Raw genomic sequence first — 72,089 nt, 5'->3', positions numbered from 1 at the left:
TGCGCCAGCGCTGCACGCGGAGCCAGACAGCTGTCAGCAAACACACACAGTGTCAGGCAGGAACTGACGGCTTCCTAGGTGAGCTCCCTCCACCGGCAAACTGCAAGCAAACTGCAGCAGGTTGCACGGGGCCTCCCTAGATGGAAGGCTCACAATGTCCCACATGTAGCTTAGAGCCTCCATTTATGCCCAACTCCACCAGCCTGCCCTAGTTCAAAAACACACATCAGACACCCACATCAAAAACACACATCAGACAGATGGATAACTTTCACTTCACTTATTCCCTGATGGTGAAAATTCACCTCCACTTGGGAGGCAGGGAAAGCCTGACTACTGCCCTCCATGGCCTTAGCAGAAGACAGACTATGCCCAGTGCACAACCAGGTATCTGCACAGTGTGTGTTTTTGCGTTTTGACCACAAGATGTCTCCTGTAAACCACGGAAATAGCAGACGACTGTGCAAAAAATGCAATATTTTGGGACACAGACACATGTGCTCAAGGGCAGAGCTGATTTGTCTTATACCTACCTAATAGAAAACTCATTCATATTTATGCTTCCTGTTCCAACAACAAACAATTTGTAGCTTAGAAAGGATTTTTTTTTCCAGTTTATTTTAACTCTCTATTAATTTCCTACAAAAGTTTACAAAGGTTACAAAGATTTCAGTTGTGATGTGGTAGTGAGTAAGCCACAGTAAAAAGAAAGCTTCTCACATCAAGCAGCTTCCAAAGAACTGTATGAGAGGAGTTTCCCAAAGAGTGTCCCAGTAAGCTTACCCAGCAAGCAATGCCCAACTTTGAAAAATAAGGAATGTCCACTTACACTAATCTTTGGAAGGAGAGACTAATTATAAAAAGCATAAGCATTCACAGAAATACTTTATAAACACACAGTATAGCAATAAAAGACCAAAAGGCTGACTGACACAAGGTACTGAAAAACCACCAGGAAAAAAAAAACAGCAACTTGCACAAAAGCAGGAACTTCCTTGAACCATAAGATTGTTGGAAAATAAGAAGCTTCAGTAAGTGGCATAAATTATCTGGAAGAACATAGGGAACATTTAGCTTTGCTTTCAGCAGAGTATTTTTAAGCTTGGCCAATACCTTTTAGTTCTTTAATTAACAAATAAATAAAATATTGGCCAGATGCTAAAGGCCTCATTGTATATAATAGGAAACAATGAATACGGACATTCCAGTATGGATTGGTATTTCTCTCAAGACTGTTCTGTTTCTAGTCCTCCTTTGGGAAATGTGATTTACTGTAGCTTGTAGTGTAACTGAATTGTCCACTTCAGAGTTGGACCTAGTCTGCATGTTCAAGAAAACATGTTTCTGCAACCTTTCATTAAGACTAATGAAAAAAAAAAAACTCATATTTGAAAACTTAGCAAATTTTAGTTTAAAAAAGTGCATTTACTTTCTGATTTTTTTTTAATGGAAACTGGGCAAATCAGAGGCACATATTCCTGAAACAGGTTTTCCACCTGAAATCAGTATCGGGGGGTTGTCATGGCAATTCCTCAAACAGCAAGTGCTGAGGGGAAGGAGTCTTAACGAATATGGAGCTTTCTGGAAACATGACCTGGAACGTAGCTCTCAAAGGCTGTACTGGAAATCAGAGCCACAAAGAGCAGTATAGATTGTTCCCCTCCCTTCACAAACCCTGTCCTTTTAATTTGGTAAAGCACTTATCAGAGCAATGTCTCTACTTAACCAATTAAACATGCCTAAGGTTCACCTCCTCCTGTTTATGCCTTTGTTATGCTGTCTGGTTGGTCTCAGGCTAACATGTGATAAACATGTGAAGGCAAAACAAGAGTATGAAGGCTGAGAAGAAAGGGTCTGTAATTTGTGTGTGAAGAATGGGGTGTAACTTACTTCGTCTATTAAAGAGTACTGTTCTCGTTCAACAGCATTTACTCTCATGAGCAGCTCTACTGAGGTTAGTGAGATTCCTTAATAAACTGTAAGATTTGTTTTTTATTGAGCATAAGAAGTTACCCAAAGAAGGCAAGCGAACAGGCTTACTGGTTTTGAAAAAGCAGCTTATATAAAAACTAAAGATACCAGGGCTGTTTTGATATAACACATGAATTGATTTGTGGGCTTCAAGTGAAATTGAATATCTATCTTTAAAGCATACTATTAAATATTATAATATGAAAGAATTGCTCTAAACATTTTTATAGATTTCTATTCTTGAAATACTGATTCAGCCATTTTGAAGGGCTGCTAGGATTTTCTGTAAATACCAAACCAAATATACTCTATGATAAGGGCATAATTATTGCATTTCTCTATGTATTGTACATTATGCAATTTATTATTTATGTATGATACTTCTTGTTGATCATGAGTCATTGTTAAAAGAAAAGATAGCTCAGAATGCTTAGAAAAAATGGTGAATGTGTGTTAATTTCCAATTAACTGCGGGAAAACAGTTACAAAAATTGGTAATTACTACTATGTGAGTTCTACGATGGTAACTACAGAACTTCATTAGAATTTAATTGACTGGTTATGACTGTTTTTGCTAAAATTAACCTGCTAAATTCTTTAGAAATCAAATGCGTTATCACCATTTTTTATTTGCTAGAACTCGTAGATAGGCTTTGAGCTGAAGCATTTTGATTTTCTGAAGCTTTCTGGCAATGATGGCTCAATCCTTTGATTTTCTTAGAACTCATACCATTAAAAATGCATGTGTATATGTGTGTGTTTTATGTTGCATTTTATATACATACACATATACACATATACATTTTATAGACATATACACACACGTCCTATATGGGATGCTAACAATGCTGGTTAATGTTTGCTCTGCACACTTTTATATGGCCATAAGTGTGTTTGGTTTTATTGGTGCTCTTAGTCAGTTTTTTTTCCTTCATTATTATTTGCTTCACATTATTATTTGTTCACATGTCAGAACTTACCCTTCTCAGAGCGGCTGCCACAAACCCTTCACCAGCCACCATCCCCAGCCACCATCCCATTTCTGTGAAAGCAGGGCATGATTACATCAGGATCCCATAACGTCCACCACAAGAAGGGCTGGGTTCACTGTGGGAAAGAAGGAAGAAGATGGGATTACTGGCCTATGATTCAGACAGGATTATGATTAAAGCTAACATTTACCAGCAGTGCAGAGACCAGTGAGTAACTAACCATGTACCTGGAAGGTACCTGGTGCTAGGGTAAGAGCTTCTGCCAGGAGGGCTGAATGACTCATGCAAGGTTTGGAAGGCTGAACCTAGCAGAGAACAGTTAATGGTCAAGTTGGGTTTCAGAAGAATCATGCTCAAAAAGAGTTTTGCTGATTCATGAGTTTTGCAAAGCCCCAGGTCTTGCGCTAGGAACACCCAGTGGCTTCTACTAAACCGGAGTGCAAGCAGGGAACCATGGTTAATGATTTAGCTGAAGGGAGGGATGGGATTGATGGCAAGAGTCATACTGCCAATAAGCAAAGATCCTGGTTTATTTGGGGGTTTTCCAAGGCCATAAGTCTTGGAAGAGAGAATTGCATAGGCATATGGGGATTGCTTATAACAAGCTAGGAGGCCGCCGGTCTGTAGTTATTCCAGGTTTGCTATTATGATTTCTAGATAGAAAGAACTGATTTTTTGTGTGTGTGTTTGTTTCTTGCAACATCCTGAACCCAAGTTCTGATTAAAGCAAGAGTTTAAAATGACATTAGGTTTGGAGTACTGGTTAAAAAGCTGGGGCAAGGTGTGAGCATCTGTAGCCAATGGAGTTACCCAGGATTATAAAGGGGAATTAATGATAGAAGTTGAAAATGGCTTTTCATTATTTATTGGCCATACAGGGCCCATTTTAGGCACCTGAATTCACTTATGGATCTTTGAATTTCAGCTTTTTTTTTTTAATGGGACTGGACGTTCTCCGTTCCCCAGGGTAGAGTGGAACCATCTGAAATCATGCAGAGGCATGAGATACGGCTGCAGTGGCAAATGCTGGCTACGTGAGCTTGAGAGAACCTCAGATTACAGAGGAGCGGGTAACACGCCAGGATTTCAGCAGGGAGGGAACCTCTGTGGCAGGCACCCAGGGATACAGGCAAGCTGGTTCAAGTGGGAAGCGGTGCAGTGTGGGATCGCCGCTGAAGCGCTCAGGGTGATATAATTAACTTGAAAGAGGGATGCAGCTGCATAAACTTCACAGTCAAGTTCACAATAGAGAAGGAGCTCACTCACGTGATCCAGGGATGACAGAGAAGCCCCTTCTGTGTTTGGAGGCTCAAAGCAATTCACGCTGAGATCCAAGAGGCAGCTTTCCCATATTATGTGGGTGCTCGTTCCCATTTTTGCCCATCTGCCTGTGCATACTTGCATGCCCTATAGAAAGATGTAATGAAATTACAGTGTCAACACTCAGGAGAGCACTTGACCTGCTTTTCTTTCTCCCTTTTTGATAGCCCACCAAGTGCTAAGCCAGCTGGGCCATGTGAGCCTCAAGATACCTGCAGCAATAGATATTCCTCTTAGGTTGGCCAGCCCAGGGCCAGCCTTGCTGCTGCTCCGTGTTAAGCACAGAGAGTAGCTCTATACAGCACAAGTATAAATATCCTACAGAGATATTAAAATTAGTAAAGTACTATATCACTGGATATAGAAATTTATACTTTCTAAGGATACCTAAGTGTCAGTTAAAGCACAGAATAAAAGAACAGAAAGTAGAAATACCAACCTTCAGAATGGTGACTGGTGTGGAAATATAAAAAGGGCAGAAGCCCTGCCACAAGTAAGACAACAGCAATATTCGACCACAACTCCTTCAAGGCAACTTTTGAAACAGCATTTGGAACCACCCCACCCAGCCATGTCAATGGCTTGTCCTCCACGGCTCTGCGAAACACGCTGCCCTGCAAGAACATGTCCGGGCAGAAAAATGCAGATCACTCTGTCTAATTAAATTCTACATACAGCACTGGATCAAATTGCTTTATAACTGTTACTTTTTTTTTTTTTTTCCTTCTTAATTAACCATTTGCAGAGAGTAACACCAATTCTTCCAGATTTGTTTGGGATTACTCCTGGTCTCTTAACTCTTTGCTCTGAGAAAAAAACACCAGCACTGTGCCCCATCATAAGCAGCTGGTCCTTAAATGGGAGCTTGTTTCATCAGATCGCTTTGGCTATTAGGCTTATATAAAATGTTTCAATATTATTTCTTTAAAAATTATCTGTGAAAACTGGTATTTTCACAAATACTCTGCTTTTTGTATTATTACCCCTTTTATCAGTGAACATATCTGTACAGATGACATGATGAATTATTACTTCAACAAAATTCTGAATTTACTTGGTTTTATCTCTGTTAGAAACTCATTGTTTTCACAGTCATAGAGAATAAAAAGAGATTCTGAGGGTTCTTTATGGGAAAAAAATGATTTTCCTGTCTTTTTTTTATTTTTTATTTTTAGGAAAGGAAATAGTATATGAATCTCTGTGAGGCCCTTGTGAGGCATGGTGGGATTTGGACTTGCCTGTGTGCATCTCCCAAGCTGAAGAAACTCTTGAGTTTCTTCCCCTACCACCAATGCTCACAGCCCACTTTAAATGGATTCACAAACTTAAATCCATTCATTTTAAATGCAGCCTTTGCAGGAATGTCTGAAAAAAACGGCATAGTGAGAGTCACAAGTTTTCAAAGTTAAGCCTTTAATGCGCTGCCTAACCTACTGCCTTCACAAGCATATCTGCACTCATGAACAAGCCGTGTTTCCATTCACGGGCAGGGAGACAGGTACCCGTGGCCACGGGATTTGCCCGTATAGACAAGGAATGTAAACTACTTTGCAAGTCTGTGCTGGATCCCAGCGTGGCCTCATCGCCTCAGTTAGCTCTAAACGTATAGCTTTGATGCATGCAGCCAAACCAAGCCTGTTGTACTTGAAAATACATTGTGATAGGAACTCCCACAAAAGTCAAGGGCAGCGAAGTTCCCCCAGGCCCCTTTGGCTTCCCCCCAGCCGCTTGTCTTCAGCCGGAATTCAGACATTCCCCGGCTGCAGCCCCTTTTTTGAAGCTCTGCAGGAAGCCTCGTTGCAGAGCAGCCTCGGGGCACTTCTGCTATTTGCTTGTGTTTTGCTCGACCAAGAAAGCAAACCGGGAGGGACACCGTGAAACCAAAACAATCTACTTTTTAGCTACCGCAAGAGGGTGCAGTTGCATCTAGTTAAATCCGGAGCCAGCTGCAAACAAGGATTGATTGCAGCAATAGTTGCCTGCAGAAATGTCTAACAAAACAACTACAGGAAAAATTTCATCAAGAGCAGTAAAAAATGGGAGAAAATTATACTGAAACACTCTAAATGCTTTAATAAACAGCACTGTTTCTCAGTTGATGTTGGCCCAAAAAACTAATGCACTTAAAATTCTTTTCAAACCATACCAGGATCCATTTGTAATTTGTTTTCTCTGCGCGAGTGAAGTGCTCCAAAGGGAAGCACTCGGCTATGAAATTCAGTCTGCTGTTTTGCTTTGGCTTCTCAGGCAATCTCAGCAACAGTATGTAGCAAGCCCAGCATTTTCTGCTGCCCAAGCATACATCTGCAATGACTTTCTGGGCTTAAGTAGTTTGCTGAATTTACATGGCTGTGATGAAGCTCAGAATTGTTAGCCAATATTTCAGTGTCTGACTAACAAGAATCATTTACATGGCTATATCTTTTATTATAAAAGTACCTAGTAGACCCACTTTGGGGCTAGCATCCTACTTTGAAAATTATATACCACAAAAAAAAAAAAAAAAAAAAAAGTGACTGCAAGGACAGCCGACCAAATGATCCATGTCCCAACAGGCAGTCACATTGAGATACCAGGCACATTCTCAGAGAATCGCAGAGTGGCTGAGGTTGGATGGGACCTCCAGAGATAGAATCATAGAATCATAGAATCATAGAATGCTTAGGGTTGGAAGGGACCTCTAGAGATCATCTAGTCCAACCCCCCTGCACACGCAGGGTCACCTAGAGCACGTGGCACAGGACTGCATCCAAGCGGGTTTTGAAGATCTCCAGAGAAGGAGACTCCACAACCTCTCTGGGCAGCCTGTTCCAGTGCTCTGTCACCCTCACTGTTAAGAAATTTTTCCTTAAGTTCCTATGGAATTTTTGGTGTTTCAGTTTCCGGCCATTACCTCTAGTTCTGTCAGTGGCCACCACTGAAAAGAGGCCAGCACCATCCTCCTCACTGCCTCCCTTGAGGTACTTATATACACTGATCAGGTCCCCTCTCAGCCTTCTCTTCTCCAGGCTGAACAGGCCCAGCTCCCTCAGCCTCTCCTCATAGGGCAGATGTTCCAGGCCCCTGATCATCCTTGTGGCCCTGCGCTGGACTCTCTCCAGAAGCTCCACATCCCTCTTGTACTGTGGAGCCCAGAACTGGACACAGATCACTTAGTCCAACCCCCCTGCTCCATCAGGGACACCTAGAGCATGTGGCACAGGGTGGCATCCAGGCGGGTTTTGAAGACCTCCAGAGGAGGAGACTCCACCACCCCTCTGGGCAGCCTGTTCTAAATGTTCCGCAGTTTCCCAGCTCTGATGGGGTGCGTTTCTGTGCTCTCCATGGCCCAGTGTCACTGGCCATGCTTGTTGTTCCCTGAAACCCACATCACCCAAAGCAGTGGCTCTTCCTCTCTCAAATCACTTAATATGGACACTCTAATACAGGTTCTTGTGCTCAATCGTGCTGTAGCTGGGTTAGCTCTGAAAGGTGGTGATATTTGGAGTGCTTCACTAGCTGATTTATTGGCCACATCTTCTCTTAAATGCAAAAAAAAACAAACCAAAACAAACAAACAAACAAAAAAAACCCCATACTTCTTATTGTCAGCAAAGCACTTGATTAATGTGTGGAATGGGAAACACAGTGTCAGTTCAAGAAGCTCTGAAGCCTTCTCTGCCACCTTATAGCCTCCGTGTGTGGCAGTGGCCTCTTTTACAAAGCTGGGGGTACTAAATGGCCTGCTAGGGTATCCTAAACTACTCATATCCTAAAAGTCTGACCCAAGTAGTTACATCACCCCACATCTCTCCCAAGAGCACCTACCATCGCTTTTAAACTGATTTTGTGTCTTTTTTAGACCTGAATGTAGCCGTATGTTTCTGAATAACAAATAAAAAATTATTTTGTTGTATGTTTCTAAAGCCAAAAGTAAATGAAGCTTTTGCTTTGTAGACAGGATTTTTTATTTATTTATGTATTTACTCTTTTTGCAAAAGCAATATTCAGAGTTTATAAAAATGCACAGCCCTGGCAAAACAGTTGTGAGATCTCAAATGTGATTTTTCATCTCAAAGGCCTAAGGCTTCCACATTAGCTCTTTTGACATTTTTTAGACAAACATAGCTTTTGAGTGCCTCTGTGCAACATCGTATTTTAGATGTGTTGAAACATACTAAGTCGTACCACATGAATTTCATCATGCTACATTCAATACATATGAAATATATTTGCCTTTATACGCCGTGTAAAATACAGAGGCGATATAAAATCCTTACTGCTAGGTTGGAGCAATCATAACCATCTCTAGGGAAAACATTTGAAAATGTGCTCAGTTTTGGCTTGACTCCTCATTTTCTTTATTGCTGCTCCAGAAGTTTCTGTCCGTGTTTTTTAACAGAAAAGTGGTTTCTGTAATATTGACTTTTTCCAGAGGAAAAAAGTTGGTTATGCCAAAACAATGCAATGTCCCTCTGGGAAAATAAAAGAGAATTCAAAATGTTTTGAACTGTCCAAAAGAATCTAAATATTTTGCTTCAGGTTGGTTTGTCATTAGTCACCATGAGTTTGTCATGCTTTGGGTCCCTCAATTTCCCTGTCATCTGGGGTGCCTGCATGGATTACATTTTCCATGGGGAACAATAGAGTCCCTTCTAGTGTGTTATAACGATGCATTAAAGATGTCCCACGCCCACATTTCAAAACCAAAGTATTTTGGAACTTTCATGTTTTATTTTTCCTCTCAATTGGAAAACAAAAATAGGGGAAATTATAGGAGAGACAATCTGATCTTCAACAGGCTCTGTTTTGAAAGAACTAGGAGTAGAAAATTCCTTTGGAAAATCCCACTTTAACCAAAAGTGAAAGAAAAAATAAGCAGAAGGAAGCAGCATGTGAGCCACACTAATGTAATCTTCAATGCCATAGATATACATACATATATTTTCTTTTGTTAATTCTTTCATTAATAGTTCTCTCCTTTACCTACATTTGTTCCTGAATTATTAACTCAGATTGTCCCATTATTATGAGAAGATTGATAACTGTATGTATTTATATGTATTTATCCCAACATTTACCATATCACCTATGTGATGTTGTCTGGCTCCCACAAACCATGAAATGTAGGAAACAAAGGTGAATAATTAAGTATGATGTTACTTCAAAAAATATATGAAACACTTAAATATTCCCTCCAAAGTTTTACAGTTCTCTGAAACAAAATCAATTACTTACAAACACTAATAAATAAATAATCAGACAGGAATAGCTTTTACCTCCATTTTGTACAGTAACCCCAAATTGGGATAAATATGTGTTGGTAAAAGCCTTTCTTTCTAAAATAAAAGGTTTTTTTCTGGCTTTCAGTTCTGAATTTATGGCATGTTCTTAGCTTGCTCCTGGACCTTAAGAGCAGCATTCTCCCCCCTTCCCCCACTTTGGAACACTATAAATAAAAATGTTCTGGAAAGCTGTGACAGATATCCCCCGTTTAATCATTTGTGCAAAGGGATTTGGGATTGGGCTCTGTTCTTGTTTCCCTACTTGAGCATCACATCCAAAAGAAGCCTGGTGACGAAACAGTAGGATAAATCAGAACCTAAAAAATGAAAATAACTTGGAAGTAGTATTTTCCTTATTTATACATCCCTATGTTTTTTTAATGGTTTGGAGGAAGGCATGGCAGTTTCTGCTTTCCCACAATAATTGCTGCATGGTGGGAGGTCCATTCCAGCCATACGTTCCTATCTAATTGCAAAGAAATTCTGACTTAGTCTTTGAAAACATGTAATGAAGCATTTCCAGTTTACTAGGCAAGTCAGACTTGTGGGAAGCTATGAAGAGAGAGCTTCTGGAGGTCTCAGATAAGTCCTACTAAATCCCTATATGTGACGTTACGCAGTGCAGAGTCTTACTTACCACTAGGTCAAATTTAGATGTATTATTAATAGACACCACAAAAGGCACATTCCTGCCATCAGCGTGGCAGCCTTGCTAAATTTCAAAAGACTGCTCCTGGTTTGGAAGAAGCAATGCTTCTCTACCAAACAGCTGGAGGAGTTACTATTCTCTAACAGAGGCTCCAATAGTAGTGCTAAAGAACAGATTTTCACATTACAAGTGTCCAAACAGTGTGGCAGGCTACTGCCAAGGGAAAAAAAAAAAGAAAAAAAAAAAAAGAAAGAAAGAAAAAGAAAATCTAGAAAATAGAAGAATAGAAGTTGGGTGAAGTTGTAGGCAATGGAAAATTATTACAAGCAGAAGAAGTAGGTATCATCAGCTAGTGGAAATGGTACCTGCTCTGCTCTTAATAAATCCAGGTTTCTTCCATCTCTTAATGTCTTTCACATTTAAAAAAACATGTTTTCCACAGGTGCATCTTCTATAACATATGTCACCTCAACTATCCTATCCATGATTATCATATTTGTCCCAGTGCATGTTCTTTGGGGAAGAATGAAAGAGACTGGGACTGCTTCAGCAGTGCAAAGCAGGTAACAAGGAGGGATCTGGAGTCTTATTCTGGAGCCAGGTGGGGACTGGAAAAGCTGCACGTAGGGCCAAGTAAAAGTTACCGGTGCAACCACGTTTGGGCTTCTGAATTTGGGCTTCTGAAATTGTGAGGCCTTATTCAGAGCACTCTAGCTGCAGCTGAAGTGGGGTAAGAAGTCACAGACTTTCTCCATTTGCTGTTGCTTCTTTCCTCATATCAGTAGGCACTGCTATAAATACGTCACCCCCAGAAAAGTTCCATCAACATAATCTAGCTTTTTAGAAACCTACTATTAGGAGACTTGAACCGACCTGGATTGTGCTGACAGAACTACGAAACTACAGGAAAATATATGCTTAGCATCATGCTGGCAGATCTGACGTGACCGCAACTCCAGTTAAAGGAACAGTGGTGAGAAAATGCAAGATGGGGGAGAGACCACAGGGCAACGGGCTACCCCAAGAAACAGGCATGACTGACTGCTGACCAACTGCTCCGAAGAGTGAACAACATTTGTGTTTACCTGTAACAGTGAATGCAGTGACAGTGAACAGCTCTACCCAAATCTGAAACTCCAGTCCAAGGATTTGCCTGGCATCTCGGACTGAGAGGATGATATTTTTTCCTGGAACTAGTCTGAGAGTAACAAACTTCATCCCATTCATCTTTAAGTTGAAAAGGGTCTTTCCGGAGCCCAAGATTGCCACAGACAATTATCCTCAAAACACTACAGCAACATCAGCAACCTGGCACAAAAAAAAAGAGAAGATATCTTAAGGATTAATGTATAATAAAAGGTGCACAAGCTTGTGGATTCTGTCTGTCCTCGATCGGAACTGGGGCTTAGCAGAAAGGACCACATACATCTTGGAGCAAGGCTGCGTTTTCAGCTGCAGAGCACTAATGATGTACAAGACATGGAAGAAGGTGAAACAGAAGAAACGGGGAATACAGCAGGGATGAGAACGATGGTGTGGATGGAGGAAAGGGTGCATCAGGAAAGGCTGGTCCCACGGGACTATGTATGTACTTAATAGAGCTTTGTAAAAAGACAGCAGTTGAATTCTGTTCCACTTTGCTCACTCGATGAAGTCACATGTCAAAGCTTGTAAGAGCATATGCATTTAAGAGGTAAAATTCAGGATCCCCTGGAAAAGAACTGAAATTGATGCAGACTGATAGAACAGCTCATGCTAAATGCTGTATTAACTTGGATTTTGCAGCTAATAACATTACTAAGCATGCTTCCTCCACAGTACTTTCGTAGGCAGTCAGCACAATGTACAGGAATAGCATAATTACCATCACCTATATATATATATATATATATGTACACACATATATATTTGCAAGTCTCCCAAAGTCAAAAGAAATTTCTCCTTTGTACTTGCTGCCAAATGAGGTCAGAAGTCTTTTAAAGGGTACATTTGTGTTTCTTTTTCCCTTTTCGTTTGTTCTTTTCTTTTCTGAACAAGAATCTATGACCTGCTTTGTGAGGAAGGGAGCATAGGTTCCCATCTCTTGGAAGAACACAGTGGCCCGATTAAAAGCATTAAGATTCTCTGGACATGTATGATTTCACAGGCTTCAGATCTTTCATGTGTTAAATTTAAATGAAAGACCTCTATCTGATTCAGAAAATAATCAGAGATATAGGATATGTAGCTGCTGGCAAAGCAGGGTTAAGTGTTAAGTGTTTATCGTATATAACATTGCCCTTGAAACAAAAGCAGTAGCTATTTTAAGTAACCATAAGCAATACTCATGTGCAATTCAAAGGAGATCGGATATAAAGAGATAAAGATTAGAGTACAGCAATAGGGCTTTCATTATACAGTGTAATCCAGCGTGTCTGATATAACTGGATGTGACACAAATGTAAATAGCAACAGGTTTAGAAGTGTGGGTTTTTCCTAGACAAAGTATAACAAGCTCGCAAACATAAGTTTAGATAATCTCCAAAATATTACGTTTGAATCACTGTGTTTTAAAAAAAACCCTCACCACACTTTCTAAAAGCATAATATGTGCAAGTAATTAGTCATGTTTTGCAAGATCAGATGGAAATGTTCCTCAAGTAAGAATAGGGTATTTGATCTTGTAAAGAGATGTGAGTAGCACACAGAAAGATCCCAGGCATTTGGAGATGCTGGATCATTCAAAGTTGAAACTGGACATTTGTGACAAAAATGTTTTGAAGTTTAACATAAAGGTTAAATAAAAAGCTTGTCTCAAGACAGGAAACAATGACAAGTTCACCCCTCAGTGACTTCACCCTTTTCTTTCTTACTGAATTACTATACTCATATGTCATTTGTGTTACATCCAAGGAAGATGTGTGACTTTTAAAATTCAACTAATTTATTTACAGATTTGCTTCTAGAAATTAACAGGACAAAACAAAAACTACCCACTTATTTAACTAACTCTTAGAATAACGAGATTCAAAAAAACTACCTTTGCTTTAGTGAGAAGCCTTGCTAAACTGCCAATTCTTAGACATGTTTATTTAAATGCTTAAAAGTAAACATGTGAGTAATACTAATTTAGGGCATGAAGAACTGCTTTTTTTTAGTATGATCACAGAGTACAATAAGCAGGGGGAACTTGGCCTATGAGTATTAGGAGATGCTGCTATAAAATGCAGCAAAATTTTATTCCATCAGTAAATGTTTCGAAACATTTTGTTGCTGCCTTGCAAATAAGGAACAAGTTATGTCTCCATTACATAGAACACCTTTCTACACTGAGTGGAGCATGAAACACAGCCAATAATTTGTCTTTACAACACCAAATTTATGACTGTTTTGAAGTAATATGGAAGTTAGAACTTTTAGATAAACAAATGTTATGAGGTCTTCAAGCTTCTTCCACAATTAGTAACAATATATTTAAAAATAAACATAAGGCACACACAGCCACAAAATTATTTATAATTATTTTCTTTAAAAGAAAAAAAAACTTTAAAGTCCTTTAAAAGAACCATCTACCATTAAAATATTATTCTGTTTACAGTCTATGCGAAAACAAGTCCACCAATTGTCTTCAAGAATTTCTCAATGTCTCCAGGTTACTCTATGCCTATAATATGCATTAACCTTTGGCATGCACTGTTAAAGCTCTGCAGAAGTTCAATCTGCCCATCGCCTTCAAAGGCTCGGGATAAAGACCCCTATTCCTCAATTACAAATCACTGAACCCACATCAGTTCCTGAAATATCCATCTTTATTCCTCTGCTACTTCTTCTTTCTGCTCTTATGCCTGCATTCTCTCTCATAATCCTAAAAAATTCGTTTTTCATTTTTCAACTTCATTTGACGTAATTATGTACCTGCTTCTACCATTAATTCAAGTAATGAATTATTTTGGATGAGCCTTCCGAAAGGTGTTTAGAACCGTCCAAGCCTTCTCCAGAAATTCATTTCAAAATAGCACATTTTCAGATAGCCTACATTTAGGCTGTTTTGCTTGTATTACTTGCACGTATGGTTTTGCTAATGCCAACCTCAAAAGCCGGATGTCTTTTCAGGTATTGAAAAGGGAATAGTGGACAAGTTAGTGAACACTAAGCCTCTCTAAACTAAACCGCTAGTCAGGCAATTGTATCCACAAATGGTAGCACTAACCACCAAATCATTAACATCTCAAACCATATTCCAGCCATTTTAAAGAGTAAAGTGCAACTCCTTCGTTTCCTTCTTATGCAAAGTCAAAAATAATAATTTAAAGCAATAGAAAAAAAAAAAACACAGGAGGAATCCCTAAAAGCCAACAGTGGTCTTAGCTGACTCTCACCTACTAATGGTACCTGCTAAAGCTCATCTCTCCCAAGCAAATGACAAGTGTCATCATTACAGCTTAGCTCTGCAACAGATTTTAGAGCCCACTCAGTAATATCATAGCAATACTGCAAGAGCTGCCATCAGCTAGGTAAAATGTGGTGACAGGTTGCAGGCTGACTCACTAGCAGAAGGTGGCAATGACATGCCAGTCCCCTCCAGTGCGGAATTAAGCAGACTGAAGCACCAGCAGTTTGATGGTTTAAAGTCATGTGTTCAATATTTCCTCACAAAGATTAGGAAGACCCAGACTGTCGCTAACAACTATAGACAATTTAAGAAGCAGGCAGCTTTTCTGCTGAAATGAAAGCCTCCAAAACTCCACATCAGAACCCTAAGCTTTTCTTCCACATCTACATGACATGGGTCTGAGTTTGCATTCAGTTAGGAGATTCATCATCTGGTCTTCTCCCACACTACTGTGCTACTTCAAACACACTGTGCCTGAAATTTAGCCTGAGAGTCTCTTCACTATGGGGAAAAGTTGATCACTGGTGCAGCCCCAGTGCTGTTTGTAGGAATATGTAGCCAGTTGCATACATACATGCCAGACAGCAAGCTGAGGCTATGGTTCAGTCTTTGAGGATCCCACTAACTCATTCCTTATACTGGAACATATCTTTTGAGGAGAAAACAACATGAGAGGCACAGATGGAGGGAGAATCAGGGTTTTGTTCAAGCTTCCTCAGATAACCCTCCAGCGCCTCGTGGGCACAGCCAGGTGGTGAGAGACAGGTCTGCTATTTAACCCCAGGCCTGCCACCCAGGAGCAAATTACAGTGGCAGCAAGACCCAATGTCTTTAACTATGAAGCCTTCACCTCTGTTTCATACATTCTCTAAAAAAAAAAAAAAAAAAAAAAAAAAAAGCTTTGAAACATATCTTTGAAACATATTGAGGATGTTTACATAGTCCGAGGCTCAATCTGTTTTTCAGATGCACAAGTTTTATCACTGTGCTGAAAGAGTAACTACGCAGCAACGCCTGCCTGTGCTCAGAAAAACACGACTGATAGCAGAGGTCTAACTTTGTTCACATTTAGACTACCGTAACTCCAGCTGATCCTGTGAAGCAGTGACAGGCCCAGAATCTCAACCAGTCCTACTTAAGTCATTCATTGCTCAAGTCAATTTGTAAAACTCACTGTTGATTTTCAAATTAAAAATCAATTCTAGATAATGTGATTTAGGCTCCTGACAGGGCAGGAACATGATAAACTCTAACCACTCTAACAGGATTACATGAATGGGATTTATGGTAAGGAGTCCCAAAACCTAAAGCACTTTTGCTTTTTTAAATTTTGCTAAGTGCTTAATGTGTTAATGGCCCAGTAAGAGCAAACAGACGTGCGTTTTTTTCTATCTTTAATTAGAAATGGCTTTATTCTGCAGTCACTGTCTCCTTGTTGCAAATTTGTTTTGAAGATTAAACTGCATTATTAGATTATCATTACTGATTAATACAATTACTGACATTTTATAGTCAACCTTTCACCCAAATGCAGACGCAATGGATATAAATGTTACTCAAGGGCCCAATTTGACTACTGGAAGCATGAAACCAATAAATGACCATTCTGAATGGCAGTTGCCGCTTGGCAGGTGTAAACTTCAACAACTTTGGTGGTTTGGGCTCTTCTATTTTGGTGTGTGTGCATCACAAGGTAATTTTGAAGAAAACCCTTCTTTTTGAAGCCCATGTTGACACAAATCCAATCTATCTTTCCTTTTCTATTATTTCCTTAAACACGAAACGATGACCTCTGGAGCAACAATTAACAGACAAGCCACTTTTGGTTTTTTTTTATGACTTTTTGTTTTCATTATTATTTTTTTCCTCCCACATGACGCCACTGCTGAAACCCTCCAAGTTGGGCTCGTTCTTTCACAGGCACTCACTGCAGCCGCAGACCCCACACGGGGTGACGGACCTCAGGCAACAGCTCAGCTCCGATGGCACCTGAACTCCCCGCACCCCTCCCAGCGCTCTCCCCAGACCAGGAATTTCCCAAAAGGGGGAAGTTACCCCCAGAAGGGGCCTCGTCTCGGTTTCCCGCCCCTCAGCAACGGCGGCGGGCGCAGCCGCAGGGGAGATGGCGGCCGCTAACCGCCCCCAACGGCTCGCCCCGCGCGCGCCTCCTCCATATTGGCTCCGCGCGCGGCGAAGGGGGCCCCGCCGCCCGCCCCGGCGGCGCCGGCTCCTCCCCGCCGCTGCCACCGCCGCTCACTGGGCCGGCCGCCGCCGCCCGCCCCCGGCGCGGCGAGGCGAGGCCGGGGCGGCGTGAGCGCGGCGGGGCGGGCGGCCCGGCCGCGGGGCGGGCAGTCTCCTCCTCCTCGCAGCGAGACTCCGGCTCCCCGCACGCACCGGAGCGCCCGGCTCCCTCCTCCTGCTCCTCTCCCCTCCTCCCTCTCCCTCCTCCTCCTCCTCCCCCCCTTCCCTCCCTCCCCGGGTCGCCGCGGCTCCGGGAGGAGCGGGGGGGGCCCCGCTTCCTTCCCTCCCCCCCTCCTTCTCCCACCCGGAGCGCCCGCGCGGAGGCAGGTGAGGACCCGGCCCCGGCCGCGCTCCCTCCCTCCCTCCTCCCGCCCCGCGGCAGAGGCGGCCGCGATGGCGGCGGCGCCCGCCGAGGCGCTAGGCCCCGGCCGCCCGCCCGCCGCCGGCCGCTCCCCGCGGGGCGGCCCCGCGCCCCCGGGGCGGCCGAGGCAGCGGGAGCCGCCCCGCTTCCCTTCCTTCGTCCTCCTCCTCCGGTTTGCGGAAAGTTTGTCGGCAACTTTCTGCCCTCGGGCCGTGGGGCGGGGGTCGAGCCGCCCCCGCGGCGAGGCTGGCGGCGGGGCGGGACGGGACGGGGCGGACGGAGCCCGCGGGGCCGCTGCGGGCTCGGCCCGGGGCAGGCGGCGAGTCCGTGCGAGGCTGCGGCGTGTGGCCGGCCCCGGGCTGCGGCCGCCTGGCCGGGCCGCGCTCGCCCGGCCGCCCGTGTGGCTGCCTCACCTGTGCGCGCCGCGCTGTGCCGCGGACGGCGTCTTTGTGCCCTCTCGGTGGTTTTTCTTATTTATTGCTTGTTTTACTAACCCGTCTCCTAACGACCCGGTAGCCGGGGCCCCGATTCGGTTACTCGATGCCGAGTGCCTGTATGCTATTCAGCCTGGGGCCAAAGAACAAGAAAGGGCCAAATTCAGGAAATCCATCTCCAAATGGGCTCCCATGGCCCAGCCGCGTGTGTGTAATTTATTTTCTATTTTTTGCTCGGTGTTCTGAGTTGTATCTCTCCATCTAGCAGGAACATGACTACTTTAAATTTCTGAGTCATTAATTTAAATATTCAATCATCACACTTCATCAAACCTCCTCATGTTCCTTACAGTTAAAAAAAAAATGTATGGAAACCCCATAGGCCCCCCTTGCTGCAGAAACCGACTGTAACTCTGAGCTGTGTGGACCTGTAGACTTGCCGTGTGTGAAGTTATGCACCAGTCCCTTCAGGCCAAGGGCTGTTTTATTCTTTTCGATATTATACGATATTACAAATGCATGGTTTTACTTTATTAATTTAAAAATGGACCTTTCCAAATGTTTGGAGTGAATATGGGCCACTTTGTACGGCAAACTGGGATATAAATACCTCTGAATTTCATAATTGTTAAGGAGGTTTATTCAAGCTTACCTAGCAAATTTAAACCTCGGCAGAGGTTGGTTGTTAATTAAAAAATAGCTGTTTGAGTTTAGTTAATCTGGCAGAATGATCCCAATATTGTTTAAAGCTTAGAGAGTGTTGCTAAGCAAAGTTCATTGTTTTTATTTTAATTCATGGAATGAAGTTTCACGTAAATCTTGTAAGTAAAATTCACCTTTAGTCAAAGAAGCAAGACAAAAACTTTACTTAAAAATTGTGTTTTTTTATTTTGTTTTGAAGCCGTGACCCTAAAAGAGGAACTTGTAATAAAATTGTTTTGTCAGATACATTTGTAGCATCTCTGTGCTTATGGATTTACCATTAGTAGCTGCGCTTGCAGACTTCGTGAATTTAAGAGCAGATCCGCATCAGATAACAAAGCCTTGCACTTTCAGTTATTTCCTGTGTGTGTTTGTAAATTTATCGACAGGAGGTTCCAACCAAATTCACGCTCGGTCTGTGGGTATGTGAAGACTAATGGGTGTGTTTTGCACAGCTAGGGCGTAAGGGTTAATTTCAGGATGAGCTAGTGTTTGGGATGTGAACAGAAAGAGCAGTGCTGGCACTCACAGAAACCGTGTTGAATTTCAAAGAAAAATAAACAATACCAGGAGTGTAAATCTGTGACAGTGGTTGGTGAGGGTGATTGCTAACGATTCTGGGAGGCTTGTTAGCTTTAAATCCTCAAGAAGTACAGCACAAGGACAACTGTACTGTTTGGGTGTCTGTCACTCCCCCTTCCAGCTGCTGGCCATTATCAAGTAAATTTGGCAGCAGAGGAATCAGAGATGGACAAATTCCACAGAATTTGTAAAAGTGGAGGCATTGCTTGGAAGAGAGCTGTTATTTGCACACCAGGGAGTTCACGTGAACACTCATCTCCAGTCTGAAATTGTCACAGGAAATCGGGCTTCGTTGTTTTTCGCTTTTTGCGGAGCTCCTTCTCTAGTACTTTTCAGTAACTTTTTAATATTTAAACCCCAGTTTTACTCCTCGTGTGATCCGAAGAACTCTAGAATGCGAGTGAAACCAAAGTGGCTTTAATTTGTATTTCATGTTATAAAGCGGGATGTCATTTGGAATATCTGCCAGCTAACCATTCTTTGTCTATGAAACAAATGAACTAAACTAAAAGTATACATAATCAGCTAAGCTACTTGAAATAGCTTAAAAAACACACAGTGCTTAGTAAATCTGTGATTACTTTGGTGTGCTGCCTACTCTGTAACAATTATTTCTTGTAAAACTTCAATTTATAACTTACTATTTAAAATCAATATTCTTGTAACAGAGCAAATAAATACACCCTGAAGAATATCCTTTATTTTGAATTTTTCCTACTTCCTGCAACCCAGAAGAGCAAATCCGAACTGCGTCTCCTCTGGTAGAGGATTGTTGTCACGTGGCAGTGACAGGAAGGTCTGCGTTGTGACAAATGTCAATTTATATGGGCAAAGTTTACTTTACGGACAAAGTACTTACAGGATTTTACTCTTCTTTTATGCCTTCTGAACAAAAGCAGTATATTCAGCAGATAATTCCTTGTGTTCAAACTGTTGCCAGTTTGAGTGAGCTACCCTAGTATTTTAAAAAAATCTGTATCAGTTAAGAATAATTGAAGAATACTTCAAGCATGCCTAATTATTCTGCCCTGTCATATTATGCATCCCCTTCCAGATAGGTTTTTTTTCTGTGCATATATGGTCTGTGTGGGGTTTGAGAAGTTTTATGAAGGGTTGGGCTCCTACCACTGGAAACCCTGTGTTGCTTGACAAAACAGATTCGTTATTGAGGGAGAAATGTAATTTTTCAAACTACTGTGGCTATGTAGTTTAGTTTTTATCCTGGAGGAACCTCTTGTGAAGTGAACCACCCGCCACAAGAAGATGGACTGTTCTTGTGTCATTTTCTTATGGGGGACAAAAATGAATTAAATGCAGAATGCCAGTGGGATTCTGCTTTGTGGTGATGTATCTTTATCATGTAGCCACCATTTTTTTTTCTTTAATACAAACTGCCTTACAGTTGCCATATGGTAACTTCTTTCAATCACTACAGTCCTTGGCTGCATTCAAAACAATGACTTAGAGCTGCAGAGCTCCAGATTGCATTGCTAATTGCCAGTTTCTGAATGCGAACCTGGACAAATTCCCATGTGTATGCTGAATTAGTAGGAAAAAAGGTAATGTTTAAAAGGCACTGTCAACTAACTGCAGGACAAGTTTGATTATAGTTTTTAAGGGGTCATTCTTACTGCCATTTCCATCTGTGGAAATATGATTTATTCTTAATGGTGCCAATGCAGCAGAACAGAAGCTGGTGCCTAAGCAATTCATAATGAGTGGCATTGCTCTCGTGGGTAAAGTTAGCATGCAAGATTAGGAATCAAGATCATAGTAGCATTTATGATAGAAGCAAAATAAAACTAATTATTTACGTGTAAGTTTTGTTCTCTCTACATTTAAAAACTTACTAAAAGTATGAGAGTAGCTCAAAATAGCAGAATCTGAATAATACAAAGCTGGAAAATACCAAACTTCCCTCTCCATCACTTACAAGGAGCACCTACAAGGAGCCCCATGTATTGCACTGTGTCCCAAAAGTCAGTAAATCAAAGCTTGTCATCTGAAATGAGCCCTTCAGTTAAGGGTCTCCCCTGAGGACTGCTAACCTTGGCTTTTATCTTAGCCCTCCAGCCGCCTGATACGTGCTTGGTACTCGGTAGGGGCCATCAGTAAGAAAATGCTTAGTTGTATTGACTGTTATGAGTGAGATGCAGGTTTTGTTTTGATTTCTTCTTGTCTGCAGTGATCCTAATGTTACAGGATATGGTTGGGGAGTGCAGGGGAAGTAATGACCACTAAAGCCTCAGACTGGTATTATCTGTTTTTCAGTTCCTTGAATAATGCAAGATGTCATTTAGGGAATTAGATAACTTTGCTTTAATGGCTGATCTCACTCTCTTTTGTTTAGTTTTTGGAAGGAGAATGTTATATACGGTATAGATGTTATATACGGTATAGATGTTATATATATTTACTAGATTCTCATAGGTGTTTATTTGAATCTGTGAATTCTGATGAACATGCTGCACTTTTAAATATTTTGTCTTTTAAATTAGTACTTTGTGGGGGAGAAGCACTGTTGTGGTGCAAGTTACACCTTTCTGTGGTTTTCAGACACCAAGAGTCTAGAGAAGCCTATGAAAAATAATGACTTCTCAGAAGCTTTGACCTACCCTTTTTGCTCAGATTTTAGGATCTGCCGGGCCAGGCTTACACCCATGAATAACTTCATTTATTTCCAGACAGTGGAGTTGTTGAGTAAACATACTCATCTAAGTATATTGTTTGTAAGCAAGGGCCTTAAACTCATTTCTGAGGAAACTTTCAGATGCATTTTGTGATGGTCTGATATTTAAAGTTAGTCTTCATTATTAGAAGACCTTGACTCAGTGGGGTTAACTTCCTCTGTCCATCAAAGCACTTTCTAGTCTTATACAAATGATCCCTAATGGTGTTTTAATCACGGTGTGAATGGCAGAGCATGAATGCAGTCTGGTTTCAGGTATGCTCCCAAAGACTGATGGCCTTACGGCCAAAGAAGGATAGGAAGAGGACAGTAATATTTATGTTTCTCCTATTCTTAATGGTTGTCTTTCATTGCTCAGGCCAAGTTTACAACCTTTTCACTATGTGCCTGCAATGTTCTGCTTCTGGAAGCAAAATATGATATCTAGGTTAAAGGTTTGAAAAGTTTCAACCATGCTTAGTATGCTTACAATTGCAAGAAAAGGCAGTGCTTGTTGTGAGGTATTTAAAGATTAATTGGAGGGTACCGTTAATCTCTTGTCTGTTGGCATTGTATAGCGGTGTAACTGTTTTGGCAGTCAGCTACGAAGAGAAGACAAAAAACAAATTAATACTGAACAGTCCTATTTTAAATAAGTTGCTTTAAGTATGGTTAGATAACAAATTTAATATTTATGCTTAGATTTTTGGCAAAGGAAACCTGGGTCTGAATTATTATGTATAGTATTTTCCTTCTCTTCATTTTATTGGAAACCAAAATCGTGACCTGTACTTGTTACCACAAGAAACTCCAAAGTGCTTAAGTATACCTTACTCTTCTGTTCTGTACTATTCCTGTTTGTGCTTGTTTATTTCCCACCTGACTTGCTCAGTGCTAATGTTACTTTCCTCTAACAACAGTACCCCAAGATCCAGGAGCTAAAAGGACTTGCCCAGGGTAGCATGGCCACAAGCTTCCTTGGTTCTTCAACTCCCGTTCTCAACATCCACCGCTGCCCCCTTCTCAGACGCTGGAAACCAGTGGTAACCAGTTGACTCACAGAGATGCTTGGCCTTAAATGGACTTCTGGTGTGATTCATGGCAGCTGCTCTTTCAGTGGGCTTTGCTTAATGAACACGTGCCTCAGAGATGAGAAACGTTGAGGTCGTGGTTTTGGTCTAAGCATGTTCCATTCAAAAAACTAACCTACGAATCATGTACAGAAAACTTTCTAGTTGGAAAGTGTCCGTACCTTGAAAATACACCTGCCTGTGAGTGTTTTCTTCCCCACAGGCGAAGTCAGGCGAAAGAATGCTAGAGTCAAAGAAAATTATTCTGTGGTTGAGGAATTAAATGGAAACTGAAAGGCAAAAGTTTTGTATTTTACTGTGAACTGTTCAAAATGAAGACAGTAAGTTTAACAGTACATCTTCGGGATGGTTTTACATTTCTCTTGTCTCTTTGTGCTTTAATTTTGGTGTTGGTTTTCTAAATGTCTTCAGTTTGAGATTAAAGCCTTATTTTAGCAATTTCCAAATTGAGGTCTTCAGAAGGTGGTTAACAGGCAAAAATTGTAACATTTTAGTAAAAAGTTTAACAAGGTTAATCTGGAGAAACTGAATATTATGTGACATGTAAATCTGAAATATGTTTGGAGTTAATAATTTTGTAGAATTTAAAAGAAAAAAAAGTCAAAAATCTGCCCTAAACCTAATAACCATCTTCAAGTTCTTTAGAGATGTGACCTTTAAATTCTGGTTAGGAGTAAGCAAGATTGAGATAAGGAAAGCATATGGCCATAGTAGTTAGTATATAGTGTCCCTTTGCCATAGCTCCTTGAACTAAGAAGAGAAGATACCAGCAGAATGTTTTAACTTTTCAGTGTTTTCACTAGAATATAGCCTTAGTATTTGTGGTTGGTTTAGTCCAAGTAGTTCAGTTGAAATAATCTGTGTTCCTTTAGAGCTGCAGATTTATTTTTGGAGTGTTATGAGGCCCCAAACACATGTGAGACTGCATCTTAACACACTTTTAGAGAAAGTGTTCGGGTTTCCTCCCAGCAGTAGTATCATAGAATGTAAATGTGCATTTTGGTTTCTGAGGCAGGTAATATTTAGAGGCTTTGCTAAAGTGTCATTTCACCTCAGTAAGCTTGGAGAGGTTGGATTAGTAGAGTGGTTAGGTCCTGAAAACAGAAAGAGGGAGAGATTTGAGTTAATTCTGATGTTGTGAAATATTTATTGAAAGGGTAATTAATGGTCATAATAGTTCTGGTATGGTCATATTGTCTGCACCTAAACAGAAAGAGGGGAAAGGGTAGACTGTTCTTAGTGTGGACACCTCTGCTTGATTCTTTCTTTGTAGCAAGTTAAATATGGCAAGAATGCACTGCATGCATTGTTTAGTGTAGTAATAATAAAGTGTCTGAATTATTATTTTAAGCTATATAGAATTACTAAAGCAATGAAAGACTAATTTATTTACTAGATTTTTTTGTCTTCCTAGTTTATATTTAATGAGATTTGAATGGAAATTTTGATCAATATTCATGTAAACATTGTATTTTACAATACAATTTAATAATACATTGGCTTTCAGGTAACGATATAGAAAGAGATACATCTAAAAGCAGACATGTTTTTAACTTAAAAATTCCCGATTGGTTTTCATAAGGAAATATTAGCTTTAATTGCTTAATTATTTTGGTTACCAAAGCTTCCAAGATTTTTAGAATGAAGAAATTTCATACTTGAAACTTTTGCTTTTTTTCCAAGAGTCTGATCTCCCCTGCTTCTTTTAACCTCTTAATATGTTTCTCAGATTCTACTGCACTAATATTTAAACAAAATTAGTCTGGGAAGAATAAGTTGCTACTTCAGGTATTTTGCATATCAATTTCTGGTGCTGGGTGCATATGAGTGACTTCTGCCAGTTTGGTGGTTTGAATATATTTAAAATTCTGGCAGCTGACATAGTTTTAGTAATTTTTGAATTATATATAAATCATCATCATAATAAGTTTAGGTTTATCCATTAAGAACTACTTTAAATATTAAAATGAAAACTCTAGAATAACTTTCCATTATAGCGTGTTACATAGTCAGTTAGTATGTGACTAAATTTGTCTGGACAGATCTATTTTACTGTTACATAAATACTTAGAAGTAAATATCACTTCTAGCATTTTATTTAGTATATTCAGGTAACCAACAGATTAGCTGTCTGAATCATCTCGAGGCTTACAATGTAACCTGACTAATTCTGCCAAAGCTTTGGATACAGTGAACTGTTCACAGTCTGAGGCACTCTTAAGGATCCTAAATATGCTCATGGAAATTTGAAAAGTTTTTAAAATGTTATTGCTGCATAGTTCCCGCTGCTTTGAGACCATGCGATTAAACTGTTGCTTCTTTTAAATTATATTTCTAGACTTGGGGAATCATCAAATTCTCCTCTCAGTTCCTTTGAAACTGGAAGGACAGACATGTATTAAATGGTAAAATTTTATAGTGGGAGTATTTCAGTGGAATTAATTTCATTTTTAAGCAATTGTACAACAACTTTTCATATGCTTTAACTGAAATAGCAATTAGAGTTTTTTCTCTCTCTCTCTTTTTTTTTTTGTTTCATCAAATCCTTTGTATACTTCTTCAGCTAGTTAGGAAGTGAAAAAAAATCTGAATCTGTTCTTATTCATAGATATTTTAGCTTTACTATTCTAGAACCTGATCCTTTTTCACACTGAAGTCAAGTGCAAAATTCCTCTTGACTTCAGGAGGAGCAGGATTAGCGTTACACAAAAGGACCACGTTGTTCTCTGGGGATAAGTGGAGGCAACTCTATTGAAGTAGACTTCATTGGAGTATAAAATGAGGACAAAGAAGTGTTGCCTGCCTCTGCTGGCAATGAAATTGGACCTATTATATCAAACAGATAGGTTAATTTAGCAGCTGAATCAAAGAAGTTTTCCTTCTTGTGATTATGTTAATTCACTTCATTAAGCAGTTAGTTCAGCATGTCTCTTATTTTCGTGTACAATTTTTTTATGGTATTAATCTCTTTCAGTGCCTGAAAACTATACTCATGACTTTTTTGCATATGTGACAAAAATTATCAGAAAAATGTTTTCTAAACTACTAGCAAATTCAGCTGAAATAGTTCTACATATATATAGTTGAAAGAGATTTGATATGCTCTACAAGGGTTTTCTCTATATCAATTTCATATAGCAGCAAAAGTAGGCTTGTCTTGCGAGTGGTTTGTTATAGTCTGGCTAAGGTAGGAAGACTGAAATTAATTCCAACCAAATGTTGGATAGTGTTTTACCCTGTATACTTGCCAGTGAGCATGCAAACCAATTCTACTGACTTCTGTGATAGACAGTAATTTCTTTGGCTACTTTTATTGTGCTTTGCACAGCGATATTTATATTATATGCATAAAAGATTTAAAAATAGTATTTGAAAGGTGAACTAAAATATAGTAATTGATTATGTAATACAGTCTTGCCATTTTTGCACAATTTATATGTACTGAGCTTCCTTCAGAGCTTCTGATAACTACTGGGATCGTGAATTCAACAGCTTCTGTGATTATTTTGACTGAACACAGTATGTCTTTTTTTGCACCATTTGACGTTTCACAAAGGGAAAAAGGTCTGAAACGCTATGATCTTCTTAAAATAATTTTTGAATGAGTACTTAAATAGTGTTCAGGTTGAGTGTCTTTAATAATATTTTACACGCAAAATAAAATCTCATCAATGAGAAGAATGCAGGTTCACAGAACTCTCTGACAAAAATCCAAAAATGTGTAGCTATGGAAAAAATAAAACCTCTAAATCTAAATACGCTAAATACCTCTAAAACGCTCTTAAAAACTCTAGAATACTTCTAATACTCTTTAAACCTCTAAAACCTCTAAATACTGCAGTATTTAGGTGGTGTGGGGTTAAGAAGTAAAACAAAATTCTGTGAAATATTTGAGGTACTAAATTTACAAAACAGGACACAGGAATGATTTTCAGATTAGTCATAGTTAGGAAGTTTACTGAAATACCAGCTTCTGCTCAGAAACATCCTGTGCTTTTATCGTCTTCCACTAGCCGCCTCTGTTCAACCTCTCCTTGCTTTCAGGTTTTTAGGAACTCTTGCTGCAACTTCTCTGTGACTAAAGCATATTGTCAGTCAGCCCAATCCTCTCCATGCCAGCCAACTGTCCCCTTAATGCAGCAATTCAATGGAATGAATAGAGCTCATGCTTTAAGGAGACAATTGGCTACCAGAGAGGGTGCCAAGTTGATTTAACTTTGCGCAAGTGTGAAAGCGTTCTTAAATGGATGCTGTCAACCAGTGTTGGCCCAAGGTTTCAGCTGCCTGAAAATTGTTATAATCCAACTGGGAGTATGTCCAAATTTGTTTATAATATTTTAGTAAACCGCTTCACTGCAGAGAGTACTAATATCCTTAAAACTATTGTTAGACAGACGTCCTTGGTCCAACAGAGCATAGTAGATGTGTTCTGGCCAAATATACAACATTGCTTTTATTTTTTTTTTATTTATTTATTTTGGCAGTACATCACTAAATTGGTGAGAGAATGGAGGATTCAGGTTGTAATCTGCTCTTCCAGTTCCGTTTAGTGCCACAGCATGTGTTTGAAGCACTTAAACGTATAATACAGTGTAAAACCACAACTGTAGCCTGCCATTACTGTAGGACTCTCCGTGCTGAACTGATGTTTAGTGAAGCAGTAATTGGATTATCCATTAACTGGAAATGCCTGGGACCAGAGGGAGTTTAGGAAAACTGCATTGTATCTGTTACCAACATTTCATTTATTTATTTATTTATGGAGTTTGCAAAGACGTCTGCATTCTAGGTATGTAGATCAGAGAAGAAAGAACGCACAGTACCAAACCCTCTCCATTCAAGCAGTGATGTGAGCACAGGCATTATTTTTAGTACAGTTAAGGTATGATATGTCATCTTAACTGCTGTCTCAAGGGAAGAGAGAATATCAAAAAAGATAGGCAAAGAAATGCATGAAGAAGATGCTCCTTAAAATTACTGCTGTCTCAGTTTCAGGGAGGCAGGTAATCTGAGAAATGGGACTAATTCTGTGTAGAGCCTGACAAAATACAGGAATTAAGCAGGATGTGTTTTTAAAAAGGAGGGGATATTTTCCTTGTTGCTCTGTGATCACCAGGCCATTACAGCTGCAACAACATTACTACAAATTTAGATGAGCTTGTGGGAAGGAAAAAAAGCAGCATTGTTACTTCAGTGTCTGGCTGGAATAAATACTCTGTTAAGCAATGGCATGAGATCGTTAGTTGTTTTAAGGACCTCCCACTTAGTAGGTGTGCAGCTATGAATGAGTTAGCATGTTTTTATGGGCCTGAAAGGAAAATATTTAGATAGAAGAAAAGAGGAAGAAAGTCACCAGGCTCCTGGGTTGTGTCTTTCTGACCCAACCCTGCCAGCAGGTGGAGGGAGATGATTCTTCCCCTCCACTCAGCACCAGGGAGGCCTCAAAGAAGAGCTTGTCCAGCGAAGGTCTGGGGAGATGAGGATGAGCTTGGAGCATCTCACATATGAGGGGAGGTTGAGAAGGCTGGGGCTGTTCAGCCCAGAGAAGGAAAGACTCCGGACAGACCTGTTTTGTCCTTGTGCATAAACACCTGATGGGGGAGAGTAAAGAAAACAGAGCTGGACTCTTTTGAGTCAGGCTATCTACAAACTATCATTTGTGAAGAGAGTTCTCTTGATACAGCTAAGGGTTGTAGTATTATTCTTAAAGTAAGCCTTTATCGTGTGTGGTCCTTCTCAAATATGCTGCTTTAGTGTGCTAAGGAAAATGAAAAAAAATGCATCTTCTCATGATTCTGTCTTTAAAGAGGCTTGCATTTATATTTTAGAAAAAGCAGAGTGTTCCAAAGTGGAAGAAAAACAACCGAAGGATCATTATTGTGTTGACAGGAAAGCAGTACTGTAGTTAGAATGTAGATTCATTTGTGTGTGATCTGTAATGTCGTAGCCTTTATGATGCCAATCTTTAAGAAAAGGCTTCAGGAGAGAACTTGGGAATTACAAATCATTAAGCCTGACATCTTTACCAAGTAAATCAATAAAAATAATAATGAAGAATTCTTGTTGTCCGGATTTTTTTTCACTGGTGTGCAGCATTGTCAACTAGAATTGATGAACAACAGGGATAGACATGATATACTCGGGAAGAGTCAAAAGCCTGTTATAAAGGAATGTCATATTTTGCAAACCCATTGGAGTTGTTTGAAGACATCAGGAAGCATGTGGGTAAGAAAGACCTAAAAAATAGTTTACTTGAATTGCCAAAAAGCATTTACAAGGGTCATCCCCAAAGAACCTTCCAGAAGCGAAGTAATCTTATGCTGGGGGTAAGGATGTTATGTGCATAAATAATGCGCTAACATATAAGAAATGGCGAGTTGGAGTAATAGCATAGAGAGAGGTGGCTAGCAACAGTTTTCAGGGTTCTGCTCATGGGACGCATTCAAGTTCATAAAGGATGTAGGAGAAAATTTACTAATAGGTAGTAGAGACAAGGCCAGACTGTCGCCTTGCACAAGAACTTGAATGTTGCTCAGTGACTGCGTGTCAAAATGGCAAATGCAATTCCCCATACATAGCTTAAATGGTGTGTTTGGGGGAAGGAAGGAGCAAGGCTTACCTTCACATCCCAAAAGATGGTATCGAAGCTGACCATTACCCCTCAGCATTGAGATCAAAAAACAACCAAGGCTTAGAAACTGTTGGGGAGCTATGAGAATTTTACTGTCAAAACAAAATCATCTTTGATTTTTTTGTAGTTCTTCCCCCCGCCACCTGCTTCCATCTCCATCTTTGTCTTAAAAAGAACATAGTTGAAGTTTTTAAGGGAAAACGGATGTAGCTAAAGTCATGAAGCGATTTCTGGAAGAGGAAGGGGGTAAATTCCTTAGGCTGGAAATGGTGCCTGAGAGGAGTGGTATGGCAGAATTCTGTAAATGGAGCAGTAGCAAAGAAGCATAAATAGGGAATGCTTATTTGCTGCCTTTTTTAGTACACACACACTAAGGGGTATCTAATGAAACTAACAGCTGGTGAATTGAAAGCAGACGAAAGGAGGTGGTTCTGAAAACAACATGTAATTAAGCTATAGAATTTCTTGCCTTAGGCTTTTAAGGAGGCCAAATATTTACATCAGTGCGAAGAGAAACTGCCGATTCGAAGCAAAGTCATCAAATGCAAAGACCAGCTTCTTGTTCAGGAAATCCTGCTGCTGCAGGTTGTTGGAGGCCCAGGAGATATTCTGGAGAAGCATCTCTGAGTATCTGTGCTGTTACACTCTTCACTGGGTATTTGCTGTTAATTATTGCTGGTTATTGCTTTTGACGTTGCTTTGGGTGAACCTTTGGTCTTGTCCAGTACGGCCATGCCTTTGCTGCAAGTGCTTTTGGTGTTATTTTTTACACTTACTTCACAGAATCCTCTCTCACGTACCCCTTGCCCATTAGGGAGAGGTGTTTTAGGAAAGAGGTGCTTTTGAGTGGGTGCTGCCCAAACAAATGGGTGCTCTGGGCTCTCCTACACTGAATATTCCTGTTCTCCCCAGGCCTGCTTTATGGTGTCTTGTAGTGCTCTCCCCTCCCACAGACATACAAACCCCATGTGTCTCTGTGTTCTGTGTGACCATTTTATTCATGAAAAAATATACTTCTTTATGATGGTATGAATAAGAGACCTCTGTACTTGTTAATGGGAAGGGTAATATTAAAAGAGTACATATTTTGTGTTGGATGGCAATACTGCATTCTCACTGTCTGAAAGAAGATACTGCTGATTAATAAAGCTTTTGTTAGGATGACAGCTGCACAAATCCTGCTATTTTGATATAATAATATTTCTTCACTATATAACACATCACTGGTTTAGATTTTGATTCCTAAATCCTCATTTTTAATAGAAACGCTCCTAAAACTTAGGGTGAGTTTAGGCAATTGCTAGTCTTAATATTGTGTGTTGAAACAGTTACATATAGTTTTATGAAGATACAGAATTGTAAATAGCTTCCTGTATATGGTTGCATTATTTTAAAATAATTCCCTTCATAGTCAGTATGTGTTACAATCTTTACAAAATGTCAGATGGATGGGCTTTTTATTTGACATAGGTGCTCATTTTTCCATGAGCAAAACTCTTAACCCACACCTTGTGTGAAGGTCAGATAGAGCCTGCTAATATTTATAAATAATTTAAACTAATTCCAGATGCTAATTTAGGATAGTGCTGCTTCTCACTTTCTTGAAATAAGTTTCCTAGCCTAATTTTTTGATGATTCAGTAATGTAAGAAGAGCGTCAGGCGTGCTGTGCAGCTCCAACATCAGCATTAGTTACCAGGAGGTAGGCTGGTGAATGCCAGCTCTAGCTGTCTGTATCTGAGCTAGCTCTGTAGGCTCCCTTAATAGTCAGTAGAGAGAAACAAGCACTTTTACAGCATGATTCATCTCATCCTGAGATAGATATATCTAAATTTGGGAGATGAATTCCACCTGAAGTCCATTCCTGAATTTAAATATCATTGGATTAAACTAAGGAGTTATTTAAGAGGACCCCAACTTGACTGGGGTGGCAAATGAGCAGAAGCTTTTTGTTTTCTCCTATGAAATAGTTCTCAGAAATTTAATATCAGCAGCCCATAGCCTGTTTTGTATTTTGTAATGCATGAAGCTGCTCTGCTTATGCCCAGTTTGAAATTTAGCAGGTTGGGCCTTATCCGCACTGCCTGGTTTTAGTCGTCTAGCTCAGGGTGTGGCTGTCTGAACAGTAGCCAGCTGGTTTGATTTTTTGGTTTGTTTGTGTTTTGGATAGACTAGCGTGATGAGAAGAGCAGGGCATATGACATCATTATCTTCCTGCTGTAAACGTCCTGTCAAATGACAGAGATGGGGATGGGGAAAGTCCTTTAGGCCTTTATCGTGCTGTGAAGGGGCCTGTGTCTTCCCAGTGACTGCACAGCAAGTCTGTCCGCAGCAGAGCGGCCTCGCAGTGTTGAGCACCTAAGATTAGGCCGTGCAGGTGCCTTCCTTAGTCTGCGTTTCTGCTTGTGCGGAGCTGACACTTGAGTGGACAGTATCCTTTTTAAGTACCTGGTGTGCTGTGCCTCACTCTCTTGCTCTGCCCTGCTTGAAAACTAAATCCATCCCCCCCTGCCGCCTCTTTGTTTGTTTGTTTTACAGGTCTGCATTCCTTTCAGCAACAATCTGATGTTCTCTTTTCCACTTATTTTCTTCAGGGAATTCTGTGTTTGTCTTTTTTTTTCCCTATCTTAATTTGCGGCAACTTTATCTTCTTGGCTATCCTGATCAGGTCTTGCCATCAGACTCTATCCCAATACATGAATCAGAGATAAGGAGTTATGACAATCCCATTGCCATGTACCACTTCCATTTTTTTCTTTCCCATTCGTTGTATTTGTGTTCAGTTACATAGCAGAGACTACTGTGTTCCTATCAAGTTTTACTGCATTAGAGGGAGCTGTTCCTAGTTTCTCATACCAGCCTGAACAGTCTAGAAAAGTAGCTTTGGAGAAGAAAATATTAAAAACAGAATCACAGAATGGTTGAGGTTGGAAGGGACCTCTAGAGATCATCCAGTCCAACCCCCCTGCACACGCAGGGTCACCTAGAGCACGTGGCACAGAGTCATATCCAGGTGGGTATCTTCAGCATCTCCAAAGAAGGAGCCTCCTAAACCTCAGGCTGTTTTGTGTATCAGAAAAACCTGTATTCTTCAAACAGTTGCATTGCTTTTTACGAAATTGAAGGCGCCAGATGCAGATTGGGGTGCAGGGAAAGGGTACATATAGAAGAGGAGTTCCTAACTATAAGCTTAGAGGAAAATACTGATTGGAAACTTGAAACTGAAGGGATCAGGTAGGATACAGTGGTTCATAACAGGGAGGAACTGGATGCAATACTGATTTTGTGCAGACTCCATCCATCTGCCAGTAAAAATGTAAAGTAGTTTTTATTTTTCTTGCAAAAGAGCAAAAGAACGGGAGCCATAGCTATAACACATGATGGGAAGATAGGGGAACAGATAAGTGCACTACCAAGAGCATTTGTTAAATAAAATTTACCAGACATTCCTAGAAAATGTACCTTCATGCTGCAAAGAGAGAGAGAGAGCGAGAGAAAGAGAGAGAGAGTAAAGAAGCAATTGCAAAGGTCTTCACTTGTTGCAGACAAGGCCTTTGCTCAGACCTTGTCGGATTCCCAATTTGTGAAATTACAAGCACTTATTTGGTCTAAACGTGAAGGATAACATGCTATTTCTTGTTGTCTCTTCCAAGCAGGACTGCTTTTCTGAATTCTTGTTCTTTTTTACAGTGTATGTGGGGTTGTCCTGTGCGATTTTACCAGTCGTTAGAGCAGTTACCAGTGAACTCTGCCAGCCCTCCCCTGGGGGCCGAACGTGCAGGCGTTTACTGCACTTGTTCTGCTCAGTCTCAGGGTTATCTCGATGTTGTGGTTCTTTATGCCGAGCCCTGGATTGTGGCACACAGCAGTCCATGAATTGCTTCAAACAACAGAACTTGTTTTTCGACAGTTTCATTTAGTGTTTAGTCTAAAAGATGATGATGTTTAAAGAAACGGAAAATTGATTCTTAAGGCTAACCTGTTGGATGATAGTATGGCATGGGTTCTTATTGAAAGATGACGTTTAGGAAGATAAAGGATTTAAAACTGATGGGGAGGTCAAATTCCTTAATTTGAAGTTGAGAGAGATTTGGGGCTTAGTACAAAAATCTCATTTCTGCTGGATAGGGAACACTTCTAACTTCATCCTCTTTCAGATAGCAAACCCTTTATTAAACAGCTCCCTGCTTAAGCTTGAGTGAATTTTGAAGTGCTTGTAAACCCCTAGCTTAACAAGTCCTGGAAAATTCACATGAGTAAGAAAGCCATGTAAAAGGACTTCAAAAGAGGGGGAGAAAACCCCCCAAACTTTCACCCTCCCTCTGCCCTTCCTTTCCTCCTGTTCCTCCCCCACCCCCCCCCCCCCCAAAAAAGAGGTGGAAAAACGTTTTCTTCCCTTTGTTTTTTTGGAAGCATGATTAGAACAGATTTATTTAGAATGCCTGTGTTTTAGTTGTGTTTCTAATCATTTTTGGAGGCTTTAGTGAAGTTTTTGAGTTGGAGTTTCTCATACCTGCGGCAAGGTACATGTTTCAGCTCTTAGGCATGCTGCTTTTGTTTGAAGACGGGAGTCCTGTTGTTTTGGCAAGAATGTTTTAGACAGTGTTAGTTCTCCCTAAACGTCATTAATTTGTTGTTTTACCCATTGTTGCTTAATAATGTACATCTTTATGACCTGTGACCGAAATTTATGTTACTTCCGGATGTTATTGAAGACTAAGTTGTTTGACGTGCATTGTACTGCTGAATTTCTGACATTTTACACCACCCTCTAGTGCTTATACCTTGAAAAATTAACTAAAATGAAAATCATCCCTCCCTCTCATAATAATCTTGCAGCTAAACGAGTATTGCTAAAAGCTCTGCTGTACCAGTTAGAAACAAGAACATTTGCTACAAAACTGTAGTTAGTTATTTAGCCTGAGTCTTGCAGTAGAAATTCTGTACTCCTGGAAACAAGATAACAGAATGATTGAGAACACAAAGTGGCCAATGTGTTTTGCTTACTCATTTAAAAGCACTATCTGAACCTATAGATAAATAAATCGATTTGTGGTAGGCTTTAATCTGCTTTATTGTAGATTAACAGTATTTGCCTACTCAACGAATACTCACCTCAAAATAAAACTATTTTCTGCTGATCTTGTCTTAGTCCATTGGTTACTAATACTCTTTTTGATCCTTTTCTCCTTTTGTTTTCTGAGAGCCTGGAGCACTGCAGTTGTTACTGTAGTACTTCTCCGCAGTTCTCTCATCTATTCCTGTTTCCTGCTTGGCAAAACTGTCAGTTGTGTTCACTTTACACACTTTGGAGAATAGCTACTCACAGTGTTTTATGTGCTGCCTGTGTGGCAGTGAGTCATGCGAGCGGCAAAATGCCAAAATAGAGGGAAAGCCTTTTGGTTAGTAAGCAACACCGATTTAATCGTTAACATATCTCTAGCGGATGTCCAAAGACTTCAGTGTTGTTTGAGTTGTACTTTAATAAACCTCCTCATAATAGGAAATGCTGAGTTGATTCCCCTGTGTTTCGCTGCGTCGAATAAGAACACCCAAGAGTCTTTTGTGCCTCTCAGGAGAGGTTTGTCGTCTTTCTTCAATATTGTCTTTCTGGAATGCTTTTAATAACTCTTTCATCAACTTTGAATGGCAGTCAAAAAATCAGATCTGTGTGAAAGAAAAGCAAGAAGAAATGAGAGGTGAACACTGTGGTTTTCCATTACATACCATCATTGCAGGCTTGGTACACCCATACATGCCACTCTAATTGCTAGTCTGGAGTTGGAAAGAATTGAGTATTTTGTGTCCTTTGACAAATGAATCAACAGGAGCATGAGGGAAAATGGCATCTTGCTTTTGAAGATAAAGAAAATTAAGACTTTTTGGTAATGTTGGCTGGTTCACAAATTGCTTGCCTGCACTCAGAACAAAACTTCTTTAATAAAAGATGGAGGTTACTGCTACGTTGTGCTGCAAATTGTAGTGCTAGATGCTTGCAGGAGAGGTTGTGGATGGGACAGTGGAGGATTGGCGTTTTGCTCAGGAAGCCCTCAGTAGCGTAGTAGGACTGCACTCTTAACATGTCATCGCATTGACAGCGTTTTCAGCTGACGATAGTTTTTTCTCTTTTTCCGAAGTTGTATCACAGTTCTGTGAGTGGAGTAATCTGGATTGGTTGAGAGCCTGTGGTTGAATTAATACAACAAAATATAATATCCGACTTATAGCAAGAAGAACATGGCCTCTGCTTTAGGGGTGAGGGATTTGATGTTCTAGAGCTGTGATTGAAAGACCTAAGAATTGTAAGGAGTTAAAGTAAGGACTACAGTCAAATGATCTAATTAAATCTCTGGGTGCCTTCAAAGGAGAGAATCTCAAGAAAGGATTAAGAAATACTCCTTTCGTGACATGTTGTATCCACATCCTATGGTCACTATTGCCAAGGAGACACTGGAAAAAATGAGAGGATTTAGAGGAGATGAGATTTGTGAGTGACAGGAGTCTAGTAAAGTCTTACCAAAGGGAAGGTTGGAGAGAGATGTGCTTGTAAAGAAACTTGAAGGTGACAGGCGACTTTCGAGCCTAAGGCAAAGGTGGCTGAATGTTGGAACTAAATTCAGCTGACACACGAGGCATTTGTTTTTAATGGGTACAGTGTTTAAAATTTAGGATTTATCTAGTGTGGATGCACCTTCCTTAACACTTAATTTTAAAATTAATGAATTTGAGCATGTGTCCGCTTTCAGAAGCGTAATGAGATAAATTAATTTAGGGAGGTCTTTTGACTTCTGTACAAGAAGCTTGACTGGCTAATTATGATAATTTCTTCTGGTCTTCTTGTCTATGAACACTATTGTAACTCTGAGTATAGCAAGCAATAGAACAGCAGTAATGATAGCAATTAGGGATAATAATTCTTGTTTAGTTAAAACACAATCCAGTTCTTCCTATTCAATAAGGGCATTATTTAGTAGTGTCATCTTGCATTTTTTAAGTTTGTATTTCTTTACAATTTAATTGTACTTTTCGCTTGTTTTATGAACAAAGACAAATAAGCTATTGAATCAGGAAGAACAGTGTACTGGCATGGTCGTAATTGTTTATACATACTATTACTTTTTGTTTTAGTAAAAAAAGGTTGATGTTTTCCAGCTGGCTTCCTGAAATTCCTGTTGTCCTGAAGAGAAGTAATTGCTTTAGGAGATCTGGGGCTATTGCGTTTGAGAGAATGAGTTGCAACATTTTGTCAGTATCATAGAATCCTTAAGGTTGGAAGGGACCTCTAGAGATCATCTAGTCCAACCCCCCTGCACACGCAGGGACACCTAGAGCACGTGGCACAGGACTGCGTCCAAGCGGGTTTTGAAGATCCAGAGAAGGAGACTCCACAACTTCTCTGGGCAGCCTGTTCCAGGGCTCTGTCACCCTCACTGTTAAAAAATGTTTCCTTAAGTTCCTGTGGAACTTTTGGTGCTTCAGTTTGTGGCCATTCCCTCTAGTTCTGTCGGTGGCCACCAGTGAAGAGAGGCCAGCACCATCCTCCTCACTCCCTCCCTTGAGGTACTTATAGACACTGATCAGGTCTCCTCTCAGCCTTCTTTTCTCCAGGCTGAACAGGCCCAGCTCCCTCAGCCTCTCCTCGTAGGGCAGATGTTCCAGGCCCCTGATCATCCTTGTAGCCCTGTGCTGGACTCTCTCCAGCAGCTCCACATCCCTCTTGTACTGTGGAGCCCAGAACTGGACACAATGCTCCAGATGCGGCCTCACCAGGGCTGAGTAGAGGGGCAGGATCACCTCCCTCGACCTGCTGGAGATGCTCTTCTTAATGCACCCCAGGATCTCATTGGCCTTCTTGGCCACGAGGGCACACTGCTGCCTCATGGGCAACGTCTTGTCCACCACGACGCCCAGGTCTTTCCCTGCAGAGCTGAAATTGAATTTAAATACTTTAAATACAAAAATTTAAATTTTAAATACAGTAATTGGATTTAAATAATTACTGATTTTTGTTAATATACTAATCACATAGGATAAAATAGCTTCAGCGTATAGGGAGATGCACTTAGGGTGACTTGGCAAACTAGCTGTGAAGACTCATTCTCTGCAAAGCAGGTATGTGCAAATGCCAAGTAACTTTGTGTCAAACACACCAAATTAATTAAGTCCAAGTTCCATGTGATTTGCTAGAGTGTTCCTGTGATCTAACTTGGGTAGATGGGACAAATGTTTAATGCACGATCCTTTTTTTTTTTGGTTCACGTTTTAAGTTGCTCTGACTCTTCGTTTCCAAATGAAATGGCCAAAGAACCACATGAAGCTGTAACTGAAACAAATATTTCACAGAATTCTTCTATTTTCTTGTCCCAAAATAAATTGCCACTTCAGCTGTATGGCCCACTTGAGAAGATTTTACTATGTAAAAAATCCTGTGGATTCATATGAGTTTGAAGTTATAAATAGATTTCAGAATTCCAAAATTTGTGAGCTTGCAAATTTTAGTCTGTGTGTTTAGTGTGCACTTCCTGAACTTGAGGAGAAAAAAAAATGCTTCTTAAATTTTTGCAGAACCTTTCTTTTGAACAAAAATGCTGTAAATTATTGTTCTTCCATGTAAATTTCCCTTCACTTTAACAGAAGCATCCCTTGGGAAATCAGTCTTCCTGCTTCTCACTATGCCAGAACAGAGTAATTATTTAATTTAAACTATTTAAAAACCACTCTTTAAATAGCCATTGGGGGCATCTTTTTCAGAAAAAAAAATGCTTTAATAGAAAGGTTGAAAATTGAATGCATAAAAATCATCTGTGGTACCAGACATACTTTTTGTTATGTCCCAATAGAATTCGGAGAAAAGAGAATCTTTCTATTTATACATCAACTCATAAACCCTTTCCAAATAGACTAGGTAGCTTGGACAAGTTATGACACGCGTGTTATTGTAATCTGAAACAATCTTTTGACCTGGCTTTTTGTATACATAAGGCTTTTATTTTGGGGGATAATTCTAATAATTTATGGATTAGTAAGCATGAACTGCTCTTATACTAACTGAAAGAAATCTGAATTGTGCTTTTCTACTTGCCTTTATTTTTTGACTGTACACTTAAATGTTCTAGACAATGGAGCAGCAATAATGCTGTCTAGACATATATTGAGTATTTTTGTCTGTGGTATCTTTTCTTGTCAGAGAAAATTTCTTTGTGTGGCCGTGGCTTGAAATTGTAAGGCTAGACATTATAACTCTTAAAAAAATGGCCTTATGTATATTTATTGTGTTTTTCAGCACATAAGGTTGCTTTTGCAATTCTGATATTTTCATTAATCTCTACCTTGCAGTCTCGGGTGTTGGAATGAAGAAAATTAATCCATCAGTGTTGTGTAATTATTTTACATGATCTCCCTTAGCTTTTTGGCAGGGTTTTTTTGTTTGATGTATAAAAAGGCACTAATTATTTTTCACTTTCTAAGCACAGAAAATATGCAGACTTCACTAAAAAAAAATTGAATTGATCCTGAAAACATAAATGGTCTTAAAATCAAAGTTATACTTAGCCGTTAGTTGGTTTTTAATATCTAAGTTAAACCTTGCATCAGTTAGAGTGTTTCTCTGCTGTACCCCAAAAGTTAGAAGCGGCTCCCTCAGGCCCTCCTCAGGTACCTCCACCCAGGCTGTAGTGCAGGTTTTTTGTTTTGTTTTTGTGTATGTTTTGTTGGTTTTGGTTTGGGTTTTTGCGTGAGGGAGGGAAGGATGGTTATTGTTGGGGTGTGGGGGTTGTTGTTGTTTTTCTCCCCTCCTCCTGGCATCTGCCTGCTTTCTTGCTCTCTGTTACCTTGCTCAAGGTAGACAGCCTGCAGCTGAAATAGAGATTGCTCAGAATAGCAACAGGAGGGAAAGATAAAGCCATGCTTTCAGGCCACTGCAGTCATACTTGGAGGATCTCTGTCTAGGTCTTAGCTGTGACACGTCTCCTGTGGGTATCAGAAACCTTATCTAGAACAGAAGACTACACCGTTTAAATCTTTAAAGGTATACAAATACATTCAAATAAAGGCATACTTATGCTAGAAGGAAATACTTGTGCAGCTGTTACATCAACATAACTGTGTTAGCTTAAATTCGTAAATCATTTTATACTTGTACAGCTTTTTACATGTAGGTGAGTGATTAGTGTCAACCTGATTTTGGAATTTTTGAGCTGCAAATCACTGGAGGTTTGGAAAGATTCAGGCTGTGTTTGTCCTGTTCTCAGTGTTCTTCATAGCTTTTGGCTGCTAGTCTCTGTTGGCTTCAAAAAGCCAACTTTATGTGTTTCCAAAATCCTAGCCCAGGCCCACAATTAAGGAGGAACTCCTGCTTTAGAGGCTAAGGTCACTCTTGAAGACTGGGTACTGAGCCAGGTGAATCTATTTGGTTAGAAAAGAGGGATGCCAAATCAGTCTTTAGTGACACTATGCTTGCTTTCTTCTACCTCTAATCTGTCTTTTTGGTATTTTGGTATTATTGTTTGGTAGGAAAAGACGTCCTTTCTTGTAGTGTTTGCATACAACATCTGATTCAGGGAAATATGTGATATATTTGAGATAACCTAGGAAAAAGTGTGCTTGTAAATAGAATATTACAAGCAATAACAGCATATATTTTACAGAACAGATCGCCTGTCATCCAGAACACAGTCTTTTTCTGCAAAATGCTCCTTTGGCATTTGCTTGCCTTTAGAGTAGAAGCAGACCTCTATAGATGCAGCTGTACAAGTACATACTGAGTAAAAGGAGATTCTATGTATTTGGTCCTAGGCAAAAAAGAGTAGTGTGTCTGAGAAGGGGGAACGAATGCTCACCTCTCCCAAATTTGCTTCTTTGATCCATAATTTCATATTGTTTGTTAAAGTTAGTACTGGAGCAGTTAATTTTTTCTTTGCATCTGGAACCAGAGTGGAGCATCCTGTAGGAGCTTGCAGTAAGATGGTAGGGCCTGTTGTTCACTAGGATATCACAGTGTCCTGCCTGCTGGAGCTGGTCCTATCTCCTGCCACCTGGAGCTCCAAGAAAAAAAAAAAAAAAAAGAAGAAGAGTAGGTATTTCTCTGAGAGAAACCTTTGCCTGAGAAGATTCAGGATGGAGAATTGGAATTCCTCATTCTTTTTAATAGGTATTGTGTCCAAATAGGTATTGTGCTTCCGTGTCTCAGCTGTTCAAGGCTCAGAAGTGTACTTCCAGTGTTCAGCTTCTTTGTTTCATTGCAAAAAATGTTAAGAAATCACAGGAGGGCATGGAAGGCTGAAGGACCTTATTTTTTCCAGGTAGTATTGCAAGATCTGGCATTCCTTCAGAGTTCAGTCATTACAGTAATCCTCTCAGCCAGGTAACTACCTCTTCCAGTAGGATCAGTCACCCTCATTTAATGCAAATTTTAATCTGATTTCTGTTGAAAGCATGAGCTGGAACAATAGATGTAATAATTGCAACAGTTTTTAACTCTTTCAAAGTTATTTCAAATATAAAAGCAGTTTTATAATTCTTTTGTGCTATGTCCTCTGTTTGCTGCACTGTTTTTTCTAGCTATAGCATTATTAGCAGCCAAACTGGGTTTTGTTCTGCTTCTATGAAATCAAGCATTATCACAGCAGCCACAGATTTGCTCTTTGAATATGTTGAAAGCAGGATTTGGTCTGTAGAAACATTAGAATCAAAAATTTCAAATTGTATTAGTCAGTTGTAAAGGAGGATGTCTCTTTAGTGTTAAATATATTTTTGTGTATGGCTAACCTGAGATGTAATAGTGCTGTTTAATATTTGTTTTTCTGGGTAGCACTTTTAGATGAGTGCTAAAGACTGACATTATAATAACCAAAATTCTGCTTCAGTGCCTTTTTTTTTTTTTAATGCTTCTGTAGCTTCCCTTTTTGCTCTTTGTTTCATCCCAAGTTCACTGTCAGCTGCACTTTAACTGCATAACAATAGACACGGAGGTCTCATAGTGCTACCGCTCATTGCAAAGACTGAATCCACTAGAACATCATTCTTTGAAATTTCATGGGTTGTTCTTAGTAAAATAAGCAAACTAACTTATAGCAGCTCGTAAGAAATAAATTACATCACGTAGTAACTCAAAATTTAAAAATGTGTATAGTGTGTAAAAACATAAAGCACTTTTGCTTATTCTTCAGTATATTTTCCTTTGTGCATGGTTGATTACATACAAAAAAAATAAAGTATTGATGTTCTTAAAAGGTGAACAGAAATAGTCAGATATTATAGTAATGGCAAAAAGGATCATTAGTCTCCTTTGTGTTATCTTTTTCTTCCCCTCTTGCAGTCTATATGAGGTCTAAACAAATGACTCTTAAATACTGCTATCTGAAGCCACCTGTTTGACAAATGCTTTGCATTGTTTGCCTAGCTGTACAAAAAGCAAGTATAGGCTGCATGTCTCCAGTGACATACAAAATCAGCTCTGCACTTGTTTAAGCAAATGGTCAGCTGTTAGCTAATGGATCCATTAGTGAAATTCATGGAAAAAATCCTGTCTTCATTACTGCATGAAATTTTAATGACTTTAAAACGTGACTCTGGTTGAAACATAAGTGGACCTTTCTGTAAAACAAGGCTTGTTTTCTTGCCTTTCTTTTTTTTTTTCCCTGTACTGTGAAGTACAGATGGATTAGCAGTAGAAACTTCTTTATGTTTTCATTAGCAATTGGTAAACCTCCAAGGGCATTCTTATGTGTGTGTTGGGGTGAGGAGGGGTTGTTTGGTTGGTGTTTTTTTTTTTTTTTTTTTTTTTTTACTATGTAGTGCAGTTTGATTTTTATGCGATAGGATATTTACAATTTCACTTTATCCTTCTGAAGAAGGATTTGGCATGCTCATTTGAGTCTTCATAGCAAAAATTGAATTACGTGCTGTTTTTGATTGCATGATCACTTTCAGTAATTGAAAGGAAGTGAGGAGAGAAATGCCCTTTTTTTCCCTTCTGTTGATATTTCCCTTCTACCTATTGCATTTGGTTCTTATGTGGTTTAGTAATGGGTTAGTCTAGAGGTAGAAAAGAGAAAATTTGGGGGACTGTCCTTGGGTCACGTATAGAGCTACGTGAGGTTGTCACTGAAGTACAATTGGAAGACGTCTCCCGAGGACTCATGAGGACATGATGAATCATAAAAGGGAGAGATGAAAAGAACACCTCCAGCTGGCCCCAGGAAGAAACTCCTCGTTCTTGATTTTTGTAGTGGTTTTTGTAAGGGTCTTTTACAGAACAGAGGTGAAACAAGCCCCTTCCAGCTTCTAGTCTTCAGGATTTCAGAGGCTCTGGCCCTCAGAGTCTGGATGGTACAACTCCCTTTATGGGAAAAGGTAGTTTAAGCTTTTTTGAGGCATCATCAGGCTGTTTTGCCCTGAGAATTCTAGCTGTAAAAGATTGTCCAAGGTAAAATACCCTTTATCAGAGAAACATCTAGCGTATTCCATCATTTCAACAGGAGAGCTTCCTTGGTGTGCTTGGAGAACTCTGTTTTCCAGGAAACCAGCAAATGGTCAACTTAAGCAACCATAAACTAGACCTTACAAGGACATTTGCTGGATGAGAGACCCTTGCAACACCTGTCCCTGGTGCAGAGATGGCCACCGACGCTCCTAGTAAACAGTTGCTCGCTATCTTGGAATACAGTAGCTCTGGAGAAAAAGCCTTTTTTCTCTGGTTGCTAGGACATCTGTATTGAAACGAAAGCAGGAAAAAAAATAGCAAAGACCTGACCCGCCGCGCTCGGAGATCATTGCTGAGTAGAGTTTTTTCCTTTGTAATAATCTGCTGTGAAACTGAGCCGGGAAAGAAAAGATGGCAGCTTTGACTTTCTTGGAGCCCTCAGTTTGGCAGAGGGTTCAAGGGGCCCTCCTTGTTGTCTGAGGTGTTTGTAGTATGCTGAGACACATCTGACATGGGCTTTTTGGAGAAGTCACCCTGTGGCTAAAGTTCAAGTAGGTCCCTAAACCCTCCTGTAGTGGCTGCCTCTTAGAGTAATCGGAAGGAGGTGAATAGTACTCCTTTAAAAGAACAAGCAAGATTCTCCCAGGTTACTGAACTAGCCTCCTTCAGATGCCAGACTGAGCTAAAACAGTGATTTAAGTAATGGGAGTGGACCAGAGGGCCATGAATAGCTTACCCTGGGCCACCTTTCTTTGAATGGATGGACAGAACAAACAGAAACTTCTTATCGGTATCTCTGCCTCTGAAAAGAGGTCTGTGCTTCAGAAAAAGCGTTAGGAGGGGGGACAAAACTGGTTGTAAGCTTTTTCAGCAATGTAAATTTTTAATAACAAATGAAGTACTAGAACAACCAAATCTGACACTATGTACTACCTGCCTGCTAGCGGGGAGGCAAGTGCTTTATGCAGTGATATATTGCAAGACTAAACCCTAATGAATCTTTTTCTTTTCTGTACTGTGGCCGGTCAAGTTTTCCCTTGCATCCTGCTCTCCATTTGCTTCTGACATCCCCTCTCTCACTCCCCTACACCCTCCCTGTGAAAGCATGCACAGTATTTTATAGGAATTTTCCATCTCTTTTTTTGACTTTTAAAAGCAATGTTTTACTTCCTTTAAAAAAAAATATAACTTTTGTCAGTATGCAGTTGTAGAAGTAGGACTTTTAGATTTTAGTGTGTTTATTTCTTTGTCCTTGAAGTGCAGATTAAATCTCTGTTGCTAATCTCCAAGGCCTGGATGAAGATTACAAGATCACGTTAACAATGAAGTGGGAGGGAAGGGGAGAGGCAGGGGAAAGAGGCTGTTGACTGCATTTCCCTTAAACAATTCACGTTTTCAGGCAGGTCTTGCCTTTGGTTAAAGTAAACCAATGGTAACATTTTGCTATAAGCACCCTGAAACGCGTGTGTGCGGCAGCATGGGCACTGTGTCCACTTGCTCAAGTAAATTGACTTGCATCAGTACTGCTAGCAAATGTGTTTTCACAAAGGTGATTGAAATCCCGTTAACCTCTTGTTCAAAACCACTGCTCATTTCTGCACCACTGTCAGTCTGTAGCACCTTGCACCATCAGGGGTGGAGGTGTTGGGTGAGTGTTCTTAGCTTTGTGGTCAGTAAATTTCAGACAGTAACATTAATATTCTAATGGTTGTTTAGATAGAGGAAATCAGAAGATATTAAGAACCATGTTTTGTCCCAGTGTGAGTATATTAGTATTTGTTTAGTAAGCTTTATTTTATTCCAGATGCTTGTTTCTATTAGCCAACAAGGTAAGAGAGAGTTGAAATGGAAAATAAAAATAATTGGGCATGTAATGGGAGACTTTTCCTAATTGTTTGTCCTACATTGTTAGTTAAGAATCTGTAAAACCCATTGCAGTTTAAAAAGAAGGATTTTAAATGCATTCAAATTGCTGCTGTTTCTGTAACAAATCATGTAAAAAATATAGAACAACCCGTTTCCTCTTTTTGTGGAAGTTTCTGGGCTTTTGAGTTAAAGTAGATTTTTGTTTCGGGAATACAGGAGTTTTCATGCGAGATTAGCATTGCATCTAATATGGACTCCTGTTTCTGCCATCCCTTGTGTCCCAGTGGGGTTAAGTCGGAAGATGCTGCTATCAGTTGTCACCACCTGACAAATGGCAGATGGGGACTTCTTAAGCCGCAGTAAATTGTTTGTGGCAGGTCTCCTGTCTGAGAGCTGTCCCCAGGTACCAGCTATCCCTGCAGTAAACAGCTATTCCCACAGGAACAGTCTGCCTGTAGTAGAAGTTCGAGGTAGTCTTGAGCGCTTAAGGCTAGAAAATTGTCACCTGTCAGGCTGCAGTTCCATTTCTAAACTACTGTGGATGGGATGGTTACTCTTGTCATTTTTTTTTAATCTAGTCATTTTGCTTAGACTCTTGTACTTAGTCCTGTTCCACAGCAGTGAGTATTACAGGTTCAGTTGTGAGCTGTATAGGCAGGGAAAATGAGTGAGAACGTGTCTATTTCTTTAAAGCTATCCTTAGTTGTAATAATCTGCTATAATAATCAGGAGATCAGAACCTCATTGCACAGGTGCTTAAAAAAACAAAACGGAAATTTCCCACTTATTTTGTTGCAATAACTGTCTATATCGTATCACTCCATATTTGTTACCTCTGCTCAAAAGTCCTAATCTTTCCGGTCTCCCTTTTTGTACAAGTTTTCAGTGTCCCAGGTTCGTGCCTTGCTTGTTGTCTGTCTGTCTCCCTTTTCTTTTTATCATGTGCAGCCCACCAAGGAATTATATGAAGAATAATCCAAACATGCTACTAGCTCTTCCAGAACATGTTGTCTACATGTAGTAACAATTCCTGGGAGTGGAACTCATTTTTATTGCTATTTTTTTTACAGTGATATATCAGTATTTAAAAGAATTTTTTATGTATCTTCGCGTTACCTGTCAAGAGGATGCAAGATAAAGATGAACTTACTTTTTTCTCTTTTTCTTTCACAGAAGCAACCATGGGGTGCATTAAAAGCAAAGAAGACAAAGGTCCAGCCATACAGTACAGAAGTGATAATACTCCAGAACCTGTTAGTACCCATGCCAGCCACTATGGATCAGACTCAAGCCAAGCAACACAATCACCGGCAATAAAGGGATCAACAGTGAATTTTCATAGTCCTTCCATGACTCCCTTTGGAGGACCCTCAGGAATGACACCCTTTGGAGGAGCATCATCTTCATTTTCAGCTGTGCCAAGTTCATATCCTAGTACTTTAACGGGTGAGTATTACATCATTTTATTTTATCTGTAAGCTTGACATGCATCTTTAGGAAATAACAATAACTTCCATCCAGAAATAAAGTACATGTTTAAAATAAGTTGCTCTTAAGGGATTTCTGTTTCTCAGTGTCTTAACTGCTCGGATAATAGTTTGGACCATATCCGCCATGTGGGGGGTTGGGAGTTTTGTATCTGTTTTTTGTTTGTTTGTTTGGCTTTTTATTGTATTCAGTGATAGGGAGGGTGTTAAGATGAGAGCACAGAGAAATTTAACGTACGTTAAATGCAGAAATGGGAATAAATGATAAAACTGTTAGAAATTCTAAGATGTTAAGAGACACACATGGAGTAATGACTTTAGGCTTCAGGAGAAAGATGCAAAATGAGAAGAATCTCAAATTTCAGGAAATTGACAATTTAAACTAATTTTCAAACTTATTTGATTAGCTGTAAGTTACTTCTGGTAGTCCAATAATGAATCTGTTTATAAGGATAATACGGATATTCGGTATGTGCTGAATACTGTATGAACAATATGTATAAAATTAAAAAGCAGAAATCTCATGCTTTTGGTCATGTGTAAACTAAAGCTAAAAATGTTAAAATGAAAAAAATGCAATGTGCAGAGACCTTCTCAACTGAGATATAAATCTCTGCAGGTCCGGCATTTTAAAGCAATAACATACGCATTTCATGGTGTAGACCTCCTCCCCTTTCATATAAAAATTTTAAAACTTAATTTAAAAAAAGTGATTTTGTGCCCATGGCTAATCTCAGTAGTGAGCTTTTTTTTTGTGTTCATTTAGTTTCAGTGTTTGTTGTTGTTGTTGTTTTGAGAGGAAAACTATTTTATATAGGAACTTTGCACAGCCATTTCACAAAATAATGTAAATAATTCTTTGTTAGTCTATTTTTAGTTTCCCCACAAAACTCTAATGTTAGCACAACTACAGTGCTTAAATGTTTGCTTAGTTACTGTGGCATTTAAAAGCTTCAAAACACAAGAAATTTGAGATCCATGAAAACCCTGATGGCCCTGACATTAAGCAGTTCTGGAAACCAAATGTGATGGTCAGATAATGATCACCTCCTATCCCCTTATGGGAATCCATTAAAAACCAGATAATTAAAATGAGCATCTATCTTGTCTCAGTTTTTTTAAGCCAACTCTGAATCCTAGTTTTGGAATAACATATGCAGGAATGAAATAATAGCAGCATTTCTTCTAATTCATTATCACTAGTAAGTAAACTTTGGTGTGCTTAAAGAAGTCTTCATCTCCACCAAGGGCCTCAGTGCATGTCCTTCTACCAGATCTGACTCTTTGCTCGCATCAGAATTTGAGCACTCCTGAGCATCACCTGATGCCAGGAATGTCACCCCCAAATAACATAAATGTTTTGCTGCAGAGACCAGAAAGGAGGTTCTTTTGCCTGTCCCTGTGCTAGTTAGTGTTAAGCATGCTATGTATCTTGGACCAGGACCAACAAGAGAGATTTCTCATGGGAAGGTAATCTTGAATTCATCAGTGTGGATTTGGGTTGATTTGGGTAAATGCCTCCATCATTTTACAATCTGGTAAAAATGATGCTGCCTACGTAATCATTTCTCATTACTTTGCAAAATCAGTCCCGTCCCCCCCTTCCTCGCACCTTTTCCTTTTTTTTTTTTTTCCCAAATATAAAATAAATCACCAGCAATTTTGGGTAAATGTAGTTCCAATTTTTAGATGCCTTTTTTTTGTGTGAATAAATAAAACAACAGATTTTGTCTAGTTGTAAGTCATCAAAGCTGCAGGTAGGTGTCATACAGCTCATGACAGTGAACTGGGTCTTCCAGGCTTGCCTGTTTTGTTGTATTATGAACCAGACCAGAATAAATCTTGATGCATAATTTGTTTACAGAGGCATCATGCGCACCACAGCCGTCTTTGTGCAGAGATAAGCCTCCAGTAACCATGACAAATAAAATAGTAGATCCTGTTCCGTGGCCTTTTGCTTAGGAAGAGAGAGAATAGATGGGCTTGTCAAGCAGAAGGACGTAAGTGTCAGTAGTACTTAAACCAGTCCATCAGTGAGGCCTGATAGAAGGATGATAGGGTTGTCATCATAGCCTGTAGCTGTACGGTTGGAGAGAGCTGGGCCATCTTTATTCTGTTAGAGCAGAAAAAGAGGAGAGATCTGTGTAAGATACATTGCCGCTATGTTATACATTCTCAGTCATCAAACACTTTGAACTCATAGAGTATTATTGAAAATGAAAACAGAAAAAGTGGCCATCATTATTCTTCCTTTCCATAAGGCTTCCTAGCTGTAAGGCTTTCATCCTCATGCTGAGCAGGAAAGTTTGCTGCTTTCTACAAAACCACGTATAGATTAGAAGAAAATTATCCCCTAATCAAAGGATAGCCTTGAAGTGGCATGCTAGATCCATAAGCAGCATTAAATACTGGATCACCTTGGAATGAGCCACAGATATGACAGTGGTGAGAGCCTTTGAGGAGCATTTGAAATGTATCTGTTTGAAATACTCTGTGGTGCTGTTGTCCTGAAGTCTTTCTATTGTTTTTTTTGCTGTGTGAATGTAAATAAAAGAGATTGTGAATGTACATAAACTTGTGAGTGTAAATAAAAGAGATTTTATTAGCCAAAATGTTGAAATCGAAACAAAACTTCACAAGGATTATGTACGAGCCTTTTTGGTGTTCTTAAAGAATTAAAAGTGCACAAATTATAGCTTTTATTTCATGGATTATATCTGAATCCATTGTTCCATTTTTTTTTTTTTTTTTTACTAGTGTTGTTTAGGAGAATTAATATCTGTCTTGTTCCAATGTTGAATTAATATCTTTCTAGATATAGGGAGTTTTATTCTGAAGTGGAGTCTCCCATTGCTTTATAAACAAGTAATATTGTGATTTCAGAGTATTGATTTTCTTCATCTGCTGAAGAGTTCTGTGGAGGTGGTTTATTTCCCTAAACATTTGGTTTCTGTTTATATGAATATGGAATATTATCCCACATTTTTTTCTGCATACAGCAGCCTTGTGTCATCAAAATAATAATGCAATGACACACAGGGAAATTGTATAACTGTTAATTTTTGACTTAGATTAGGAGTTAACTTCTGGGTGATATTCTAACTAGTTTTGATATGTAAATCACGTGTTAAACCTACTCTGAACATCTCACGAGGACATTTTGTTTTTCTGTTTTTCCTAGATGAACTGTAAATCATTTCCAGGTTTGTCCTGCTGAGGTAGTGAGATCACAGGAAGACTTTTAATCAAATGAAAGTATTTAAATGACTTGGAACTTCTCTGACAGAAATTATCCATAGTAAAATAGTAACATCAGAAGTAGAAAATACCCATTGCATATCCATTGCACTGTCTGTCATGTTAATTGTAACATCTAAAAATAGAAATAGTATATTTCTGTAGGTGGTCTTCCATGTGTGTCTATGTACATATATATGCATGTTAGAAACATCATATTATACTCTTGAATTTTTTTTTTTCTGCTTGGTCTATCATTAAGCTTCCTAAACTCCCACTGACTGTGAAACAACCTTTCTAGATTTTGGGAAGTCTTTCTGAATTGTTCATGAGCATTTTTTTCTATTTTAAATTTCTGTTAGTTATGGTACGCAGTTATTGTTGCCTTGTATGTGTCATACAGCCTGTTCTTCTTTCTTTCCTACTCCTCCTTTAGTCCGGTTTTATAGATCTTTAAAGGCGAGAAAACGTTTCTGTGTAGTAAATAAAGGAGCCTTTCTACCGTCATCCTCTCACACCTGCGTGTTGTCCAAGCGACAGGCAGCAACACGCTGTGCACGAGAAGAGGGGCACAGGAAGCAAATTCCAAAGGGCTGGTGGAGTGTGAATGCTCACCCTGAGAAATTTCTAGATATCAGTCTCTACAGTAGTCTAGTTACGGGCCATCCTCAGCAAAGGTCTGCTTCACTGACTGGGAGACTGGATGGAATTAAAAAGACATTTCACTGCTCTAGGATTAATGTTTTGGCCCTTATGCATTACTTCAGTTTTTAGTTTCATTGCTTGATGTGTAGTCCCATCAAGATGGGGACACATCAGTTATTTGTAGAGAGGTTTAACAGGGAAATTATTTTGTAAAAGTTTGTAATTGATAGCTTTATACAATGATTTTGAGGTACTGTAAGATTGTCTTGGGTTGCATTTATTAAAATAAATTAGCTTAACTGTTAATGTGTTGTGCAGATTTTATTGTATAAGTACTCTAACTATTAATATACTTCCAATTATGTACCTAGCTGCCTTTTTGAGGGGGTTGGGAAGTTATTATTTTTTTTTTTAGAGGTATTTGTTTGTAGAGTTTCCTCTGCCTTAAGAAATTTAATGGTTACTGATCCAGCTTCTACAGTGAGATGGAATCCAAAGTGTTGATTTGCTTCCCAGTAAAATTTGATGAGTTGTTTTTGTGGACTAGTCCTTAAATCAAAATCATTGTTTCTATATCAAAGGTTTTTTTTTTTTTTCCCTTTTTCCTAAGGTGGTGTTACTGTATTTGTGGCCTTATATGATTATGAAGCTAGAACTACAGATGACCTTTCATTTAAGAAAGGTGAACGGTTCCAGATCATTAACAACACGTAAGTTCTGTCACTCAGACTTGGATGTTCTTGGGAATAAATACTAACCGAGCGTTTCTTTAAATCATTTTTCAATGAAGAGTAGACGGATTTTTTACTTGAATAGGGGAGTTCAACGAAGAAGGGGTTAAAATACTGATACTGATAAGACAATAACTTGAGGAATTCCAGCGCCCTCTTCTCCTTTGTCAATAGAGTTATATCCTTTAGCTCCTCCTGTAATGAGGCACAGTTGTCCCTTTTCTGGCAGCAGAGGTGGAAGGTCATGTAACCCCAGACTCCACATGTTACAGGTTCTCCCTTACGGGTAGGTTGAGGGGAATGGGAGAAAACTGCGCTGGGGATGCAGGAGTTGAGCACCTTGGCTCCAGGCAAGGACAGCTCCAAGTGGATCTTGCCAAGCTCTTTTGTAAATCCACTCTAGATTATCCGAGCAGTTTGATATTCCAGCTTAATTGCAGTAATGTTATAGTATTATGATCAGATTTCTAAAAGCCTATTAAAGATAAAATTATTTGTTCACCTTGGAGATTTCTTTACACGCAGCTTTTGGCTGAGGTAACAGTTCCAATTCACACATGCGATAGGTTTCATTCATGAAGTTGTCCAGTTTTATTAGCTGACTTTTCTTTGCTTTGTTGCTCTTTGCTTTGTGGCAGTGATCTAAGGCAGATTAAGGCTAGATACTGTGTGTTTGTTTACAGCTCTACCATGAAACTTCTTGTTACAGATTAGTGTTTTGCATATATAGATAAATGCTGCTTTTATATTTAGAAAAATTAAAATACAAAATTCTGCTAAGAAGCACTCACATAGTTTACAGTAAAACGAAATAAACTCCAGTGCAGTACAAGTCATTTTGTATGCCTTCTTAATTAAGATAAAATGTTATCTGAAGTCTAACTTGCAAAAAGTGTGAAATTCCACGTTTTAGGGAATTATGCATTGTTTATATGTTGAAGAGATAATTGATGTTGCATTGCAGGGAAGGAGACTGGTGGGAAGCACGATCCATTGCTACAGGAAAAACAGGCTACATCCCAAGCAATTATGTAGCTCCTGCAGACTCCATTCAAGCAGAAGAGTAAGACACATTGTTTCCTGTCAGTCTGTTCTTATTATCCATTCTGTGCTTGCAGTCCTATGGTGATGGTGTCACTACATGGCATACTTAATGAAGAAGTAGGATAATGCCACTAATTCAGTGATAGAAATGCTATTTAAATGGTGTTAAAGGTATAATTATTAAGAGGTGTGAGGTGGATACTCATGTAAATGTTATATGCTTGTTTGCTCTATGTAGGGCTAAAGACAAAAACATATTTTTCCATCAAGAGTTCACACACCCTCAATTCCAGGTTTTTATATATATTTTTTGCTTGGCGAACCCTCATTCAAGGTCAGCCCTATCCTTAATGGCCTCTAGTCTCACATTTTGAAAAAACATTTGCATGGGCAGTTACTGTTAAGCTATCAGTCTGTAACAGCTTTTCAGTACAAAAAGCTAAGGACTGTTTTGAACTTAGAAAATTACATTGTTTGCAGTACCAGGACATTCAACATTCATTTATTCCCAGAGCACTTAAAAATTGCATGGAATCATTTTGGGAATTACGAGTTGGGGTGCAATCTTAGGAGTATTTGTTTCAAGGGATTAATTGCATTTATTGTACTAAAACTATAAAACTCCACTGCTCAGTATATGGGCATGGTACTGCTAGTAAGCGATTCCCTGATACCTGATCTGGGCACTTCTGTGTTTCCTACTGCACGTCTGGGAAAACAGCCCAATTTCCAAGATGTTTCCTGAATCTCCTGCTGAGATTTTAGCATGTTGCTGCTGCTCTCACCTGCCACTTTGCTATTGAAAAGTGATTGTGTCAAAGACATAGGGTTGCTTGATGTCCTGGAGTTCAGTTATTTTTAAAATCATGATCCATAAGCCAAAAAATAGAGATCTTTAAACTATGTGATAATTTTAAATATTATTTTTAATAATTTTAAACTATTATTGCTATTAATGGTGGTGCCGGTAGAAAAAGTCCATTTGCTAGCTAAGAATGCAGTGTTTCTAGAAGGAAATTATTGCTCCTGAATACTGCTCCTGCATATTGCAAAGGACGAGGAGGGAGATTTGACACAGGTTTATGTGATGGCTGGAGGTGGGACTGTTGTGGATAAGTGAGGAGTGATACACTTCACTGTAAGAGAGAAGCAGCAGCATGTTTTATTGAGATAAGATAGTGATTTAACAGAGTCCAGTCATTAAGACAGACAGTGATTTAAGAAGGGTTGATGGGCAAGGTTCACTCAGCTATTTACCGCCTGGAGGACAGGGTCAGATGGGAGCGTCCAGGAGGCTGAGACACGAGGTTCGGAACGGACCCCCTTCCTCTCCAAACCCCTCCCCAGGGGAGTCTGGCAGTGGCTGGGTCCTGTCGTAGTCTCAGGCGTGGTCTGCGGTCTGTGCCTGAAGGATCTCGTGCGCAGTGAATCGGAGATGCAGCTTTGCAAAGGTCCGTGAAGTTGGGCAGATTTTCCACATGCTCTTAGCCACTTCCTGAGGAGGTGTCACAGGTGGGAAGCTCCCGACCTCCAGCAGTACCGCTGGGAAGCGTCCCTGATCAAGAGCTGGTTCTGCAGTGCAGCCTGCCATGTAGGAGGGCTCAGCGGGCTCTCCCATTCCCTGGGGGGAAGATGCTTGTCCTCATACTGATATTTATGTCCAAGGCAGATTTTAGTTGGCTCGTGCTCAGTCGGCACCTGGCTGGGGGCTATTTATGGAGAGGTCAGGGAAGGAGCACATTATCACAGGGACTGAGAGTCAATGAGTAAGGACTTTTTTTTTTTTTTAATGAATATTTTAAAGAACTAGTGCTAATTTTATTAAATAGTACCACAGCACTTGGAATAGATTTCATTTACTTTAAAGTTTGCTTGTTAGTCCTTGGCTTTGGTAGCATTTATAAATTTTTGTTTTGTTATTGCAGCTGGAATCACAAGGGCTAGAATTACACGGCCACAGAATTGTTAGGCTTTTCTTTCTTAAGTGGTCTTTTCTAAGCCTGAAGACCTTTATATCACAAGCTGCTTACAACAGAATCCGTATTATCCATATGGCTTTTGAATGCTCTCATATTAAAAATACTGAATGCTCATAAAAGGACAAATAAACCCTTCTATGACTTTATAGGTAGTAAAACAAAATAACACTTTGCAGTCTAATTTGTAAATAGCTATAGTGGTCTAGGGTAGTGCCATTTTCATGTGAAATGATTACTGGGGTGGAAGTTTGCTTCAGTAAAATTATAGGTTACATCCAAATTGTCCTAAACATACATACTCCCCTAGCTCATTCTAACTTTAAATGTCTACTTTAACGGTCGAACTGCAAGCATAAGGAAATATAAAAAGTAAGTTTGGTATTTCAAATGATTCCGTAGGTCATTCTGATCACATGCCAACAAAATGATCCTTTCTTACCTGCTTTTCTTTTTTTTCTCACACAAAACATTTCTGCCACAGTCGCTGTTTTGCAGTAATTTCTGATACTGCTTTTTTTTTTTTCTCCCTGCACCTACAATGCCAGATTTCCTTGATGCTACAACTATCCCAAATTAAAATGTCTGAAATTTACACTTTGCGTCATTTTACAATTTCTGAGGCACCCAGTCCCAATAAAATATGATTAGAAGTAAGTTTTTTTCCAAAGCCTGAAGATTCGCTGGGAGCTGGATGATAAAATTATCCCTGGCCCAGGACAGAACTTTGTGCATAATATTTCTGAGGATGAGCATGCCTTGGGAGCATGGGGGAAGAAATCCCATTTGTGAAAGAAGAGAGGATGGGCATAAAGCTGAAAAAGGGGAGATTCCACCTGGGCATAAGGAAAAAAAATCAGGATGATGACAGCCTAGCAGGGGTGCAGACCGCGTAAAGATCTTGTGCAGTTTCCATCCTTGCAGGTTTGTCAAGACCCAAATGGATGTAGCCCTGAGGAATCTGGTCTGATCTCAGAGCTAACCTGGTTTGGAGCCGGAGACGGGACTAGAGAGCTCTGCAAGGCCCTTCCTACTCCAGTTGCTCTGTTTTCTGGGATTTTTGTATAAACTCGCTTGGCATCAAGCAATGCTTTCTAGCACATTAACTGAAATATCTACAGAAGAAAACATAGTTAGGGGTGCTGAAGTGCTCTGCATGCGCTACCGACAACATTTCCCTGTCATTTGTCATTGTATTTGTTATACAGACTTCTTAACCACCGGGAGTGTGTTACTTTAGCCGGTGCAGACTGATGATGTCTATTCCTAAGCCGTCAGAAACACATAACATTTGTGGATATAGGCCTCTTTATAGAGAATATGAAAAGAATAGAAGTTAGAACTTTATTAAAATAAAAATAGATCACTTTAATATTTCGGTTATGTGGGAGTCATGATGTGTAACTGCTTTTTAGTACTCCGGTCAGTAATTCAGATTTCTAAATCTTTTTTTTTTCTTTATGTGATTACATAAGCTTATCTTTATTTACAGATATTTTCTTTAACTTTTTCTAGATGGTATTTTGGTAAGATGGGCAGGAAGGATGCAGAAAGGCTACTCTTAAATCCTGGGAACCAGCGTGGTATTTTCTTAGTAAGAGAGAGTGAAACCACTAAAGGTATGTGCATTTCTGCATATTTCCTTTCCTTCTCTCCCCCTGTTGCCCTGGCCTCCCAAATATTGTGACCTTTTTTACGTTTATTACATTATACTTATATGTGTGATGAGACTAGGGGAAATGAATTAAATATGATTTTCTATTGGGTTCTTCACCCCCCAAATTTTTTTTTAGGTGCTTATTCCCTTTCTATACGTGACTGGGATGAGGTCAGAGGTGACAATGTGAAACACTACAAAATCAGAAAACTTGATAATGGTGGATACTATATCACAACCAGAGCACAATTTGAATCACTGCAGAAGTTGGTAAAGCACTACAGAGGTAAGCCTAAATTCCAGTGATCCCATATTTCTTTGTTCATACTGCAAGGATGAAAATTTGCATATGTAGCTTTTTTTTTTTTAATTTACTGTTATAAAAAATACTTTTTGACTTTGACAAACAATAAATTAAATTGTTCTTTTATCAACATTAACATATTCCTTTTATTATAGTTCTGTTCCATTTATCTGCAAAACTTGATTTTCTGTTTTCCAGAGCATGCTGATGGACTGTGCCATAAGCTGACAACTGTGTGTCCAACTGTGAAACCGCAAACCCAGGGACTAGCAAAAGATGCCTGGGAAATTCCCAGAGAATCTTTGAGGCTAGAGGTTAAGTTGGGCCAAGGATGCTTTGGTGAAGTGTGGATGGGTAAGGGTAGCACTTCTCAATTGTTTGTGTGATTGTTTTAATAACATTTTAGGTATATCAGTGTTAAAATCTAGAGAGATAATTTGATAAAGAAGTGAGAAGAAAAGTAATTGTGATCGCTCATGTAAAGTTAAAACTAATTTTCAATATAGTTACTAATTTATAATTATTAGCTGTCAAAGCAGAAGCAAAAAGCAAATAGTTTTAGTAGTAGGAAAAACTCTTCAGCATTCTAGCAGAGAATAAAATGTAATTTGGTTCCCTAGGAACATGGAATGGAACCACAAAAGTAGCAATCAAGACACTAAAACCTGGTACAATGATGCCAGAAGCTTTCCTGCAGGAGGCACAGATCATGAAGAAATTACGACACGACAAGCTTGTTCCCCTGTACGCTGTTGTTTCTGAGGAACCAATCTACATCGTCACAGAATTCATGACAAAAGGTGTGTGACTGAATAGCTTCTTTGATACTGAATTTAAAAGTTTATTTAAAGTACCAGCAACAAGGTAAATGTTTAATTAACATTAGGTTTAAAGTGACTGGAGTATAAGTGGTAATTTTGATTAGATTAAAATGAGCAACACTTGACCTACTTGAAGCAGTTCGGATTTAGAGCATGGGGTTTTTGCACATCTGTTTCATCCTTGTTAATCTTCCAAGAGATATTTTTTCTTCCTTTTTTATTTTTTTTTAGGTATGTACTGCCTGTATTGCATGTAAATTAGATTATTATATCTGGGAATATTTTAATGAGGGTGTGCCTACCTATAGTAAGGTCATGCTCACAACCACAGAATCAGTTGAGTTTGTTTTCCGTCTGGTAGAATGATTGCAAATTTTAAATAGCTTGGAATTTTTTTGTTGTTGTTTTGTTTTACTTTACGAGGCTTCTCCTTTTCTCTCTTGGTTTCCGTCCATTTCTCCTTCCCTTACTCTACATCATTTCACTCTCCCCATTCCCTTCAGGAAAAGAGATTTAAAGATTTAGGCCAACTGTGGAAGTAAACATTTTAAGCATATTAGCGTTAAGAAGTGGATTCTCAAATCAGTTTTCCAGTTTTTAGAAAACACAATCTTCTGCTCAAATCACAGAAAAAAAAAAAAAGTTGGATAGGAGCTGAAAATAACTTTTGCAATGTGGACAGATAGCTGATGTCCTTTTGAAATCTTTTTCTGAAGTCCTCTGAGCTCATGATCTGAGATGGGGATAAGTCTATGCTAAGTCCCCAAATAAACAGCAGCAGCAGCAGCATGGGTCTGACCTGTCACACTTGTACTTTTGATGCAAAAAATACAGCAACTGACTGAAAACATATCAGAGACTCAATTCATGGCTGCTGCAATAAGTTCCACTGCAAAATCCACAACTTAGTGATTTTTTTTTCCCCTCACAATCACCACACTCATCATGGTTTTGAAAGATTGATTAGTTGTTACTCTTTATTCACTCTTTGTATTTTCCTTAAGAATAAGGATAGAGTCAACTATGAGCATTGATTGGGTTATGGATTTTAGTAAATGAGGGTTTCCAAACAGAGGCTGGAAGCTGAATCATCATGTCTAGGTCAAGTTTATGATTTTTACCATGTTTTCCCTAAACGTTTGTGTTATTTTTTACAGGCAGCTTGCTAGACTTCCTAAAAGAAGGAGAAGGGAAGTACTTAAAACTCCCCCAGCTGGTTGACATGGCTGCACAGGTATATTTTATGAACCAAAAATATGTATTTTGTTTTTAGAGATTTGAAAGAATATTAGGTATCAACTAAGCATAATTATTGGATGTTGTATCTGTTGCTTGCTTTTCTTTACATCTTCTGTTGTAGATTTGTAAATTGTCAAAAGAAAGCTATCTAGCACCAAATTAGCAAATACTGTGTAACCAGACATCCTGTAATTAGTAGGTCATTCATAAGGTCTTGCTTTGTGATACTTCCCATGCTTATGTAATGGGAATGCTTTGAAGAAGTTAGTATAGTCCTCAAAGTAATTCTTAATAAAACTTTATTTTTAAGATTGCTGATGGCATGGCTTACATTGAAAGAATGAACTACATCCACAGGGATCTCCGGGCAGCTAACATTCTTGTAGGAGACAATCTTGTGTGTAAAATAGCAGACTTCGGTTTAGCAAGGTTAATAGAGGACAATGAGTACACCGCAAGACAAGGTAAGACTGAATAAATACATCCAGTTGCCTTAAAGTTATTATAAGTTGTCACATTTAGCAGAATTTGTCCGTATGTTCTGTCTGTGCAGTAAAAATTATTCATATAAGTGTACCATCACAGCTGTGCAAGTTTAGTTGCAGCTTCTCCTCCAGTTTTTGCAAAGTTTCTAATTTCAAAATTGTTTGGCAGATTACTTATTTCCTCAAATACATTTTTTAGTTTTTTTTTTTTTTTTTTTTTTTTAGGTAAATAAATTGCTAGTGTTTGAAGAGGGCTGAGATTCCAGAGAGGGTGCTCATCACATCTTAAGATCATTCCCCTTTTAAACTGCTTAGAAAAATTGTAGCCAGTAGTTGCTAGCCTAATGCTTTTAAGTTTGAAATATTAAGGTACTAAGTCACCTCGAATTTGGTTCAGTAAAAAAGAGCGTAAAAATTTAAATGCAGTATTACTTCAAAATATTCCAAAATGTTAAGCAGATGATTCATAAGCAAGGGAAAATTAAGTATCTCTCTTTCCAATGTCTTTAGGAGCTAAATTTCCAATTAAGTGGACAGCTCCTGAGGCAGCGTTGTATGGTCGGTTTACAATCAAGTCAGACGTGTGGTCGTTTGGAATTCTGCTGACAGAGCTGGTAACGAAGGGGAGAGTGCCATACCCAGGTAAGGGGAAAATCTAGTGCATTTCCTTCTAGTGGTGCAGTGTTTTTTTCTGTGCTTTTTAAGCCTCCGTTTGTACTTTGTGGCTTCATTCAGAGTCCCCAGTCGACAAGCAGAGACAAACACTTAGTCACACTTTTCTGTCTCTTGTGTTCACAAAGTTTCTTATTTTAGTTGCAGATTAACCAGCGTATAATTAAAGTGTTCCATGTTCTGCATTTATAAATGTGACTGATAGGTCATTTCAGACCACTTATGTTTTGCTAGCCTAGCTATCAGATTCTAAAATTTTTATTTTTGACGTTTTGCCAACTCACAGCATCTGTAGAGTCAACTTGTTAGACCAGTTTTTGAAACAAAACATGTGTCACGTGTTTTGTTAGACATTTTGTCATTTGTGACTGGAATTTTAGGACACTTCTGTTGGGTATATGCTGTCCCTTTCATTGTCAGATACAAATCAAGTGGTCCTTGACTTGAATTAATGCACACAGAAGATACTTGGGTCTTTCCTTTTGCAAAGGTGACTCGTGCACAAGGCAGTATTAAATGACCTGTATCAAAACATAAGAATAGGTATACAAATGAATGAAGAACCAGGTATTGAGGAACTGTTGGTATAATGAAATAATTTTCAGAAAATGTATTTAATGGAAAGTGTTTTAAATTCATTCAGTAGGAAGCATGCTGCTTTCAGGCGCTGTCATGGTAGTTTCACATGCATGTCCTGACAGCATTGTGTCTGGAGAAAGAAGATCTGAAAAAAAAAAAAAATACCACAAACTGGACTTTGTGTAACGTCATTCAAAGATGAAATGCTTTTGTTTTAGGGATGGTGAATCGGGAAGTTCTGGAACAAGTGGAACGTGGATATAGGATGCCTTGTCCACAAGGCTGTCCAGAGTCTCTCCATGAGTTAATGAAACTGTGTTGGAAGAAGGACCCTGATGAGAGACCAACATTTGAATATATACAGTCTTTCTTGGAGGACTACTTTACTGCTACAGAACCACAGTACCAGCCTGGAGACAATTTATAAGCCAACAATCTATATAACATACACAAATCTGCCAAATGTAAAGACTTGCAAAGAATTCCTGATGTCTTTAAGGAATCAAAGGAAAGAAAATCTTCGCTACTTTGCATGCTTTTAATGGCAAACTGGAATTTCATAATACAGTTGCACAAAACCACTTTTGAAGTGTTATAATCTAATTTACCAATGATGGAATTTTGTTTGTTTGTTTTTTCTTTTTCCCAACTTATTTCAGGGTCCAAAGGAAGCTTATTGAAAATACAGGGTGATAAAGCAAGAGTTGGTGTGAACAATAGCAGCAAACCCAATGTTTCAAATCATTTGTTTCCCAGCATTTAATAATCATTCAACTACAGAGGGAATTGTCTGGAGTTGCAAGTGATTCTCAGTAGGATTTTAAAGCAGAGGAACTTTATGGGACCAAATAGTTCTATTCCAGTTCTGTAAAACTTCCTGCATTCAAAATTCTGTGGGTCTTTTCCCCAAAAGGTGGTACAACCTGTACAACCCTATTGATGCATAGACTTGATCTTTAAGCTTCCTCTTGTATGGACTTAATTAGGGTAGGCAGGTTAAAAGAGAAATTGGAGCAGTGTATGACAAACTTTGATCTAAATCGTAGACCTCAATAGTGAAATTAGAGAGCATAATGCACTGTGTTTAATACGTGTTATTAATGTAACTGGAAAGTAGCATGAGAGATTTTTCTTTTTTCTTTCTGCATAGCTAATTAAGAATAATGAAGGTAACTAGAAAATGAGGTAATATTTTATAAAGTTACGCTGATAAAGTATGATGATATTTGAACTTGAAACTATATAATAAAATTGGGGTGGGGGGAAATCCTTTGATCTTTTAAGCTCCAATCGTACAAAGAGCTTTTGTGTGGGAAGGCTACCTGAACAAAGCTCACCAAGAAAGCAAGACCGAAGTGGATAAATGGCCACTTTTAGTCCATTTTCAGAGACAGATTTGGTACTGTTATATGTGGCTTTTATATTGTTAATAAGGGTGGGTGCCACAAATGTAAACTGTCACTAGTTCAGGGATTTGATTGCACTTTTGCTTTTCTTGACTATTAAGACACTCTTAGACACAGTTTCACTTCCCACTTTTACCCTTCCCATAGAATTATTTAAGTAAAAGTAAACAGAAGAAAATGTGAAAGCTTAGAAACTAAAGGGATAAAGTATATTTAATGTTGACTGAATATAGTGACAATGAACTTTTGTTGGCATTCAGTGCAGCTTACAAAACATCTAGATTTTATTTTCTTCACCTTCTGACATATCGAGCAATAACATCATGTCTTCTGTTCAACAATTTGCATGAGGTTTTTGAATTTCTGATCAAGCTTGTATAATTTAATTTTGAAACACTAAACTCATACTTAGCTGTTGGGTTGAAATTCGTATTATCGTTGCAAAGCTATCCAACAAGCAGGTTTCAGAAATGTTGGTTATAGTTTCGGTACTAAACCTTACATCCTTCCATGGGTTTACACTACACTGAATCTAGCTACCAAATGGATCTTTATAAGAGCAGTGCCATCATATTCCATTTTCCTTCCTCATCCCATATCATTTGTACATCTGTGGTTATCAAATTTTACAAGGGCTTTATGTATAAAAAAAAAAAAGGCCAAAAAAAAGGAATTTTAATTTTTCTAAATATTTTAAAATGAATAACACAATCATGTGAGTTTATGTATTAATACAGCTATAACAAAGAATGCCAGAAAATGACACTGGCATTATTTCGATTTTAATTACTGAATGGAACAGTTCATTGTGGTAACACTTGTATAGTAAAGGAATAAAACACTAAATTAATGAACGTGTTCATTGTAAATGGTTGTGTATTATAAAACTTCTCCAAAAGAGATTGTATGTTTATGAGAATTTATTTGTGTTTCACCTCAAGACCTTGGTGTGGTTCTTACCCCTAACAGAGTTTAAAATTCACATTCACATTTTTTATATAAATAGTAATAAGTTTAATTATGTAACTAAGTATTTTTATAAAGTATGGCATTGTTGAACTGTTTTGCAGAATTGGTTCACAATAAATTTCTCCTTGATTGCATCTGCTTATTTAAAAAACAACACAAAAAAGGAAACAAAAAGAGAATAGCCACGTTATGGAGTGCAGAGGGAGGGGAATAAAAGGGGAAAATGAACTTTGAAGCTAACAACTATCTTGAGGAGGTTTGAGGTGTTTTTTCTCTGTGAACTGTTTTCCTGTGCTTTCGTGAGAGATGATGAATTTGTGGTGTGTTTTAAACTATTGCTGTGAAAGGGAGGTTTTTTCTAGTTCAGAAAGCTTTCAGTTCTCAAGTCCCTGGCCAGAAATGGCCAGGACAATTCTGTCCAGGCTTAAAACTGACCCCCAGGTGGATGGGGACAGACAGATCCTTGGGACACAAATTCCAAAGTCAGCTCTGAGCTGCGGCCAGCGCCGCGCCGCAGGGAGACGCACATGGCGCTCTCTTGTTTACCCAGCCCTGGCCGTCACTGCTGATTTCTGCGCAGTTTTTCAGGGAGTTTTATAAGTTTGTTCATGTGCTAGTTGAATGTTACCTGTCTCAATGACCGGTAGTACTCAAATCCCAAATCCTGGGATTTGAAATGTATGTTCATTCAATGTATGTACATACATTTGCAATGTATGTTCAGTGCCACTGTTGGTGAAGCAGCCAGTACTGTCAACATGCTGTTCCTGATTTCCAGTAATAACTAACGCAGCACTAAGACTTCTTACAGAATCTATGAACTGCAAAGTTTACTGTATTTTTAGTATTTCCTGTAGTGTTATTAATGTTTCACTATTTTTAATGACAGCAATTCTGTAATATTTCTGGTAATCTGTGCTCTCCCCGTTGTCCATCAGACTTGGTCATAACCATTTTCTTGTGGTAGGGCTGCAGGTTGTTTCTGTCATGCATTGTTTTCAGCTGTAGTATTTGAAAAATACTTTTATAAGGTTTTTGAGTAAATTTCTAAACATAAAAAATGTGTATGATCCTACTGTTTAGATAAAATGCATCCCTATTTTAGCAGAAAGCATCACCAAAAGAATCCTACGTGTTTTTAGCCTGGAAAGCGTTGCAATCTGTCATTCACTGCGTTTGTGACTAGCTCTTACCTTTCCAAGGCAAATTTTCAGTGGTATTTAAAAAAGAAGTCTCCCGTAGCTTGCCGATGGGTAGAATCAAGGCAGAGTATTAATCTTACTCCCATTCTTCTGAGATACTGGCAATTCTGAAACGTGATCTGCATACTGAGAAACCTCAAACGTGGAATGAACTTAAACGAATTTTAATAATAAGCCCCAACCTCGTTATTTATTTTGATCTGTTTAATCCAATAAAATTCTCTGTTTTTAACTTCTCTGTGGAGATGCTGTAGATGTTTGTACCAACTTCCCCCAACATTTTCGAGTGCTGCGAAGCCACAGAGCCTTGTTACATATAACCCCCAAAGATCCGTGCTTAAATGATGCAGCGTGTTGTAAACAGCAGAGTCGAGTTCTCACACCCTGCTAAGAAATTTAAGGCTAAACTTGGGTTTTGGAGACCAGAATTACGTCTGGGTAATTAACTGTCAGGGCCCTGCGTTTTGCTTTGTACCTTCCCTGTTTGTTGCGGCAGGGACTGAAGTCGCTTCGTGCAGGGGCCTGGAGGTGCAGGTGCCCTCCAGCCCCACATCTTGCTCCTGCTTCGGCCTCATGGACACGCGGGATCAGAGCTTCACTGGCCTCCTCAGCCCGTGGAGGCCGCGGTCGCTGCGGAGTGGGAATGCTCCTCGCGCGCTCCCCTGGCCACGGCGCCATTTCAAGGCAGGATGGGAAGAGATGGCACAGGGGAATGGACATTCCTGCCTCCAATACCATAGCCGGGGCGGAGGACCTTGTCTAGACTCCCGCGTTGCCTTTGCATCTTATATAGGTGACTGCTAAGTGAGAAAGAGGTTTCCTTGGGGGTGCAAACCCGAGCGTAGGGCTTCATTCATGGCTGCAGGGGTAAGAGTTCCCTCTACAACAAGGTTCCTTTTCCCCTGGCTTTCTGCCTTCTCTCATGGAACTTGAGGGGAGAATGATGGCTGGAAAAACACCAGTGGCATCGTGTTTTGGAGAAGAGGTAGAAATAGGCCTGCACACTGTGATGCTTCTGTATCAGCTCAGCTCACCCCAGCTGCCTCATAGCTGAGCCCCTGAATATTAGCTGGGAGACCCAATGCAACAGAAAAGCAGCACCTTTGTGCCAAATACAGAGACTGAACCAGAGAAATCCTGGTTCCTGGAGACCCCACCGAATGGCACTGCATGGATGCAGGATTTAAGAATAGTTTTCCTTCCTCTCCGCATGTGTCCTGAATGCTCAGGCATCTCCTGAGAGATCCATGTTCTTCACTGGGCCTCATCATTGAGCCTGTTTTTCTTGTCAGTTCTGCATGCAAACATTTGGGTTTTGTGTGTAGCACCTTGGTTGCATATTTTTAACATTCTTCTTTTATTTTAAAGTCGTATTTTTGTTACATTGCAGTAATGGTTGGGGGATTAAAGTATTTATAGGCCTATATGTGTCAACAGAACATTGTCCATCTTCTCCAAGTATTTCACTTATTTTAAATGAAACAGACACGTGCTTTTGATTTGTTCTTCTTAAAGCAGAAGGGACAGGTACCTAATTAATCTTAGCAGAGCCTGAGGAACAGACACCAGTGTTTTAAAAGAGAATCCCGAGTACAAGGCTGTTGAGGAATCAGTCCTATACCAACAGTGGAGCAGTGCTGTGAAAGCATTCCTTGTTTTCTGCAAAAGCTCCTCACAGTTGGAACATTCACACTCTCCTCTTTGTGCCCTGCTGCTAGGTTATTAAGTCTCTAGCTGAGACCACTGATATGTACATACTACGGCATGAATGGATCAGATCGCCGCATCTTTCATTTGATCCTGAAAATCCATCCCAAGCATGCTAACCATTAGGCCAGTTAGGCTTTTTTTTTTTTTTTTTTTCCTTCCTTGCCACATCTGCTATTCATTCAATATTCAACATTTACTCCATTTACTCACATCTGGGGCTATCTTCCAGGAACTCGGTGGCTCATGACGCTTCCCTCTGCTTCAATGCCTGGGAGCACCAGAGTTACACTTTTTGGATAAGCAGGGATTTCACCTCTTGCAAAACAAGGAAAGAATAAATCTCAGTTCCAACCTGATGCTTTTGAAAAAAAAAAAAAAAAAAGGCATGTATAAAGGGAACATCTAATAATTTGACTACTTCATCCTGGATGGCTCCTGTGCAGACAGTGGGATACGCCCAGCCAGGACGTACTGAAGGGCTGCCACCTAAGAGTGGATGATAACGCTGCACCGCAGCTCCTTCCTGCGAGGAAGCTGAGCCTGTGACCTGCATCCAAAGGGATTCTGCCTTTTCAAGAGCTCCGGAGAGAAGGCAAGAGCTGTGGCTTGCATGTCTGAGTGGAAACTGGCTCCCAAATGACTTAGATCCCTTGCTCTCTCCACACCACCTTCCTCTGCCCTTCCAGGTTAGATGTTTGCCATTCACTGCAATTGATTGGCTTTTATTTCTCCATCATGTGGCTGTGTAGTAACAGCATGAATGTGCATGAGAATCTCAGAATTAAAGATTAGCAGCTTTTAGCCGCTTTTTTCTTTTTTTTCTTTTTTTTTTTTTTAACAGGGTGTAACTTGCAAAATAAGAAGGACTAATACAGCAAACTCAGATGCATACCACTTTCACTGGAGTACTTCCTTCACTTCTGGAATGACTGTCTTTTCCATATTGGTTTCTGAACAGTGTAAATTTGTACTCTTTCCTTTGTACTAAAGGACTGCAACTTCAATAGAAATATTGTCTATATTTACATTTTTATTTAGTGCTGTTTGTTAAGGCCCTGGATAAACTTAACAGGGGATATTTATGTAAAATTACTGAAAATCCAGTGGGAATTCTCTACTCTTTTTCTGGGGAAATGCCCAACCTGGAAGCAATTAGACATTCTGAATACCCATATAAGAGCAAGTACTCCCTATAGCACAACTATCTTCCTGCTGCATTTGTCAAAGGGCAGCCACTTGCAAGGAGAGGTTTTTTTTTTTTTTTTTTTTCTTCTTCCATAGGAAACCTAAGTTTAATCAATAGCTGGGTTTAATCTTATAATGGGTAGGTTACAAAAATCATATTCTCTGGCGCCCCTGTCATTTGAATGGTCTCAGGCTATTCTGAGTGCTCCTAAGTGTTTTGAAGAGTGAGTGTCTATGTGCCATATGCCCCATGAGTTCAATCCATCATTAAGGGGAGTAACAGGGAATGGCAGTCTGCAGCTTGGGGATGACACACAGCATTTGGGAAGGTAGTGAGAAACATGCCCACTTTGGCAGGTCAGACGAGTTTGGAAAAATGCTGTTAGATTATGAGCAATATAGCACAGCCCTCCTTTTCCACCCCAAGACAGATAGATAGTTCACTCTTCTGCCAGGCAAAGGACAGAAATCTGCAGCTACACCACTACTCTCTTCAAGATTTCCAAAGGCATCTGCTATCCCACTCAACGGCCATTCATAACTAACATAACTACATAGCACTTCTCTGGAACCTTTCCCAAATTAAATCATTTTGAAAACGTCCTGATGGGAAATCAAGGCACAGTGACAACAGGTATCTTACTTCATCCTGAATGAGTTTGGAGGCAGTAAGAGAGCCAAGGACAGGGCTTGGTCTGATACCAAACCCACCATTACCTTCTGGTGTGCAGCTTTCAAAGACAGCACTCTCTGAGGAATAAATGCATAAGTATATGAACCTTATTTAGGTTTTCGTTCTGTTTTAAAAAATATGTTTTTAGGGCAAGGTTAATGGGCTTCCTAAATACTTGATCTATTCTTATTTACGTAAGCATCTGTCTTGCCTATACAAAGTCATCTGTCCAGTCCCTCATTACCTGTCCTGTCCATCAGCTCCGCTTCCTGAGCAGGAGTTACTGACTGGGCTCTTTGCCTCTTGGATGAGCTGACTGCAGAACTGATCTCTCCCTTGCATGCAATAGTGGATATTGACCTTGACTTAGCTGCATGGGTTCTTGATTTCTGTCCCTTTTCTGAACTCTGTAGTTAGCACATGGCTCTACCATTTACACTCAGACTATACTATGACGAGGCGGGGGAGCTGAGTTGCATGCTGTTGTTTTTTTCCATACAAATTTTTGTATGCAGCAGTGTCTTGGAAGGGATTTGTAAGTGCCCTTTCAGCTGGCAGGTGCCTTAGACCTTAGAATCAGCAATTCCTTTTTTTCCACCCAAGTCTGGTGTTTCATTGACACTTCTGGAAGTGGTAAAATGGCTCTAATCACTTGAACACCTACAACACTTGTGACCTAATGATAATGTGCTCTTTACTCCCTTGATTCACCTCTGAAATTGTTTCTTATAGAAATAACTATTTTTATTTTATCTCACTTAGCAATCTGGCAAGCACATAGCGATTTTAAGTTTCTTTAAGGATTCAACATTATCTTTATTCAGGCTAGGTTTAGAGTCTTTTTACCACCTGCCCTGATACCTGCAGCTTCAGATGTGGTTATATAAGATGCTGAACACTCTTCAGTCTTCTCGAGAGGCAAAGTGCTTGGTACAACCTGCCCGGACCCCTGAATGACCACAGTCACTGCAGTCAGTGATTCATCACATCCAAAGAAGGTGAGATGGGAAGTTGTCCCCACGGTGCAGGTGGGAACAACAGAAGAACAGACACACAGACAAGTAAAGTGCCTTGCCCATGCCAAAAAGTGCTTATGAAATTGGGGTTCAGACACTTGTTTCTCACACCACAAGCAAGGACCCTTAACAGGGGAGATCTCAGAAAACCGGACTCTCGATCTCCTGTTCAGATTTTTCTCACATTTCTCTTACAAATCTTACCAATTTCTTTCCTTGATCCATGCTGCTAAAGAAAATGGTGGTTGACATGTGGCTTTCTATTGTGTCTCTTTTCCCTGCCCCTCTGCAGCTCGCTAGGCAAGTGCCCGTGTAGGGATGTGCTCTCCTGACCACTTGTGCTGTATCCTCTGGTGCTCTGTGGATTTGTGACGAGATGAACAGTGGCATGTGGGCCTCCTGCCCTGAATCTCAGGGACATAAAACAGCAGGGCTGCAACTGCCTTTCTATTATTCCCACAACCAAGCTCTTTATTAGAAAATGTGAACTCAAACATGACTGCAAATACCAAAACTACCCTGGAAGACGGAGCAGTTGCTTGAAGGGGATGGTATGTAAAGGCTCTCCAGTTTAAAGAAACACTGTCTACCTCAGAGGAGATGCAATGCGATAGCCTCTGTCTCTGACATAAGTCTAGGATACAGTCAGAGGAGACAGAGCTTACTATGGGGGCATTTTGTTTTGCTTCTCCCTGAAACGGGAGGTGATACAGTAGCAACTCTTCATCTGGAAAGCCTCCTATAGCTAGTAAATTTTTGGAGAAATGGCTCAGCACTTGGCAACATAAAAATATGAGGTGAAACATGACCATACAACTAGATAGATCTGAGTGTAAAGTGAGTGCTTCATGATGCAGTTCATGAAAAAGCTACCTCACAAAACATTATCTCAAGGAGAGACCCACAGTAATCCTGTTAAAGGCATTTTGAAGCAATTAAGAAGTGATTTCTGGTGTTCTTTACAGTTGTTTGAGCTGCCAAGGCGCTCTCTGTTCATGTGGTCAGTGGACACATGGAAGAAATTGTCAGCAACTTTGGAGGTTTTTGCAGAGAGCTCACCAGCAACAGGCAGCTCCGCTGGGTAATACGTGTACAGCAGGGCTGCTGTGAAACAGATGGCAGCAAACATATAAGGAGTGCATTTTCACAAAACATTGCATTTTCTATTTCTATCTCCTGGAAATTGAGAACTTATTTAGTGCTGAGGGAAGCCTGTGTGAAAATGACCAGTTCCAGATGGGTACTTGATAGAAATGGCATGTTGCAGCATTTACTTCTTTCAGAATTTCTTACCAATACAAATTCCTCTTTTTTTTTTTTCAGTGCCAATGATATTTCCCCTGGTTATGTTATCAAGGATTTCTTTTAATAATTAGGCAGCAAAATATCGTTTACAAGGAATGTAGACATCAGTGAGTATCAGACAGCTGTGGATGGCACTGGCGCAGGTATATTTGTTTGCTCAGTGGATCAGACTAGAGAGGGGTTTTGGGCACTGGGCTACAGCTGCTGTCCTGAATGTTCTGTAGGATCTGTGGGCCAAGCAAGGGGGAAAGATAATGCAATGGGATCCCAATATAAGAACATTCGATTCATCCAAAGATTTGCCACTCCTGGTTGCCCTCCTTTGAACATCTGGTCTTGATTCTGCAGTAATACATACACATGGTTAGCTTTAAAATATCTGATCAAGTACAGGCACCACTGAGTTCTTGGAGTCTTTGCACGTGCTTAATTTTTGTAGGTTGGAAACTGTAACAACTGCACATTGCTTAGTCATGAAGTTGATCTGAACATTTCAGAATCACTTTGTGGGAGTGCTAATATTTCTGAGAGAAGAGTTTTAACGAGCCCTGCTTATCAGTTTTTTCGGTGTACGTTTTTTTTCCTTCGTCTTTCTTATTTGTAGATTTCAGTCTGAGCTTTTAATTTTTGATCACTTCTTCCTTATCATATACACCGTGGATTAAGTAGTCAAGTCATGCACACTTAGCACATTACTGGCTTTTAAAAGTAACCTGTTATTTGCACAAAATGTGGTTTTTTGCTTTTGAACCATGGAACGCCAGCCCAGCACTGCAGACTGCGGCAGGACGGTAGTTAATACCAGACACAATGTTGCTGTGGCCATATCTTGACCCTCAGACATGCTTCATCTCTGCATTCCCTCTGATTCAGTCGGACACGAACAGCCAAGAGCTGTAGCTAGCCGTGGAGCTGCCGCGTGCACACTCGTGCACCGGGCACCCGGGGCATCCTGATGGGAAGGTAGGCGGCAGCCTTCAGCTCACCAAAATCCAAGCATGTAGCACCGTTCCAGGAAGCACAGCACCCGAAATTCACGGCACAGATATCTTAAGTATAGAAAGGATATTTTGTATAATGATAACCCCATCTTCAGCTGGGGTTAGATCAGCATTTCAGATAGCTGGTATGATGCTTACTTTATTCTTTTAGTATAAAAATCACGCCAGCAATACTGCATCTGTAATGAAACCAAGGTAAAAGGGATGCTCTACTCAATTATTTTAAAGGAAAAGTGTTGAATGTTCTTGCTTGGGGTTGGGAACCAAATTCCTTTAATGTCAGTAATTAATTCTGAGGGCCAAATGGAAACACATTTGCACATTCTGACACTTTACCAAGAAGCAAAAACGGTGTTCATGTTACCTCATTTCTAGCATCCATCTGCTTCTAATTATTTAATTCATTTTGTTTTCTAGCCTCTGTGGATGTTACTAGTAGACACAGTAAGGAAATCTTCTTGTATTTCCAATATAAAGGTAATTTGACACTTTTTTGCTGGCTGTACTAAAAGAAAACATACTTTAACTTGTGCTCAAACTCTGTGGGAATTCAGTTTAATTCTAAGATACTCTAAAATAAGCTTTTTTTTTTTTCTGGAGGGCAGAAGTGTGCCAACAAAGATGCACCCCTGATTTAATTTGACATCTGGAATGTGAGATGTGGCTTTCCTGTTTAATTTTTAACCCTGCTTGGATAAAATTTAAAAGAAAGCTGAAAAGGGCTTATTGCCTACTACTTCTAGCCACGGAGGTAGGCACACACTTACATCTTGGCCAGTGCAACAGGGGCTCAGACGAGGTGGCTGGTGGAAAGCGCCTGGAACATGAGCCCTGTCTCAGTTCCCTATTCGCTTAGGAGAAGCGCAGATTAATAACCGTGTCTCATGCAGCTACCGCTACTGAATCTTCTGTCATCATACCGGTTTGTTATGCTATGCTGTTTACGTTATGGCTTGTTCCTGAATGAGGAGCCAAGGAATTGCTATCCCAAATGAAGTCTAATACGTTACTGATGTGCTAACAGAAACAGCAGCTTATTTAAGTCTTCTTTACCTCAAAGTTGGACTCTCCTTCTTTCCAGTCCTTGTGATCCCCAGCAGTAACTCTGAGATTCACCATCAATCTGTGGGACTAAGACAGGTCAGAGAGGCAGCCATAGTGATGAAATTTAGAGGAAGTAATTTCATATTTGATGCTTGTTCCCCTTCAGAAATACTCCAAAAATGGCCTGCTTGGGAAAAGGAAAAGGGGTGAGCTCACCTGTACCTGATTAAAGGCATGACTTTGCATGTTTAGAGAATGGGAAAGGGACTGTGGGAGGTAAAGCATGTTGTTTGCCAGCATCTTATCCACCTCTCCAGGAGTGCATCTCTCCATAAGCCAAAGGCAATGCTGGGCCTTTGGTTTATGCTCTCTTGGTGACTTCTGGTGACTTTTTCCCATGTAGCTACTTTTGCCAGGCTGCCAGGGAGGTTGTGTTGTTTTCTTCCAAGGGATTTTCTGAATTGCAATTCTTCTTCATTAAAATAGTTAGGCAGAAGAGGGAGGAGCTTAATGAGCAAAACTGATCTCTTTGATTAAAGTTGCAGCTTTTAAGGAAAAAAAAAAGTCAAAACACCTCTATTTTTCTCAAGGAACAGTCTTTGGCAGAGTACTTAACAAAATAATCTTGTGTTGACTAAAAAAAACTCGATAAAATCTTCATGTTTTAGAAGAGCAAATATTGAAGCAGGGATATCCTGGTAATGCAAAATCCTTCGTCTGGCTGTGCTGCACAAACCAACTGTTAAGAGGAGTGAAAGTTTCATCTCTTAAATAGCAAGATCCAAATGGTTCATGCAGTGGGGAAATGTTGACGGGCACTGATCAATGCTCAGTGCTTGTTTCTAAGATCTTGAAAGCTTTGCTGAACGGAATTTAAAAAGTAACACTGCGGATATATCTGGGATGTCTAAAGCAGGCCCAGTGCCCTAATTCTCCCAGTAAGGCAGAGTGCTACAGTCTTGTCTGTCATCAAGAACATGTATACCCAAGGTATATGAATACTGAGACCAAGACATTATGGCAGTAATGGAAGTATATTGATGGCCAGCCCTTTGAAAGAGGGCTGGAAAAGGTACAGTAAATACTTGTTTTAAATGTTACTCTTCTGTGTTTTGTGTTTTGATGAACAGATAGA

The 72,089-nt window shown here is 39.7% G+C and overlaps 1 protein-coding gene across 2 annotated transcripts; it reads left to right on the top strand.

The window, feature by feature from the left end:
- Nucleotides 1-17,089: 17,089 nt before the first annotated feature.
- YES1 (YES proto-oncogene 1, Src family tyrosine kinase) lies at nucleotides 17,090-61,142 on the top strand. 2 transcript variants are annotated; one of them, XM_088527245.1, is made up of 12 exons: nucleotides 17,090-17,136; nucleotides 45,740-46,012; nucleotides 50,546-50,645; nucleotides 51,631-51,729; nucleotides 55,202-55,305; nucleotides 55,480-55,629; nucleotides 55,846-56,001; nucleotides 56,268-56,447; nucleotides 57,626-57,702; nucleotides 58,018-58,171; nucleotides 58,703-58,834; nucleotides 59,662-61,142. In XM_088527245.1, the coding sequence occupies exons 2-12, from the start codon at nucleotides 45,748-45,750 to the stop codon at nucleotides 59,868-59,870; spliced, it is 1,626 nt and encodes a 541-aa protein (XP_088383371.1). In that variant the 5' UTR covers nucleotides 17,090-17,136; nucleotides 45,740-45,747; the 3' UTR covers nucleotides 59,871-61,142. The 2 variants fall into 2 exon arrangements, with proteins under 2 accessions (XP_088383371.1, XP_088383372.1); XM_088527246.1 differs by lacking the exon at nucleotides 17,090-17,136 and adding an exon at nucleotides 19,664-19,684.
- The last annotated feature ends 10,947 nt before the right edge of the window (nucleotides 61,143-72,089 follow it).

The sequence above is a fragment of the Tinamus guttatus genome, unplaced genomic scaffold (assembly GCF_059628265.1).
Source record: "Tinamus guttatus ecotype Peru unplaced genomic scaffold, ASM5962826v1 Tinamus_guttatus_pri_ptg000271l, whole genome shotgun sequence".
NCBI lineage: Eukaryota > Metazoa > Chordata > Aves > Tinamiformes > Tinamidae > Tinamus > Tinamus guttatus.
Note: the sequence above shows the minus strand (reverse complement) of the source record. Positions and strands in the feature narration are given on the sequence as shown.

Bases quoted from the DNA above. Each gene is read 5' to 3' on its own strand.
- YES1 (XM_088527245.1), top strand. From the start codon at position 45,748: ATGGGGTGCATTAAAAGCAAAGAAGACAAAGGTCCAGCCATACAGTAC. The intron at 46,013-50,545 runs GTGAGTATTACA...CTTTTTCCTAAG, and splicing joins ATATCCTAGTACTTTAACGG to GTGGTGTTACTGTATTTGTG. The intron at 50,646-51,630 runs GTAAGTTCTGTC...GTTGCATTGCAG, and splicing joins TTCCAGATCATTAACAACAC to GGAAGGAGACTGGTGGGAAG.